The sequence below is a fragment of the Prosopis cineraria genome, unplaced genomic scaffold, assembly GCF_029017545.1.
Source record: "Prosopis cineraria cultivar Desert tree isolate PC_DT_omini unplaced genomic scaffold, ASM2901754v1 PC13, whole genome shotgun sequence".
Lineage (NCBI taxonomy): Eukaryota > Viridiplantae > Streptophyta > Magnoliopsida > Fabales > Fabaceae > Prosopis > Prosopis cineraria.
In genome coordinates, this window is record NW_026555344.1 from 9777845 (window position 1) to 9849933 (window position 72089).

At 32.0% G+C, this 72089-nt stretch overlaps 6 protein-coding genes across 8 annotated transcripts; 4 read left to right on the forward strand and 2 right to left on the reverse strand.

The window, feature by feature from the left end:
- The first annotated feature begins 10539 nt into the window (after window positions 1-10539).
- LOC129291828 (probable N-acetyltransferase HLS1) lies at window positions 10540-13163 on the forward strand. Of its 2 annotated transcripts, none has more exons than XM_054929368.1 (3): window positions 10540-10843; window positions 11028-11161; window positions 12156-13163. In XM_054929368.1, the coding sequence occupies exons 1-3, from the start codon at window positions 10616-10618 to the stop codon at window positions 13000-13002; spliced, it is 1209 nt and encodes a 402-aa protein (XP_054785343.1). In that variant the 5' UTR covers window positions 10540-10615; the 3' UTR covers window positions 13003-13163. The 2 variants fall into 2 exon arrangements, with proteins under 2 accessions (XP_054785343.1, XP_054785344.1); XM_054929369.1 differs by having other exon boundaries at window positions 11031-11161.
- Window positions 13164-18405: 5242 nt separating this feature from the next.
- LOC129290324 (galactoside 2-alpha-L-fucosyltransferase-like) lies at window positions 18406-21877 on the forward strand. Of its 2 annotated transcripts, XM_054927066.1 has the most exons (4): window positions 18406-18642; window positions 18982-19314; window positions 19451-19540; window positions 19947-21877. In XM_054927066.1, exons 2-4 carry the CDS (start codon window positions 19047-19049, stop codon window positions 21425-21427), a joined length of 1839 nt encoding a protein of 612 aa, XP_054783041.1. In that variant the 5' UTR covers window positions 18406-18642; window positions 18982-19046; the 3' UTR covers window positions 21428-21877. The 2 variants fall into 2 exon arrangements, with proteins under 2 accessions (XP_054783041.1, XP_054783042.1); XM_054927067.1 differs by lacking the exon at window positions 18406-18642 and having other exon boundaries at window positions 19168-19310.
- Window positions 21878-27612: 5735 nt separating this feature from the next.
- LOC129289878 (probable fucosyltransferase 8) lies at window positions 27613-30707 on the forward strand. Its single transcript, XM_054926639.1, has 3 exons — window positions 27613-27835; window positions 28026-28109; window positions 29135-30707. Exons 1-3 carry the CDS (start codon window positions 27613-27615, stop codon window positions 30607-30609), a joined length of 1782 nt encoding a protein of 593 aa, XP_054782614.1. The 3' UTR covers window positions 30610-30707.
- LOC129290583 (receptor-like protein 1) lies at window positions 30486-49395 on the reverse strand. Its single transcript, XM_054927388.1, has 3 exons — window positions 49016-49395; window positions 33640-33714; window positions 30486-33558 (listed from the first exon to the last, which is right to left on the reverse strand). Exons 1-3 carry the CDS (start codon window positions 49389-49391, stop codon window positions 31349-31351), a joined length of 2661 nt encoding a protein of 886 aa, XP_054783363.1. The 5' UTR covers window positions 49392-49395; the 3' UTR covers window positions 30486-31348.
- Window positions 49396-57770: 8375 nt separating this feature from the next.
- On the reverse strand, window positions 57771-61455 carry LOC129289880 (receptor-like protein 1). The gene is made up of 4 exons (XM_054926640.1): window positions 61251-61455; window positions 61075-61158; window positions 60215-60289; window positions 57771-60108 (listed from the first exon to the last, which is right to left on the reverse strand). The coding sequence occupies exons 1-4, from the start codon at window positions 61453-61455 to the stop codon at window positions 57905-57907; spliced, it is 2568 nt and encodes an 855-aa protein (XP_054782615.1). The 3' UTR covers window positions 57771-57904.
- Window positions 61456-67620: 6165 nt separating this feature from the next.
- LOC129290714 (putative receptor-like protein kinase At1g80870) lies at window positions 67621-70210 on the forward strand. Its single transcript, XM_054927605.1, is given in 2 exon segments — window positions 67621-69244; window positions 69246-70210. Coding segments are annotated over 2 exon segments (2319 nt in total). The 5' UTR covers window positions 67621-67706; the 3' UTR covers window positions 70027-70210.
- Window positions 70211-72089: the final 1879 nt, after the last annotated feature.

Here is a 72089-nt window from a genome sequence, read left to right on the forward strand (position 1 = left end):
CTTTGCTAGAATGAAAATTTCACTAACATCAATGTTTATTTTGATTGCTTTCACTCTCATTCATCATGACTACAACAAGAATCATCCTCTCTCCAATACTAAAAATAGGAACAAAGACTTACTCATGAAAGACTGGATTGTTATATATGAGTGTTTTTAGAAAAGAGAATAGATATGTGGATTGGCATGCTTATCATACGACAAATGACAATCTTGACATTGCATTTTTTGTTGAACCACCCTTAGAGTATAGAAGCATTATTTGCTTTGACATGAATTGATTTCTTCTTGCATGGCTTTTCATGGCTTTGTATTAAAAAAATAAGATCTATTAATTTTCTCACTTAACTTTCCCCAAAAATTTGAGTTTGATTTTTGTTAGGTTAAAGTGTAATTTTACTTTTAAATTATTGGTACAAGAGCTTTTGCGACACTAAACTTATTTTTTATATAATGTTCTCTTTCATCATTTAAAAATGGCATAATATCACCCATACCATTAATAAAAATTAACTTTTACTATTAATTAACTAGAAAATTTAACAAAAAGGACTTCAAAATTATAGAAAAAGACCAAAAAATGAACAAATAAGTACCATATAAAAATTCTAATTTTTTGGTCCTTTTATGTCATTTTTGCATTCCTTTTATGTAAATTTTTAGGTCAACTAATAGTCAAATTTAATATTTTTAATGGTAGGAAAGACATGACACCGCTTTCAAATGTTGAAAGAGAATATTGTATAAAAAAAAATTAAAATCTCAGACGCTTCTAAACCTATAGTTTAAAAGTCAAATTGTCATTTAATCCATTTTTGTTTCAAGTCATGGATATATCATCTTCCATTGTCACAAGGTACTTCCTTTGGTCCTTATCGATTATAAGGTGCTTTTAACTACTTTATTAAAATTTAAAAAATAATAGTTAACTCATTAAATATGTCTTAAAATAAAAAAAAATCAACTTAACTCCTATAAAAAAAATAAGAAGAGAGAGATATATAGTATACGGCTAGCCTTAAAATTAAATTTACAATAACGATAAAAATGAAAATAATAGTAAATAACTGCACATGTGTTTTATATTAATTAAGGGCCAAAAAATTGTTTTAAAGAGTGTCTTATAATTAAAAATAGGGGAGAATATTAGCTCAATGCCTGTTGAAGTTCGATCTTGCCATTCTCCAACCCAAAGTTTTATCATCACCAAACAATTAATTGACATTTTCAATTTTAGACCTTTTGATAACTTCTATATAGTACAGATTTATGAATCTAAAGCAAAGTTGGTTATCATATATTCTTTCGGTTTTAATTTATAAAATATTTTTAAAAGAAATTCAACGTATTAAAATATTAAAATATGAGATATTTTGAAAAAAAAAGATTTATTAAGGATGCCATTTCTTTCTCTCTTTTTTTAATAAACATGGAAACAAAAGAAAACTAAAAGGTAGTGCCAGTGTCATACACCACCAACATTGCACCTAAATCAGGGGAGAGGGGAAAACAAGTGATGAAATTAAAATCCAACAACACAAGAAAGAGCCAATTTCGAAAGCATATAGTAGTTGCATTTGAGTTTTTAATTTCTCCAAGTCTGAACCACCCACTCACGAGCCAAGAGTGCTTAGATTTCACCAATAACCTTGACATACAAGTGATCAAGAAGGGTGTTAGGGTTAAATGCAATAATGGCTTCACTCGAATTAGATTCCAGAACGAGCTTTATATACCTAAGGTCCTAAGCCATCTTAAAACCCCACGTGCAAGCCTGTAGTTTAGCATGTAGTAGGTTACCGTCATTCATTTTAAATAGAAATCTTGCTTGGAAGTCTCCATTAGAATCACAAATTAGGCCACCACAACCAACAACATTTGGAAGTGCAGAGAAAGCACTGTCAACAGCATTAAGCTTGAACTAGTCGCCCATAGGTGGATTCCAAATTTGAGCTTACTTTGATATTGCATATAAATGTTAATAACATGCAGCTAAGATTTGTGCGTCAATAGAGACAATGGATGCAGTTTTGTCTTGGAAAATCTTCTCATCCTGTCACCTTCAAATGAGCCAACAAGCTACTGAAAAATAAGAACTCGAAGGGACACCTTGCTTGAATTTCTAAGACTGCATGTTTGATTTGATCCACTCATGTAGATCTGCACCAAAAAAGGCCCTTTGCTCTCCATGATCAAGAATCTCTAGCCAAAATCTTTTCATATCCGAGAAGATTAATGATGATGTTTTAATATTACTCTTCTTATTATATTTTTCTTTAATATTCTTTCACAAAAAAAGAATTAAATGAAGGACATTTTTAAAACTTTATATTTTTATTTTAAAAATATAAAATTGTAAAGTATATTTAATGAACTTTATTGACATACATAATTTTATCTGAAAATGTCTAATAAATTGGGAAGAAGGTAGTTTTGGTTATGCAAAAGTCTCAAGTCAACCAATTAGAGAATTAATTAAAGATATATAAAGTTAGCATAAATCTAAATAAGCGATATTCTTGTATAAATTAAAGGACAACCAACTAACACTACAAAAAAATTGACTTTTAGCAACGACAAAAAGTCACTGTCAAAAGTCCAAAAGTCACCGCTAAAAGTTTTTAGCAGCGACTTTCCGCCGCTAAAAATTGTCGCTATAACAACTGTCGCTAATAGTTTTTGGCGGCAACAATATTTGTCACCGCCAAAAGTATACTTTTAGCGACAGCAAATGTCGTCGCCAAAAGTCTTTTCGTCGCTAAAAGTCTTTTAGCGACAACAAATGTCGCTGCCAAAAAGACTTTTAGTGACGACAATTTGTCGCCGCCAAAACTTTTTTTAAGAAATAATAATTTATTTTATGCCACATCACTCTGCCACGTGTGCATTAAGTGATGCCACGTCACCTACCATATATGCAATAGATTATGCCACGTCACTTGCCATCTTGTGCCACGTCACAGTCCATGTGTTCAACAGATATTGCCACATCACCTAGCCATCTCATGCCATATCACATGACACGTGCACTTCCTCAAGCCACCTCATGTGCCACGTCACCATCTCGCGCCACGTCACCTGCCACGTGTATAACCCGTCAAGCTACCTCATGTGCCACGCCACCAGCTCATGCCACATCACTTGTCACATGTGTGCCTTCTCAAACAACCTCACGTGCCACGTCACCACCATGCGCCACGTCACATATTTGTTGTGAAATATGAGAAAGTCAAGATTTGAACCCTTTACCTCTCCCTCCTCTAGGCTTTAAGCCTTCCTTCTTTGCCAGTTGAACTGAAATGTACCTACAATTATTAAATGCAAAATTAAATATATATTATGTAACTGTATACACATATATCAAATAATATATGATAAAAAGATATCCATATATTATATTTTATTTTCAATTATTAATATGACAAAATGATTTATATGAACATTTAAATTATAATTTTAATAAAATAGTATTTTTTACCAATAAATATTATTTTTTTAGGAAAATGAACTTAAAATAAACAATTTTTAAATATTAAAATAATATTCTTATATACATTGTAATAAATTTTTAAATTATATTTTTATTTTTTAGATGAAAATTATTAAGTATATAATTTATTTATAAATATGTATTATATTATTTTATGTTAATATCTTTTACTTTTTTCTTCTCCATATTTTCTAAAAAATTGATAAACTAAATGATTAAATTTTTATCCTCTCTCAAATAGCTAAATATTTCCCCCTCTTTTAATAAAAATATATTTTATAGATAATTTTTCAATATCTTAAAAAATTATTTTAATAAAAAAATTAATTTTAACCACATAAATTTTGTTAATAGTCATTTTGAACAATTTTGAAAATGAATACTAATAACTTTTGCAATATATGATAATTACAAGAATCTCTGTATGATCAATCTAGTTAACATTTAATCATCTTCAATCTTATAGAAAGGTGGATTTGAGTAGTTATTTATATTATTCTTAGTAATAATTAGTTATAAAATGTTATTATAGCAATGAAAACCTAAATATACTAGGAGGAATTACATAAAATCCTTGTTCAAAAGTCATTAGAGCTCAGTAGAAGAAGTAAATACCATACATATATCAAGCTAAGGATAAAGTACGTAATATGTTAAGTAGTCTATAATATCATTAGCATCTTATGATGTTTGTACAACTTTAACTTCCTAATGCCATTTATGTATTTGATTATAAATAATAATTTATATATAACTTAACCTAATTATAATTGAAGTAATAACCCATTAAGATTTAAATTTATCATATTAAAATACTAGCTTAATAACATAATTCTTAAAAAAATATGAGCTATATGTCTAAAAAATAATTATGAATAATATAAAATTAAAAAAAATTAATAATTAAACTTAGCATACTTTAACTATTATTTTTTTATTTCACGTTTCTATATATAATTTATTTCTAATTCTATACATAAAATAAGAAATTTAATTTCATAAATATATTTTAAATAATTTTATTTAATTATTTTTTAATTTTTAAATTATTTTTTATAAAAATACTTTTGGTGAGTAAATTATATTAATTATTTTTTAATTTTTAAATTATTTTCTATAAAAATGCTTTTGGTGGCAACAAATATCGCCGTTAAAAATAAATTATATTAATTATTTTTAATTTTTAATTTATTTTTTAAAAAAATACCTTTGGTGGCGACAATTTGTCGCCGCCAAAAGTAAATTATATTAATTATTTTTTAATTTTTTAATTATTTTTTATAAAAATGCTTTTGGTGGCAATAAATGTCACCGTCAAAAATAAATTATATTAATTTTTAATTTTTAATTTATTTTTTATAAAAATATTTTTGGTGGCGACAAAATGTCACCGCCAAAAGTGAACTTTTAGCGGTGACAAATCACAGTCGCTACTAAAAGTGACTTTTGGTGGCGAGTTTGATTTATCGCCGTTAAAAATATGGTTTTGGTGGCAACTTTTAGTGGCGACAATTTGATTTGTCGCCGCCAAAAATAGACTTTTGGCAGCGACTAAAAAGTCACCGCTAAAAGTTATTGCCAAAAGTTATATTTTTTATAGTATAACTTATTTGATCATTTTGTTTTGGTCGGCTAACAAAATAAATTTATTTTGTTCAAAAGCCCAAATTTAGGAATGATACTCTATTTAATAAAAAAGAAGCTTCCAGCATAAAAAATTGAAAGAATGATAGTTAGGTCTTAATATTTTTAATTAAAGGTAGTTAAGTTTTTAACAAAAATTTTTAAAAATAAGTTGTAAATATCGATTCGAACTGTTGCAAACAAAATTTTTTTCTTACAATCTAAAAATTATATTTGATACTTAAATATTTGTTTATATTTGAAACTCTTGAATTTGTAATTATCTAAATCAATATTTTTAACTTATTTTTCTAAACATGTTGTTAGGAACTTAAATGTCTTTAATTGAAGATTGTGGAACTTAAAGATTAGCTTATTTTAGGATAATACTTATTACCCTCTCATCTATGTCTTTATGTGTATTGGGGATTCGTCTGGTGAAAAAAAGGCATTTGATTCGCCACCCTTTTAAAAATTATAATAATATTATTACACACACACTCCATCTAGGGTTAATATATTACCCTTGTAATAATATGAAAGGAATTCCTTATTAGCATTATTGTTTAGTGTTGATCATGTGCATGCCCTTTAAATTTACTCCAACCCTATATCTTTTTATTTATTCTTTTTTCTATATTATAACTTAAGTTATGCTTGTGGGAATACTCTATATGTTTAATTAGTATAATAATTAGGGATTAGCCGTGTGTACAATTGCATATTGTTTTATTTGTACATATTTATAGGTGATGGACCACCTCATTCTTATTAGTTATTACCAGCCTTTAATTTGTTTATATACAAATCAAGATAATTCAATGCGTTTCACTAATGTGAACAAAGAAATCTTATTCAAATCTAATTATAATATCTATAAATGTCGTTGCTTTTTAAGAGGCGGCACATGATTGCAACGTGCATCCCTCTATTATAGTCCTTAGTTGAGTTTCGAAATGAAAAAAGATTTGATTCAATCTTCATTTTTTATAAATTTTTTATATAGTTATTTAATTGGGTTATATTTGAGCACTGTCAAATTCAATTAAAAGTAATTCTTTTAATTTTTTTTTTCATATTTACACAAATTTAAATTAAAGACCTCATAGTTATAGCTCATTTTACTAGAATTAATTGCTATTGATTGGTTGTTTGTAATTTTAACTCACCTATCACTGTGAATAGCCTTTAGTTGATGCGAAGCTTAACTATCCTTTGATAGACTTCAATCTTTGAAATTTCTTCTGTTTATTGCATTTTTAATGTTATATATATAAAAGGAAAAATGACAATAAAGTGCTAAAGGATGAATTAATAACAGTTAAATTTTTAATAAAATTTTTTATAAAATAAATTATAAATATCAATTCAAACAGTTATAAACATGAATCTTAATTGTAATCTAAATATTATATTTGTAATTAGAACTTTTAAATTTATAATTGTTTAAATTGTTATTTATAATTAATTTTTTTTTAAAAATTATTAGAGACCTAATTGTTATTAATTTTCTCTTTTGGAACTTCACTTTTATTTTTGTATATATAAAGTATAAAAATTATAATAAACTGTATACCTAATAAAATGCTGACTTGATCTTCCAGTTTGGATCTTCCTTTCAATTAATATTAAAAAAATAATTTAACCATGAGCACATTTAATTAGGGGTAGATTCGAAAAGGAGGGAAAAAATTTAGACAAAAACAACATCCTTAATCTTCATAAACTGAGTTTTGAATAACATTTTTTTTCAGTGATCAATCTAAATCGTTAAATATTGATCTAACCACCAAAAATTAAAATCAAGATAAATTGAGAAAAAATAAACGAAGAGAATCAAATGGTGATCTTTAGACTATCTGAAATATACAAAACGCACATTTGGTTATTTTAAACGTCAATGCATCATTTCAAAACATTCTACCAAAAAACTAATTAAATAACGGTTACAAAGATATAATAAATATTAAAAAATATAAAAATAACCAAAAAAAAGAATCTTTTTTCTATCATCAACAAATGGATTATAAATACTTCAAGAATGATTATTATCTCTTCTTTCTTTGCTTCTCATCAATCTACTTTTCTGATAACAAAAGCAAACGAGAAATTTTTTTTTTTTTTGGGGGAATTACAACGGCAAGCCAAAAGTTTAATTGATGTTAAAAACAAGATCGTGCTCATGACCTTCTATTTATACGCAAAGCAACCATGTCATTACGTCACAAGTACAGACAAAACAAATATGAGAATGGAAAAAAGGACAAAAACACAAGAAAAGAGATTATAAATTGCCGATGGCCATATAATCTAGTGGAATGAATGCAGGCTTTTTGTAATCGTTATAAGTTTGATCCTACCTATAATATTAGGTTGTTAATGCTTGCTCCTCTAATTCGAGAAAAAGACAAATACAAAAGGAAAAGAGGTTACAGCTCACAAACCACAACCATGATTTGCCAAAAGAACCTTGATGAGGATGATAATCCAGGCTTGTGGAAAACACAAACAAGTTAATGATGGCACGACATTTTGTAAGGATCCTAACAATGGCAAATCAGCATGTGATGCAGAATGTTGAGCAGATTTCACATTATGGTGATACTTCACCTCTCACCTCACAAAATTCAAAAGCCTAATTAATGAGAGTCTCACTACGGCTAGCTCTCCTCTGTATTCCCACTTACTCTGTTTTTAATGATAACACTCTTATTTTTTTTTCCCCTCCCCAATTGCACGCATTATTTGGGGCAACTTGCTCTACAATTATATTCCTTCCGTCTTTATATATAAAATATTTTTAATTAAATCTCACACACCAATAAAAATTTATTATTTAATTGGACTCACATAAAAACACAATAATTTTTTAATTTTATCCTTAACAATATATAATTAATATATAACGATGGTAGGAAAAACATACAATTAATGATTCATTTCATTTTTTAAGACCAGCGTAAAATTATTTAATTATTCAAAAATATTATTGCAATCTCTTATATTTAGAGATAAAATAAACTTTTAAAAAAATACTTTATATATAGGAACGGAGGGAGTAGGTCTCAGTGTGGATTGTTTTTTCTTTTCTTTTATACTCCCTCTTGGTAAGTGGGTCTGAAAACAAGAACATAAAAGTAAACAAAAACCTATTAATGTGAGTGCAGGAGGTCGACCAAGAAGTTAGCATGATAGGTTAGTCCTCTCGTCCTCTCAGTGTGTCTGAAAACCTTTAGATGTCGATGGTGTTATTGACTCTAATCGATCAGCCCCTTACAATGTTGTCATATCATATATGAGACTCTTGAAGAATTTGAGAAGGGGTTTTATAAAATATTTTTGATTATCATTCAAGCACTGCAACTGAGTTCCAAGGGATTTTTGAAGGGCTCAAATTTTGTTGGGATGGAAAACATTCTCATCTCAATGCTCACAACAACTCATGGATCCATCTCGTCATGAATATGATCAAACACAACCTCTTATTAGTATTATCAGAATGATTAAACATTTGCATATGCAATTGGCAAGTTTCTATTGATCATATTTTCAAATAAGCGAATACGTTGATTGGCTTTCTCATCAACCGACTCATAACAACTTTAATATTAAGATTTTCAATGTGCCTCCCTCTTCTTTTTTTTGAGCAAAGTGCCTCCCTTTTTTTTTTTTTTGAGCAAAGTGCCTCCCTCTTTTAGATGTAAAGTTTTTAACTATTGAATATCTAATGATGAGTCTGTAGCACTATCTAATGAAAAAAAGGTGTCATAAAAATTGAAGGTTAAATTTTCCTTTTCTCAAAGTGGAAAGTTCTAGGACACTGGGACCACATGATGGAGATGTAAAGGTCTTCCCAAATTGGGAATCGGACACCTAAGGCTATGAAAAATATTGAGATACAGTGAAGGTTTTAGCTAGGGATGTAGCCATTTGACGCTAATGCTTTCACAACATTTGGAGCCATTCTTTTAAAACATAAACAAACAAGTGAATGCATAGATGAGAATTTAAAAGGAACTTGCTATGTGTACGTGTTCTTCATCATCATCAACCTCCTGACACTTCTGTATCCTCCCACATGTTCATCAAAAACGTGCTCAATCCCATTATGCTTTTCTTCCTCCTCAGTCTTATAAATGATGAGAAAGAAAGGCTTCAACTTTTTAACCAGAATCGCTTTTCAAATGTTCTTTTAATCAAAGAGTTTTAACAGTTTGCTGAAGGGGAAAATTTAACTAAGAAGTAAGAACCAAAAGGACAGTTTAGCTGAGTACTGAGTAGTCGCTAACCAGTTTGTGCATGTTGGGATAGTTCAAGTAACCAATTTTTTCGGACTTAAACTCATGGTTTCATAAAAATATATTCAAACACCAAAAGTAAATCAGTGAAATTCACAAGATTAACTAATCACTACCTCAAAACCACATTTACCCAAAAACGACAATTTGCCATTCATATGCAAACTACAGGTACGTTTATATATCCGTTAGAAAAAAATTAATTAATATAATTGATTTTAAATATAATATAATTAATTATATTATGTGATATAGTTGATTTTAAGGAGAATTGAAAAGTAGAATTGAAAATCAAATAAAATTATAGTTTTCTAAAAATATATCTAATCAATTTTATATTCAAAATCATGATTTTTATAAAAATATTCAAATTCCCTTGTGCATGTCAAAATTATGATTATCTCATAAGTTACTATTATCTATTTTTCAATTCAGCTTTCCAATTGTACTTTTTTTAAAAAATTTTAAAAATCATATAACTTCTATTTTATAAATCATAAATTTAAATTCATAATTGATTTTGACATGAAAACTTAAAAGAAAGTCATCCGTTTAAATCTTCAAATATTTCAGTGGTTCCATTAAAACATTACCCTAAACTACTATGGCTCCCATTGTTGTTAGTCATGATTATCCCTTTTTTGACTCTTCATGAAGGTTAATGTGAAGAGAAGACCCTTTAACTGGTGTGTGTATGTGTGTGTGTGCTTATATTTATATTATTTAAATCTTTTTGAGTTCTCTTTTCCTTCTGTCAAATTAACAAGGCCAGATACCTCAAATGTCAACAATAATTGAAGTCATGTCTAATCTATTCATTCTATTATCATCTTACAATAAAATAAAGAGAAAAAGTACAAAGGTGCAACAATTCATCATTTGGATATTGCCATGTGTATTATTAGATCACGCATTACAGCCATAAAAGATAGGATCATGATAGAATAAAAACAAGAGAATGGCAAGTTTAGATATTCATTTTTCTTTCATCCCAAAACAATCAAGGTCCACTAAATTGTGGGGATGTGCCACGTCAGTATATTCCTGCCCTGGGCCTTCTAAGATGTGCATATAATGTCTGTGTTTGTGACTCTTGAGTATTTATATTTACGTTCTGTGCCTTGAACTAGCATAACAAAGAAGCAAAAGACATAAAATATATCATTAGCCTTCCTTCTCTGTTTCTTGCTATCACTGAGCCACCATGTCTCTGAAGATAGCGGCTGAAAGTTGGCCAAAAACGCCATCAGAGACGGCAGAGGATAACAAGTCAGTGGTGGTGAAAGAGTATGATGAAGAGAGACACAAAGTGGCAATAGAGAAAATGGAGAGCCTTTGTGAAGTTGGGCAGAGAGGAAAAACATCTCTTATCACAGACCTCATGGGAGATCCAATATGCCGTATTCGTCACTTCCCAATACACATCATGCTGGTAAGACACCAAAATAGCTTAAGGTATTTTGGAAGGGCTCATCACACACTTATGCAGTTGTGATTAATTCTCTAGTCACTTGGTGTGGGACTATCATATATTATGCTAAAACTTAGATGAACTTGAAGTCATATCTATGGATTGAGATTGAAATATTGATACTTGTTTGCATGTGTGTATGAAGCAGGTTGCAGAATATGGAGAAGAAGGAGAAGTTGTTGGAGTGATACGAGGATGCGTGAAAACAGTTGCAAGATTGAGTTCAGTTTATGTAAAGGTGGCTTATCTTCTAGGGCTCAGGGTCTGCCCAACAAGAAGGTACACAATTCCATTCTTTGACATGATCATCTTAGTTTTCTGCCATCTGGTTTCTGCACTGCACATTCCATGAAAGCTTATGAGGGAATCCAAAAGAGAGGTGACAGTTACTGCTCTTGATTGGTGTGAAGTTTAGTGCACACGTTCAAGATCACAACATGTCTTATATCATTAGGTAAAGTAGGTTATATATATGGATTGCACAATGTTATTATGCTTTGTCAACAACCAAGCCTTTGTATATAATGTTAATCAAGATATCTCGTTCAACAATTTTTATAGGTATTTTCTTTGTTTTTCCTCTGCTTTTCTTAACAAGGTTATATGTTTCACTTTCTTTATTGGTATCTCTCATGATCTTTTTTATTCATGTCTAAGTCATCTCAAATGATTTTTTATCATCTTTTCCTTAATAGATATCATGTTACTTTTTCTCATGTACGCTCATTTAACATATAGTAAAAGAGCAAGAAAATATGCAGTCACCACAGTTTCTGTTCTCTTTTCCTGTTCCACAACATATTCACAAGTGTTTGGCTCAGAAACTGTTTTGCCAGTGTCTTCTTTTTCTCTCCACATGCGGTGTGATTTCTTGGTTCTAATTCCTCTCTGACATCATAGAATAAGCAAAAAAAAAAAAGAAAGAAAGAAAAAAATATTGTGGGGAGGATTAGATTCCAAGGAAAAAGACAGGTAATGTTCCACGTATCATGGAACAGTGGAAAAGCATTAGCCAACCAGCCAGCTAGCCCGGCATTGACACATGTATGACAAAGAAACCTGAACTAGGACCTAGGAACTAGGAATTAATAGCCTGTCTTATTTTATTCTCACCCATATATCTAATATCTCTGAACTTGTTCCACATGTATGCCTACTTTTTCCTCCTCTCTCCAAAAGATTCCAATGGTCTTGTTCTTCATTCTAGATTCTAATTCCTCTATGATCACTTTTCATTATATAAACATATAATCAGTATCTGCAAAATATACAGGCGACTTGGCATTGGCACAAAACTAGTTGAACACTTGGAAGAATGGTGCAAACAGAAAGGAGCCAAGTATGCATATATAGCAACAGACTGTACAAATGAGGCATCCATCAATTTGTTCACAAAAAAATGCGGCTACTCAAAGTTCAGAACTCTAACCATGTTGGTTCAACCTGTTCATGCTCACTACAAGCCGGTGAGCTCAAGCATTGCCGTGGTTCGCCTCCCGCCGTGGCTAGCCAGGTCCATGTACAACAAGTTGCTTGCCAATTCAGAATTTCACCCTCAAGACATTGGCTTGATCTTGTCTAACAAGCTCAATTTAGGGACCTTCATGAGCATCCCCAAGAGATACCTCTCAAAGTGGGACCCAAAAACAGGCATTATTCCTCCAAATTTTGCCATGTTAAGTGTGTGGAACACCAAGGAAGTGTTCAAACTACAAGTTAAGGGAATTTCACCACTAGCTCAAGCCTTGTGTGCTGGAACAAGGTTATTAGATTCATGCGTGCCATGTTTGAAGCTACCTTCATTTCCTGATGTGTTTAAGCCATTTGGGGTTTATTTCTTGTATGGATTACACATGGAAGGCAAGAATGGCAGGTTTCTGATGAGGTCTTTGTGTGAGTTTGTGCATAATATGGCTAGGGATGATGCTGGTTGTGAGGCTGTTGTGGCTGAACTGGGTCAATGGGACCCAGTTAGAGAGGCGGTCCCACATTGGAACAAGTTCTCGTGGGCTGAGGATATGTGGTGTATCAAGAAACTGGAGAAATATGGGCCGTTTGATTGGATCACATCTAGATCTTCTTCTACACCAGTAATTTTTGTTGACCCTCGTGACTTTTGAATTTGAGAAGTTTGGACGAGACTTCAATAAAGCTTTTTAATTATTTGATGTTAGGATCATTTCCTATCAAGATGTTATGTTTTATTTAAAACTTGAACATCTTGACTATGTTCTAGTTACTTCAGTGCCAAAATCCCCAGATTCAACATCAATTGTTAATATTTCGAATATTCCCCATGTTTTCATTTGCATCAACTTTCAGCAAATCCACTTTTTACATTCATCATCCCTTAAATATAAAAGTGTCGATTGATCAATATGCGTGCATGTCTGTGTGAAACAAATGGGTTTCTAATATTTGTCGGGTGAAATCTATAAAAATGTGTTGGTTCATTTACCTTGAAAAGCCGAAAAAAATGTAGAGGGGATCCCCTTTTCTATTTTAATAGAAACAGAAAAGTTAAAAACTACAAAATTCCATGATCACGCATTGGTAACTGAGGTGATTATTTAACAAGAAAACTAATTATTTAAATTTATACACTTTAAATATTTTTTCAGTTAAATTAAGATGTGAATTTTTTATAGATCAAACATCGTGTTATGAAATCTTTTAATTTTTTAATTTAAAATCCCCTGATTCTAATTTAATTAAAAAGATATATATTTAAATCCCTGAATTTATTTATTTAAAAAAAAAAGCAAGAGAAAACTGTGCAGGTCTTGCTACAAGGCTCATTATTTATAAATATTCAACTTTTACCCCAGAAGCCCCTTTTCTTTACGAGACATGGTAAATAATTTAACATATATTTTTTTTTCACTTGTTTTTTTTTTACTAAATAAATTATATAGATGCATTCTTTCTAGTGGAGGAGCACGTGCCACAACCCACAACGTATCATCAAATCTCCTAACAATGATATTCAATCTCAACATGAGTGACTTTTCCCTAATTCGTAATCACTCACAATGTGTAGAGTTTCTATTAGCAAATATTGTTGCAGGTAGTCCTAAACTTTTTTCACCTTATATAGATATTGGTTGTTAATAATTCAAATGATGTGGTACAATTCATGTAATTACCCTCATCTAATAGCATAAGACTTGTTGCTGTATATATATTGCTTAACATAATGAATAGATTTTCATAATAAATGAGGAAATGAAATATGACATTCCACAATTTTAAATTACATTTTCATTTCAAGTCATTTAAAAATTAACTTTCTCAATAGATGGTCGTCTCAAGAGATATTTTAAGTTGTTAGCAAGAACTTGCATGATAATAGAGATTAATTTCAATTAGTTCACACATGAAACCTCAATCATGTCTATATGAAGCAATTTTAGATCTCTTATTTCTTGACATTGCCAAAATTATCCCAAGTTACCTGCTAGAGAGGCTGGATGATTGTCTTACCCTTGTAGCTGACATGAAACTTTGCCTTGGCCAAGAGCCCCTGTGTTCAGAATGAATGCTTTTAAGATGATATGCACATTTTCAGCAATAAAACAAACAAACAAAGGTAATGAAAATTTTAGTTTCTTAAATTTATTTTTTATTGATTTGATCCCTTAAGTTTACCTCTATTATTGATTTAATCCTTATTGTTTAAAGAGGATATAACAATTTTAAAATTTGTTAATATGGATAACAAAATATTGAATTGGCAAACATGAGATTAATGAAAAGAAGTATAATTATTTATGTAAAATAGAAAAAAAAACTCCAAAATTGAAAAAAAATTAAAAGAATAAAACACTGCGTGAGGGCTAAACTGATAAAAATAAAATGATTTGAGTGTTAACTTGTTCTTATATAGCCACAAATACATAAAAAATCATTAATATATTTTATATATCAAATTAATTTAAACATCATTTTGTTTTTTAAAATCAAGACCTAAAAAACAAGCATGATAACTTCAGAAAACTTAAGGGATTGAGTTGATAAAAAATTAAATTTAAAAAATTAAATTAATAATTGAGACAAATTTAAGGAATTAAAAGTTTTATTATCAAAAAAAAAGGGTCAAACTTCCACATCTTGACTAAGTTGCATTTACCTCAGTGTCAAATTCTCCAGATTCAGTAGCAATGTTGATGTCTGTAATAATCTTAACAAGATCTACCCGTAATCCAGGTCGATCTGCTGTCTCCACATAAAGCAAACTGCAAAAATTATAATTAAAGAAAAAATCAAGAAAGCAAAAGCAGAGTGTATTGCCAAGAAAAAATATTGTTTATGTCAATTTAAGTTATGCAACTCTTGTCCGGATCAGAATAGCTATCATATTTATTGAGAATGAAAAGGCGATATGCATTACCTTCTATATGAGCCATCATTGGAGATACTTATATGGGTTGCTATGTCCACGTCAACCTGAAATGAGAGGAAAAAAAAATTGGAAACCAACTTGTATGAGGCCAAGGTTACAAAAATATTCCTACAATGAATGTTAACTAATGTAAAACCTGAATAAAAGAATGATGAACATGATGAATCGATGATTAAACAACATGATATCATGAGCTTGGTTCAACCAACTTTAAGGAGGTTAACATCGGTCCTCCTTATCTCAAAGTATCCTTGGGATTCATGGTTTTTTCTCCAAGTTGAAGTTGTATTGTTCATCATTCTTTTATTCAGGTTTTACATTAGTTAACATTGAACTTGATAAGTGTTTATATTTATGCCTGTTATTAATCGAGAAGAATAATTGGGTAACATCAAAACTTCCTCAAAGTATAATCAGACAGAAATAAGCATCACAGACATGTCACAGAAATATAAAACTATTTGACGCTTACGTAAATGCTGACAGAAACAAAGAAACAAAGAAACTATTTTGCTGAGTTTAATTCAATTATCAATGAATTTTGTAATAATTAATTTCTGTGTGTGACACTTGATTGTAATTCTCTCACCTTAAATTTATCTGGATGTGGTAGAAAACAACATTTAATTGGGATTTATGACTTCGAACTAAATTATACACATTCATCACCTGCTCTTTTGGAGGCCTTAATCCAAAGGCTGCTCCCATTGCTAGCTGGGCACTTGATTCCTGAACAACCAGTTTGAACCATTTCACTAATTTCAACCACAGAACATGCTGGTCCATACCAATTAAACCAAATCACACATTGATAAAGTAAAGGAGAGTATTTAGGAAGCATTTGGTAAATAAATAAACAAATGAAATAGTGCAATTAACAAATAAAGTAGATAAGTTCTAATATAATTTAAAGGAGGAATAATTTTATTATTTTTCTTAGAATTTAATATCAAATCAGTACATTTAGATTATAATGAAATTTTAAAAATTTTAAAATTTTAAATATAAATAAGTTTAAGTAAGGATTCTTTATTGAAATTTTTCAATTTTTGTTCCGAATGAACTTTATTGAAAACACATTTAAGTGAGGTTAAAAGTGGATTTTGCCAACATTGATATATAAAAGCTTTTGAGATGTACGTTTGGCCGACACCCTCAAAGAATATCACGAATTCACAGTGAATGAGACTTGGAGCCACACCTTTTGTCTAATCGCAAGAAAAAATTTTGATCTGATCCAATTATCTATATATAAATTAATATTTATTTTGTATTACAATGTAAAACCCATAGTTTATAATAACTAATATTTTTTATTAAGGTTAATTATTAGCTATGAATAATTCAACTTTAAATTATGTGTAATACACAATTTTATCTAATTGTATTTAAATAAAATAAATAAATTCAATTTTTATAATCATAAAGTGCCTTTTAACTTGAATAAAATATAAAACATAACATATCAAATTTTATAATATTTTAAAAATTTATAACATATTTGTCAAACATTTTTAATGTGAATTTTTTATAAAAAATTATAAATAATAAAATACATTTTTTATGTAATTGTATATTCAAAAACATTTTTTATTATATATAATCTAAACAACTTTTAATCTACTAAATTAATTTTTTTAAAAAAATTGTATCCAAATATTTGAATTTTGTTATAATAGACTTTGATAAAATAAATTTTTGATAAATTAATTTTTAGTCAATAGAAAAACCAAACACATCTAGTGCTAGTCGTGTCAATGGTGGATGGAAATAGAGAATGGATGAAGAGCAACAAGAAAGAGGAAAAGAAGTTACCGAAAGAAGCGATGATTGGTATTTGGTAGCTAAAAATTTATTTTCACCAATTTTTTGTTTAAAATTTATATTGAAAATGCCCCCCCCCCCAACCCCTTCTTATCCTCAAAAACAAACATGACAGTTAAACATTGATTATTGAAAATATTTTTAAAAATGGTAAAACGGAGGTTAAGAAAAGGAATATAAATAAAAAAAACAAAAGAAGTTACATCCTATCATATGTAGAGTAAACGACTTGAAATATATCTATGTTTTAGAGGGAAAAATTTATACACTTATAAGGGTTCTGTTTTTTTTTTTTTTTTTTGTTTTTGTTTTTTTGTGCTTATTATAAGGGTAACATGCGACGCTCACATGCCTGCCATTGACACTTATGAGCTATCTGGAAAGAGAGAAAATATAGGGAGAAAAAAACTAGCAGACATGATAGAAGGGATGGCCAATAAAAAAAAAAAAAAGTAAATAAAGACAGGGTGATGATAGAAGGGAAAATAGTAAAATATTAAATTTATAATATTAAAAATTAAACTGTTTAAATTTAATATGAATGATCTAAATTGAATAAATGACAATAAAATTTTTTTAAATTATTAAATAATAATTTAATTTTTAAAATGTTATAATTTTAATAAAATTTTTAAGAAATTCTGTGATAATAAATTTTAAATTAAAAAAATTATTTTATCTTTATTGATAAATTGTGATTTCTTGTCAAGTTTGTGATTATTTGAATAAAAATTATTATTCTTTAAATAAAAATTATGATTGAAGCTTATTATTTTGAGAATTTATTTTTCAATAATAAAAATTATATTTAAAAAGTTTTAATTTTTTGTTCAATTTTTACGATTTACAAAATAAATATTGTTATTTCTTAAATAAAAATTATAATGAGGATTTGTTATTTTAAAATTTATTTTTCAATAATAAAAATTACACTTGATAAATTATGATTTTTTATTCAACTCTTATAATTCACAAAATAAAAATTATTATTCCTTAAGTAAAAATTATAATTAGGACTTATTTTTATTTTTAATAATAATAAAATAATTTTTTATTTTAAAATTTATTAATACAAAAGTTTTTAAAAACTCCATTAACATTATAACATTTTTATGATCAAGATTATTATTTATATAATTTAAAAAAATGTATTATTATTTTTTATATTTGAGATAAATACTTCATATTCATATATAATTCACAATTTTGATATGATCAGCATTGGAGTGTGAACTCCCAGCTCTCTTATGTGATTCTTTTTTGGAATTACTTTTTTATTTTTGAATCATTTTATTATTTACCGTACAACCCAATTGTTGGAGAATGCCTCTTCCCTACATGTCTTCCTACGCTCCTTGATCCCATTTTGCCAAAATCCTCCGATCAAACTCAGAAAAAAGAAGGAAACTTGAGGGTCTACGCTCTTCAGGAAGTCAATTGGCGTATATGGTTGTGTTGGTAGAGCTACAGCTTTCTCAAATGAACTTTCCAGAAGATTGCGGATTTGTACCGCGAGGTCTTCCGGTGTGGATGTGTGAGTATTTCCATTTCTTTTTTGATTTTCACTTGTTTGAGAAGAAACCGTTCAATTCTGGGTTCTCGATCGCATTTGATGCGGAATGCAAAACCGAAAGTGGAAAAAAAAAAAACTTTTTATAATTTGTTTATACAGTTCATCTTTTTTGCGTATCTTCCATCACGGTGGAATGTACTGTGGAAATTAACTACCAGACAGACATGTTCTTATCTTTTCAAGACCTCAATATGTTAAACTGCTATATTATTGTGTACATTCTAGGTAATTAATTCTTTTTGTTACATTTCTACGTGGACAATTTGATATCTGAAGCTTCCTGTATCTTACTTATTGAAGGTGTTGGCTACTGCAATCAAATCTGAGCTGTAGTGTAAGCAGTTCTGTAAAATCTTTGAGCCAAAATGGATAAAACTAAGTCAAATACATTCAAGGGATTCAGAACATTCTTGGTGGTGGGTTTCATTGCTTTTCCCATTTTAGTCATAGTTACTCTAATAAACCAACACTCAATGTCTGATCTCGTTGAGGAAGTTCCGAAAACTAACTTGCTGGGTGGAAGAGTCCATAACAATTCTGCGAATATCTTAAAGGAAGCTGAAGATGTTAGTATTACTGTAACCCCTCAAGCAAGGGGAGGAAAAGTCCAGAATATTACAGGATCAGAGGTAGGTAAGGCCATTGTTTGCAATCTATTTCTATTATCTATGACATCATTTTTTTAATCATATATTCTCATTCATTTTCTCAAGTTTACCGTATCTGATTCTGATGTAATCTATCTTTGACTATTCAACCTGTATGTCAGTTAACGACAAGATGTTAGAACAAAAGGCTCACAATGATTCACCTGCGGCCTCTGAAGAAATCAGCCTAAAAAATAGAACCTCAGATGCTGGTACGACCATTGTTTGCGGCTTAACTTCATCCTATTTAATTTTGTGTTATTCCTAATCATTTTTTTTATTACAAAATGACAATTATTTCTAAGATCACTATAAAGGACCTTCTAGTTAATACTATTATGACTTTAAGTTCGAGTTACAGCATTCTCGGCTTCACTTGAACTTTTGAGTACTTGAGGTAATTTCCTATCATGATCAGCATTTGGTAGGTTACCAACTAACCTTTTGGATTTGGCAAAACAACAAGTAAACATGGTTTCATGTATTTCATTATGTTTTATGGAGCCTGGTCTGCAATAATTAAAATCTCTGCTAGAATTACAAAATTGTCTAGGCTTTTCTTTATACACTTGCAAATATGTGCATCATGCCTTCTTTCTCTTTTCCCCTTGGCTGCAGGTCAGAAGAATCAGTTGATTGCAAATGTGAGTAATGATTCATCTCTATCTGATACTGTTAACAATGATAAACTCCTCAATGAACTTCTAGCTCCCACTTTTGATGAAGGATCATGCCTGAGTAGATATCAGTCTTCCTTATATCAGAAAGCATCTCCTCACAAACCCTCACCATATCTGAAATTCAAGCTACGCAACTATGAACAGCTTCATAGAGGTTGTGGACCCCTTTCCAAATTCTTTGATAAAGTCATGAAAATGGGCAAAAAATCTAGCAAAAATATTGCGGCTACAAAGTGTAAATACCTTGTTTGGACAGCTGCCAATGGCTTGGGGAATAGGATGATAACCTTGGCTGCAGCATTCCTTTATGCTATGCTCACAGATCGAGTTCTACTTGTCAGATTTGGGTCTGATATGGTTGGTCTTTATTGTGAGCCATTTCCTGATTCATCATGGTTATTGCCCCAGAATTTTCCTCGTCGCAAAGAACAGAAACATATTGAAAGCTATGAAAGCTTGTTAAACAAGACGCATGGTTCAAATGTGATTTGGCCATCATTTCTAGTTCTCAATCTACAACACACCCATGATGGTCATAATAATTTTTTTCATTGTGATCATAGCCAAAGTCTTCTCCAGAAAATTCCTGTTCTGATTTTGAAGTCAGATCAATATTTTTCCCCTTCTCTTTTCATGATTCCATCTTTTGGGCAAGAGCTAAGCAAAATGTTCCCAGTAAAAGACACAGTTTTCCACCATCTGGGACGCTACCTTTTTCACCCATCGAATGAGGTATGGGATGCTATTAGCAGGTTCTACAAAGCCCACTTGGCCAAGGCAAATGAGAAGATTGGCCTCCAAGTAAGAATATATAATACTCATCGAGCTCCACATGAAACCATCATTGATGAAATATTAGCCTGTGCCTTCAAGCATAACCTGCTGCCTCAACTGGACCATCGGAAGTCAGTAATATCTCCATCGAAGAACAACACCTCAAAAGCTGTTCTAGTTGCATCTTTATACCCTGAATATGGTGAGAAGCTAAGGGCTTTGTATTTGAGCAACACAACTGTGACTGGGGAAGTTGTAAGAGTTTATCAACCAAGTCATGAAGGGCATCAAAAGTCGAATGATAATGCACACAACATCAAGGCATGGACTGAAATATATTTGCTGAGTTTGTGTGATGCATTGATCACTAGCCCCAAGTCTACTTTTGGGTATGTTGCTCAAAGTCTTGGAGGTTTGAAGCCATGGATTCTGCAGAGAGCATATCATAAACAGATCCCTGATCCACCATGTGTACAAGCTGTATCCATGGAACCTTGTTTGCACTATCCACCTAAACATGATTGTAAAGCCAACAACATAGTGAAATTTACTTCCCTTTTTCCACATATTATGCATTGTGAAGATGTAAGTAATGGATTAAAGCTGGTTGATGATCATATTCATCAGTCGGTAACAAACTCTTGACATGAGCACTGAAACATTTGCTACAGTGCCCTCAATGAGGGAGATGTCCTGAATAACATTGCCAATGCAGTTTCTTGGCTCTGGAGTTAAAGATCAAAAGCCAAACATTTGCTAAGATGTGGAAAAAGGAAATGCGGTTTCTTCTGATACAATGACTCTTTGACTATGAAGGACAACTTGTTCAGAAAATGGGAAGAGATGTGGTCCTGGCTACTTTTGTAAGGCTAAGAGTTCATCATTGCATCTTAAAAGTTAAATTGGTTTGTTATGGTATAGTGGGAAGGTGTAGGTAATCTCAACGAGACTGCTAATTTTTTTATATATTAATGAGAAACACTATCTATTCAAACTAGAATTTTTTTTTCCCCCCCGTGCATCATATATGGTGTTTTTAGAATGTTGTATTCATGGTGATGAATTATATTGTATATATAAAATTAGTTGGATTCAGTGTTTTGTTTTTTTAGAAGTAGTTTTTATATCATGTACTTCAATACTATATTACTTGTGTTCTATCAATGTCAAAAATGAGATGTATAGCAACTTCAATATTTTAAAATAAAATTTTAATTTTTTTTAAAAATAGTTGGATCACTGTAGCACTATTATAATTTATCTCAAATTTGAATTTGTTACATGATCTAAATTCACTCATTCAATAAGCACATATATATATATATATATAGAACATGGTTATTTTTTAAAACTCACTAGAAACGTTTTTCTTGACAGTTTAAATACTTTTTATTTAAATGGTGATTTAAATCTCTATTATTTAAGGTAATTATTGGATAACTCGTTTCAGATTTTGAATTTGTAGAGCTGAATTTTTATAATTTATGAAAATTAAATTTATAATTTTATTATAAATTCTCTATTTGTATTTTTAGTAAAATGTTAATCATAAGTACATCTAATTTAAACTTTTCAATTTTAAATATAATTATTAGAATTAACTATTTTTTTCAAACCATGTGAATTGATTAAAATTTGCTCATATATAAAAGCAAACAAGAATAAATTGATTGATTTAAATAATAAAATATTTAATTTTATTATTTATTACTTAAATATATATGTTATATACAATTAATTATCTTATACACATATAAAATACAAGTAACAAATGATAAATATCCTACATTTACAAAAAAAAAAAAAGATCTCATACATACTTTCTTTATTCAAAATACAAGGTATTTTTAATCGAATCTCACATATCAATAAAGTAGTTATTTACTTTTAAACTAACCTTATTTTTTTTATATTTACCCTTATTGAATACTCTACAATAAATATAAAGTCATTCATTAATAGGGGCATATTTAAAAAATAAAGGCAATAATTATATCGCAAAAGAGTAAAAATGACTTATATTTTTAAACATCCAACTCCTCAAAAAATGCCTTACATTTTTTTTGAATACATGGCCATAGCAAACTGTGAAAAAAGATTAAGATCTAATCATGTTTAAAGCTAAGAGGCTTCTACAAGCATACAGAAGGATATCAAAGATTGTAGTGTTAACATTATTGTGAGATATCTAGTGGGCTAAACAATCAGCACATTTATTTAAATCTTTATAAACATGATCAAATGTGACTATCCAATTCTTCATTGTGAGATCTCTAATTTTTGTAATGATGTCGGAGAAAGGATGACTTCCAGAGTAGTTGGAGTTGATGAGAGAAAGTGCTTCCATTAAATCCGAATGAACATTAACTTTGTATAACTTTTCATTCCAACAAAAGATAAGCCTTTCATAGATTTCCATAAACTCAGCAGCTGTGCTAGGTTGAAAGCCAAGATACTTGGAAAACCCTTTGCTCCAATTTCTTTTGTCGTTCTTTATAATGCCTCCATAAACAACAGCTCCATTAATATTAACAGCACCATCAGTGTTTAGCCTAACCTATCCGAATTCAGGTGGTTTTCAATTAGTATCATAAATAGTGCTTCTTTTATTTAAGTGATTGATTTTGGATAGAAACTTCATGTCATTACAAATTTGTTGATTGCTTAAGAAGGCAATATCACTATCTCGAATCTCATCTTTCGAGTAGAGCTTCTTGCATTTTTCTTTTTAAATATTCCAATAGGCTTGGGCAAATAAACTCTGCCAATGTGCTCTTCTTGTATTCAAGCTTCCTACTTCATTCTTTGCGTTCCATCTTATCCAGTCCTACAATCTAAGAGAAAAAAAAAAATTTCTTACATTTTTGAATGAAGGGAGTATTATTTTTTTTGAGTTTCATGCTTGTAATTATTTTTACTGTGGGTCCTGTGCTGTCTTTTTTTTTTTTTTTTGTGATCCCACATGAACTATTAATATGTAGAGTTTAAATAAAAAAAATGATGGTACTGTTCATTCAACTGTAGATAAACGGTACCATGATGTACTTTACTCTACATAGATAGATAGATAGATTGAAGTAAAAAATGGGATCACTTGATAATGTCACATGATTGGAAATATTATTATTCTATTTGGTTTATCAGAACCTGATAGATTAAATATTAAGTAATGGATAATCTTCATTTTTGATGCAATTATAAACATGCTTAGAGGCTAAGAGAACTCATGCCTCTTAATGAGCTCAAATTTAAGTTGGGATATACTTGCAAAGTGTGTATCTTTTATATCATCTCATACCTTTCCGGTGTTTTCATTTGCGGGTAATGTGGGTAATGTCAAGCTTAAAAAGCAGTTAAAATGGTCTTTGCAATCTGTAATTACTGGGAAAGTAAATTTGATGTGTGGAGATGTAAAAAGTTGTGAAATTCACTGCCATTTTAATTTTGAAATACTCACAACACCCTTAATTTACTCTCAATGAACCCTGTTTGGTACATTAATGAATTTTAGTGAATTGGGATTGGAAAGTACATTTGATATAAAGTACATGATATACTCATGGGGGTTAGGTGATGGGTCAAGTAAAATGAGCTAATTTCTCATAATATGATTAATCAAGGATTCGAATCTCCATTAAAAAAGTTGTCATATTCAATGCTTGACCGAATTTTAAATAGATTTGCCTCTATTAAAAACACACCTTACATGTAGCTAATAATAATAATTTTTTTTAAAAAAGAAATACTTTAAAAAAAATTACTTGCATTAATTTTTTTTTAATAACCAGTTAGAAATTACCAAAAGACTATAGTGTCTCTTGTAATCCTGAAACACATTTCATAATGTTCTCTCAGTTTTATCCACTGCTGTGCATAGCCACCAAGCACCGCCACTAGGACCACCTTGGACAAATAATTGTCAATAGGGAGAGAAGATGACCAAAATACTAGACAAGGAGAATCGTTCTCTCGCTAGGTCTAGAAAGTCATTGTGAACCACCACTAGGACCAACGCTGATTGTGAACCAAATTGAACTTGAACCTGACAAATTGCCATTCGTGGTGAACTCGAACTCTGAACTAGTAGCCTCTAGTGTTAACTTGAACCAGTGACTCATCACAAGTGTGTTGACCTTGTTGAATTTGGACTCGTCGTCGCGCTTGCTATTCATGGAAGAAGTCATTATAGATTTGGTTCATCGATGGAAGGGGGAAGATGAAGAATGAGAAGGCTAAAAGAGAAGGGTAGCAGACAAAAATGATGGAGGAAGAACGTCGGCATGTTGGAAGAGGATGAAAGGGATGACGTTGAGAGCCATGGTCGAGGGGCAATTTCATTTGAATATTTTCAGTCCCAAGATTTGTTTTTCTAACACCAAAGGATGTTAGTATTGAGTAACCCCATATAAGATGGAATTGAGATTGGGATTAAAATTAAACTTGTCAATGATTCATATCAAACTGTTGGGTTTTCCCAATTTCAATCCCAATTTCAACCTTCAACTCCACATATCAAACAGGGCCATACATGGATTTTTATTTGTTCCTCATCTATAAGCTATCAATTCAAGTGGCGCAAAAACAAAAAAAAAATAAAATAAAGCTATCAACTCAAGGGATTTTCAAAATACAAGGCTAATAATCCTATTGGATATTTGAGACACGTCTGGCAGCAAAATGTTCAAACTTCAAAGACTAATAATCGCTAAGTCGAATCCTGAATTTTATCTTTCTTGCAAATATTTCACGCTAACCAATCGACGCTCTTAACTTTACCATGAGAGTGGAAGGACTAAGACAAAAGTATAAAACCCTTTCGGAGAAAAATACATAGGATATTTAATCGAATGTTAAATAGAGTCTAAATAAAAGAAGATGCTTTACAATCAATTAATGGGTGGGTGCGTATTGAATCAATCTTCAGCTATGTCATATTTGTCCAATACCAATTCTTGAATAGATGTTGACATCTGAATAATTGATCATCTCTGTAATGAGAATTCTATAAAGTTAATCTACTGCTTATTTCAAAATATTTTTTATTTAAAATTCTTGTTGATTTATACAAAAATGCAATTAATATTTAACAAAATATGATACTACCTGCAATCCTATATATGAGTCAATTCTAAATATTTTACCAGAATCAATAAATGTAATTAAATTATTGGTGTTGTTTAAAAGAAAAAAATTTCTCAATTTATCATCCTTAAAAATGCTTCTTTTTTTATATGTAGCCTTTTGTTCTACTAATAAAAAATTGAGAAAAGGTATAATTGAAAAGAAAAAGTACTTAATAATATTTTTTTATGCAAAGCATATAAATCCCACTATTTCTTTCTGATTGGTGACTCATATATGGATTTAGATTCTGTGATTATACCTAATATAGGCATTGAGTGTCTATACCATCTAAATTATTAAAATCTAGATCAAAGGTTCAAATAAACTTATTTATTCATTAATATTAAGTGGAGTATAAATTTATAACTATTGATTTGGATTTTAACGATTCAGATGGTACAATCACTTAATGTCTATACTAAATACATCCAAATCCCTCATATATAGGCTAGTCTGGAGTAGGGAATATAGTTTACCAAATTGCCTCTCATTTACATGGAGTATATCCCATTAATGTAATAGCAATACTTTAACACCATCAAGGGTAAAATAGAACAATATTACTAAATAGTGCTTTGGAAGTCTAAAAAGACAAATAATAAGAAATAATTTTTTTATCCTTGGAAATACAAATATTTTCAAATAGGAGCATTAATTGTTTAGGATACTCGTCATTAAGTACCAGTGTTAAAAATACATAATCTTTTATAAAATCAGATAGGGAGCTCCAAGAGACTTAAATGAAAATATTAAGATTAATTATATCAGGAGACAGATTTCTGTTAGCTGGCTTCTTTTAGAAAGAAAAAAGGGTGATTCTTTTACCATTAATAGGTTTCAGGGTTGTAATCATTACAGTAAAATGGCATCTATTTAATGTCCTTTCAGTTTTGACCCCTGTTCATATGCCTTTCTTATAGAAAGTTAATATGGAACAGCTTCACATGACAATGTTCTCTGATATGTCATTTGCAAAACCAGGTCTCCTTCTCCTTCTTCTTCTTTGCTTTCTGGCTTTTGCTTTTTCTCTGTACTTCTCAAGTTCATGCGTTGCTATTGCTTCAAGTGTGTGATTGTCATTGCATATATATATGTTAGAGAATAGAGATAAATATAGGAAGAAATGTGACTTTCTGTGTTAAACCTCATATCTTGTCCTTATTTTTACATTGATTTTGGATTCACACGGTGGATTGAAACAATTTATGAAGGGGGGAAAAAAAAGGTTTCTCTTGCATTTTTCCTGTGAAGTTTTTGTTCATGGACTTTTATTGACTATCATTGACTTGCTTGCAAATAGACTAAACACTAATTCCTCACAAATAATTGATTAATTCTGATTTGTATTATTAATTGTTGTTTGCAGTAATATTTAGAATGAACAATAAAATAATACATTCATCTGAATCCAACTCATCTTGACAAAAATGCCCTCTGGCATTATTTGCTGGCTTATACACGCATGAGCTGTCTTTCAGTTATATCTGGAAACCAAACACAAGTAACGTTTCTGTGGTTAAGAAAAAGTCATACAATTTTCTCAAAGCTCTATGTAACGTATTAAATAAAATTAATATTTATTCCTTTACCGTATTATAATTCAGTATTTGTATTTCCATGTTCTGGTAATACTCATGATGGATTCATCTTTTTGTCCTAAACAAAGGTTCTAATCACTAAGAACAAAAGGTGAAGCATTTCAGAAGATGATGAATTCCATTGAAGTCACAGTGGAGAGGATGGGACTGGTTTCTGACAGATATAGAATATCATTGGTTGTTCTATGTACAACTTTCCTTATACTATGTGGAGTAAGTTATAAACACTCAATTTTTGATCATTTTGAGAGCGTTTCTAAAGAACAGGCATTTGAAGGAGGAGGCCAGAACTTGGGATCAACAGTTCAGGTTAATAGAGATTCAGAAGCAGGTAATTTTGCACATTTTCTCAAATTCTTTACCATTTTTTGAGCTTTACTAAAGACAAGGCGTTTTGAAGGGGGAGGCCAAAATTTGACACATAAGAACTTAGGGCCAACAGTGCAAGTTATTGGAGATTCAGAAGCAGGTAATTTTGCATATTTTCTCAAATTTTGACCATTTTGAGAGCTTTGCTAAAGACAAGACATGTGAAGGGAGAGGCCAAAACTTGACACACAAGAACTTGGGATCAACAGTTAAGGCTATTGCAGATTCAGAAGCAGGTAATTTCGCATATTTTTCTCCACTTTAGTATATTTTCTCAATTATTAACTATTTTGAGAGATTTACTAAAGACAAGGCATTTGAAGGGAGGTGCCAAAACTTGACACAAAAGAACTTGAGATCAAAAGTTCATGTTATTGCAAATTCAGAAGCAGGTAATTTCGTATATTTTCTTAGCTTACATTTGTTCTTCCCATTCATAGTTCTGGTTCTGTGGGTATGTAGATTAGTTTGGTTGATTCCTCCATTTGTTCATCAATATTTTTTTACCTTTTCTTTATGGAAAATAAATGAAAAAGAATTAGTAGCCGCATTTAAATCTTCTAAAATGTAAAGGAAGGGAAGGAACATGGGGTCAACTCCATCTTTGTGGGACCCACATGGAGAGAAGTGGGGTCCATCCCTCTCTATCTTTCTTTCTCTTTACTTAAGCAATATTAAATTTTCAAAATTTTTTTGACTACATTAAGAACAGGGTATATGTAATTAGAATATGATGAATTGACTAACAAATTTTGTCCGGGAGGCCCCGTATTCAAATACCAAGCAAAAAGAATATAATGAATTAAGCTAGTTTGAGTAAAGTTTAACATCTTCATTAGTTTCAGTCACGTTTTAAGTTCAACTGAATACATTCTCATGCATTACAAAGGAGTCTTTGATTTTGACATGTTGTTCCTGAAGCTACAATAATCTCAAGTTTCTTTTTACACACAAACATTCACACACACACTTGTTTCAAACAAACATTCAAATGCATTTTTACGGTCAAAGATAAATCATGTGAACTAGGCAATTCTCTTGGTTTGTTATGATTTCTAGATAAATTCAGATTATTAAAAAAAATACAAGATATGTCAAGTCAACTTAGTTAAACTTTCAATCATGCATGCCCCCACGAGTCTTTGTAGTTAGCTTGATATTTCAGTTCTGTAAACACAGTATCTAAGAATCTTTCCTCAACTTGCTGTAAAATGTACTTCTTCCATATAACTTATCAAAATCTTCTCTTACAAACCTGCAGTTTCAAAAAACTTTTCATTCACAAACTCAGCAAAAGATTCATCCCCACTTACCAGAAACCATACCACAACTGACAAGCTTCTTCTTGATGGACTTATAGTTTCTGGGTCTGATAAAATATCATGCTTAAGCAGGTTTCAGTCCTACTTGTTTCGTAAGGCTTCACTGTACAAACCTTCTCGTTATCTGATAACCAAACTTCGAAAATATGAAGATCTTCATAAAAGGTGTGGACCTCATACAAGACATTACAACAAAACCATGAAAGAGCTGATAAGGCCTAGGAACAAGGGACATTCTTCTACATTGTGTAAGTACATGGTCTGGACACCAGTTAATGGTTTGGGGAACAGAATGGTGAGCATGGCTTCAGCATTCTTATATGCTCTCCTCACAGATCGAGTTCTAATGGTGGATTTTAGGGATGAAATGACAGGCCTATTTTGTGAACCATTTCCTAATTCATCATGGATTTTGCCAAATGATTTTTCTTTCAGAGATGGGCGAAGACACTTTGAAACATATCAAAACATGTTAAAGAAGGACAGAGAAAACAGTTCAAGGCAGGTTTCTTCTCCATTGGTTCTACATCTTAATCTGCAGCATACCAGTGATAATCCTGAAAAGTTTTTCCACTGTGATCATAGTCAAGATCTTCTTAGCAACGTTCCCTTATTGATATTAAGTTCAGACCAATATTTTGTGCCTTCTCTCTTCATAGTTCCATCTTTCAGTCAAGAATTAAGCAAAATGTTCCCTGAAAGAGACACTGCTTTTCACCACTTGGGACGCTACCTATTTTTGCCTTCAAATCATGTATGGGGAATAATCAGCAGATTCTGTCAGGCATACATGGCTGGGAAAGATCAGAGAATTGGTCTCCAAATAAGAACATTTCCTGACCTCTCTGCACATCAAGTAAAAATGGATCAGATATTAAGATGCGCCATAAGGAATAAGGTATTACCTGAACTAGAGCTGAGAGATTCAATGATTTCTCCATGGAAAAACCAGACAAAGTCTGTTCTGGTAACATCATTGTATTCATATTTTGGTGAGAGTTTAATGACTATGTATTTGACAAGACCAACTGTTACTGGGGACATAGTAGGAGTTTATCAGCCAAGTCATGAAGAGCAACAAAAGTTTGATGACAACATGCACAATATAAAGGCTTTGACTGACATATATCTGCTTAGTTTGTGTGATGTATTGGTGACTAGCTCTACATCTTCTTTTGGGTATGTAGCTCAAAGTTTGGGAGGCTTGAAGCCATGGATTCTTCTCAAGTTAGTAGATGAAAACATCCCAGATCCACCGTGTGTACAAGACTTCTCTATGGAGCCATGTTTTCATTATCCACCTAAGCATGATTGCATGGGAAAGCCTCTGCACAAAAATGGTAAAGCTTTTCCATATACAAGAGCATGTTTGGACCAAACAAGTGGAATGAAGATGGTGAGTGATCGTGAGTAGCTATTACTTGTTATCTATAACTATCTTTTAGATCATATTTTGTTTGGCAATATGTGTTGACAAAATCTGGCAAACATTTGTGTTGCACAATAATGCACTTAGCCATCATGAAAGGAAATTTCACAGTTTGAACTACCTTAATAGTTCATATTTATTCATGTACTGCATGAAAATAAGAAATTAAAACCATGTTTAAAAGGCTATATGTTGTAATGCCATGTTTAAAAGTGGTACACTAGCGTTGCAAGAAAAAATTGAAAATGTTAGGGAGGAAGAGATCGGCAAAATTCAGCTATCGGTAAAGACATCTGCTTTTGGTTAACTTTTTAAACCAAAGTTTGTGACTTAATCATGTATTTTAAATTGTCATAGCATTTTTATTCATATATATGTTGATGAGTTTTGTTGAAATACTCAAAAAATACTTCATTTGTAATCTTTTCAAATATTTCGTTGACAAGTTTGATAATAAATCCATTTGACAAACTATTTGACTTCTATCTTATGGGTTAGATTAAAAATCATGCTCAAACGCTAAAACCATCAAATTTGAAAAAAAAAATTATAGAAGTTACATTCATTGTACTCGGATCCAAGGTTATGCTGCAATGTATGTCAGCTACATGTAGATTTTAGTACCATTTACTGGATATATAAAAGATCACATGCACCAATAATGCAACAAAATAGCTTTAGGTGAAATGACATATGTATTCACATACAGCACAAATCAACAAGTCTACAGTTCTTGCAGAAGGTACCGATATAAACAACTATACAGGCAGGTTTCAATAAAGCAAAACCAAAATCTTCGCCAGTTTGGGTTCATCCAAAGAACTGTTGCCAAAATAAGTAACACCGTGACATAGCATGCAGAAAAACTCCAAATAAAGGAAGTAAAATCTATGACAGATTCATCTTCCTTCGTGTCATCGTTGAGAGGATTTGGTAGTGTTGGTACATGTGCAATGGTACCTCTATTGCTATTGTTTAGAATGAGATACTGGTTGCCTATAAAGCTGCAATTGCCAAAGGTTGAAAACTGTCCACCGCTAGGCACTCTACCTGACAAATTATTGTAAGACACATTGAATATGCCCAAGAAGTTCAAGTCCAGTAACTGAATAGGGATTTCTCCATCTAAGTTGTTGTATGAAAGGTCTAAGCTCTCCATGGCTGCAAGGTTGTGGAAACTTTTCGGAATAGATCCATTCAAATGATTATGAGATAAGTTCAATGCATGAAGGGAATCCAGATATCCCATCTCCTGAGGGATTTTCCCGGTTAACTGATTGCTTGACAAATCTATTCCAGACATGAACCCTAAAATGTCACCTCTATATAGGAACAGAGAATTCTTTGTGTGAAATTCTACTTCAAGTCCACTGCCTCTTGCTTTCATAAAATACCAATTTTGTTTAAAAAATAGTTGAAGATGTAGATGATTATACTGATACAAGGAATCTGAGGAAAACAATGACACGACATATTCATAAGCTCTATATTTCCTTGCTCCAAATGAGACATTGTAGAAACAAGAAGGAATATTTGCTGTGAAGTTATTACGTGACAAGTCTAAAATGCTCATTCTCCTTAGGTGGCACAATTGGTCAGGAATTTGGCCATGTAGCTTATTACCGCCAAGTAGAAGAGCCCTCAACCACTTCATCCTCACAATCCAATCTGGAATAACTCCGTCCAAGTTATTATCCCTCAAATCAAGTGCCAACAGATAGCTACTTGATCTCCATAATTCAGGAATGGAACCTATTAGACCATTGCCTTGTAGATGAAGAGATGACAACCCTTCTATATTCAAATAGCAAGCTGGTATCAAACCTGAGAAGTTATTTTGAGAGAGGTGCAAATGCCAAAGGTCAAGTTTGCAAAATTCTCTCGGTAGTGTACCATTCAAATTATTTGTTGATAGGCTTATCACTCTCAAAGATGAGGAGTTAGTGATGAACTTAGGAACCATGCCCCAGAAACTGTTATTAGAAATATCTAACGCCTCAAGATTTGGGAGCTCAAGAATTTCACGTCCTAGCGTTCCATTGGGGAAGTTGTTGTCTAAGAATAACCATCGCAGAGAGGAAGAGTTCAAGTGTGAAATAACTAATTTCCCATGTAAGTTATTTTGTGATAAGATCAAAAACTCTAGTGAAGCACAACCTGCCCACAAAGACACAGGAATTTCACCAGAAATTTTGTTTCTTCTCAAGTCCAAAGCAAACAATTTTGACATGTTGCCAACTGATGGAGGAATGCCACCGTCGAGTCTGTTTCTTGACAAATTTAGAAACTCCAAATTTGGAAACATTAGACCAAAATTTGTGGGAAGTTTACCCTCGATTTTGTTGTCGGATAGCTGCAAATTAATCAAGGGATGAGGAGCTTGATCTGTGTAGGTTGGCAGATCAGAAGGTCCTATGAACTTGTTGTGACGCAAAATCAAAGACCTGAGCTTTGTATTGTTGAGAATCAACCAGTTTGGGAACACCCCAACCAAATCGTTATTTGAGAGATCAAGATAGTGCAAGTCATGTTGGTACAAGAGAAAGGAGGGGAAGGTTCCACTAGGTGCATTTACTTTGCAATTTGCCAGATGCAGAACTTCCAATTGAAATAAAGGGACTTTTTGAACAATTTCAATTTCGGTGTCCACTTGAAACTCATTGGTATGCATTTGAAGCGCTAATACCTTAAGCTTAGTATTATTGGTGAATGAACTCAAAGGGAATAACCCCTTGAAATAGTTATTCATAGCAGAAAAGTACTCAAGAGATGAGAGGCTAGCTATTGCGGATGCTGGTATTTCCTCTGTTAGGTAATTACCTGAGAGATCAAGTGCTTGAAGAGATGTCAAGTTGGCCAGGCACTTGTGCAATGAACCTTTGAAATAATTTTCACTAAAATCCAGCACACGTATCTTCTTCAGTTTACATATACCTATGGCCAAAAATAGTCAAATATAAGTGAAGTAGAAGATCAAAACTATATTCAAGGATGAATATGAGAACACTAGCTTACCTTGAAATGGCAGAGATCCCACAAGGTGATTGTTTTTCAGTACAAGGACTTCCAAGTTGCTTAGATTAGCTAAACCTGCATAGCGATGAAGTGAAATGCAAATTTTAGTCTCATTGTAAATATCATTGATTGTTGCTGATACACATTACTTTCATGAGTGTCGCACCTGAAAAAATGCGACGCGGACGGCGCGCGAGCGGAGGTCCCGGCCTTCGCAGCGGGAACTGGATCGAACGAGGAGTCGCCACCAAGATTTTGAGGTAAATCTTAGGAAACCGATTAATGGAAGATAAGGGTGATCTGCGAAATTAGAGAATAGGTTCGGGAGTCGGTTGAGTGTGGGGAAGGTGTTAGGCACCCCACAACACCCGTTCGTGAGAACGGTTACCTGAAGTTTGTTGTGCTCTATTAATATGGTTTTAAAATTATTTTAATTATCCCTTTTATATTCATGTGTTTGATATAAAAATGATGATAATTGAGTGAGAAATGTTTATTTATTTATGAGGGAGGACGGACTTGACTCAGAATCTGACTCTGAGGCCTACGTACCCTGTGATGGGGATCAAAGTCCACGTAGTTCGGGCTCAAAAGTTTGTTGATGAAAATATTTTTTGAAGAGAAATTAATTAGAAATAATTCACCATTTTGCAAATAAAACCATTTCTGAAATTTTGATATGTGTGTTTTAAATTACAAAAGGTAATTTAATTTTAATTATTTTCTCCATTTTTGAATTTTTGGAATAAAGAAAGGAAATGGTTTAAAATTATTTTTCTTTATGATTGAGGATTTAATCGCAGTACCTGCAGAACCTAATTAGTTCATACGATAATGCAATTGCTCTAAATATCTGCGGAGATTCTAAAATCTCACACGATAAAAGAGTTTGGCAATTTAATTTATTGATTTATATTCTTGTGTATATTTTAAGTGTTAAAAAAATATATTTTAAGTGTGTATATACATATTTTAAAGGTTCTTAATCATCATACCTGCAAAGCCTTATTAACTTATACGGTAATATGATTATCCTAAATATCTGCGGAGATTCCAAGATCTCACTCGATAAAGGAATTAAATTTATTTAAATTTTTAATGTGATTATATTAATATATAATTTATACGTATTTTAAAAACTTAATCGTTATATCTGCAGAGTCTTATCGACTCATACGATAATACGATTATCTTATAAGTCTACAGAGATTCAAAAATCTCTCATGACTAAAAGATATAATTGATAAATATGATTACCATTTAAACATATTAATTTGGTTAATTAATTTTTCTAAATTGTGTATTATATGATTATTTACAAAAATTATTTATTTATTATAGAAATTGATAATCACTACATCTGCAGGGACTTATTATCCCCACGATGAGGTGATTAATTCAAGTCTCTACGGAGATTCTTGAAACATCACATGAGACTTAAATAAATTATTAATTTGAATTATAAAAGGAGAGTTAATTTAATGGTGGGCCTTTAGAACCCATATTAACATATAAGTTTTACTCTCGTATCTGTGAAACCTCATTGATTTGCACGATACGAGATTATCCTGAATATCTGTAAAGATTCAAAGTCTCACACGATAAAATGATTAAATAATATTCACTTTGAATATATTTTAATGTGTAATTATATAACACATATATATTTTTTTTATTATAGAAATCTTAATCGTTATACCTGCGAAGTCTTATTGACTTACACGATAGTACGATTATCTTAAAGGTCTACAGAGTTTCAAAAACCTCACATGACCAAAAGATCTAATTAGAAAATGTGATTATAATTCAAATTTATTAATTTAATTAATTAAAATCATAAAAACATTTATTATTTTATTTACAAAAATTTGTTTATGTAATATATACAAATTGAGAATCACGACATCTACGGGGATATATTATCCCACCCGATAATGTGATTAATTTAAGTCTCTACGAAGATTCTTAAAATCTCACATGAGACTTAAATATTTATTATAAGATTGATCCTCATGCCTGTGAAATCTTATTGATTTACACGGTATAAAATCATTCTAATGCCTACGGAGATTCTTAAAATCTCACACGACAAATAGATAACCAAAATATTTGTATTTGCAATCGGTGCATAATATTATAGTTGGCTAAACAATTTATGCAATAAAGGCAATGGAAAGAATAAATTAATTTGATAATTTGTTATTCTTTTGACTTGAGGATATATTCTAAAAAAAAATTAGATTTGGCATAAACTTTTAGCAAGATCATAACCACGATAGATACGACTCCAAACCCCAATCAACCTCACAAATTGTCAATATTTTCACAAGCTCTCCTTTTTTATTTTTTTGTCAAACACCTCTCATGTATGTTCTAAATTCTACATAAAAAAAAAATTTAATTCTCAAATTTTTAAATGCCTAAACATACATCTAGAGTAGTGCCTAAACATATCTGGATCAGTCCACACCCTTAACATCTATCAATAAATATATGTTCATCAATGAATCCGAATTAAGGGAGATGATATAATTTAAATATTACCTGAGCAGCTTGTGATTCTAGGCTTGCATTCTTCTTCCTCCCAAGACGACGCTTTCATCACCTCAACCTCAAGTTTTGAATGTGTTTCAGGTTCTCTACTGCTTGTAAAACATCCAGAACTCGTGTGACTGAGGGAAGAAGAACATGGTGATCTCGTTCAGTCCACAAACTAACGTGTGCATACATGCTACTGTTTATGCATGTTCTTCTTCTTGCTCTCTCAGTTCCAGTCCCTATTTAGTCATCCTCCAACTTCTGCTCTGTCTCTACTCTCGGTCTCCGTTCTTATGCTCTATTTTTCTTCCTCTCTCCCTTTCCAGTTTCGGTCTCTTTGTTTTTTCTTTGTTGTACTCTGTTTTTGCTTCAGTTTCCTCCTCTCTTGGTCTCTTTCTCGTCCATCTCTCTCTCGTATTTCTGGCTCTCTTTTTTTCAGTCTCTCCTCTCTCGATCTCTCTCTTCTCTTCCTCGGTCTTCTTCTTCCCTCCTTCCTCCAGTTTTCCTCGCTGTCTTTTCCTTGCTTAAACCTCTCGTTCTCCATCTTCGACTCTCTGTCTCCGTTCGTTCCTTGTTCCAGCTGCTGTGCTCTCTCACTCTCCTTCTCTGTCTGTCTCTCCTCCAGAAATCCCTCTCTCTCATTCTTCTTTTCTGCTCTGTTTCTCGTTCAGCCGTGTTCTCTTCTTTCCGTCTCTGTTTTCTTCCTTTTGTTTCTCTCTTCTCCTCGTCTCTATTTTTTCAGTTTCTCTTCTCTCTCGATCCTTTCTCGCTCTCTGTCTCTCGCTCAAAAGCTCTCAGCTCTCTCTCTTTTTCCATTTTTCTCTCCTCCCGAAATTTTTCTCGTCCCCCCTCTGTTTTTTTTTCTGGTTTCTGTGTCTGCTCTTTTTTTATCCTTCCACTTGCGTGCGTCCTGCATTTTCTCATTCTGTTTCTTTTTTCTACTGGCCGAAAGTGTATGTACGTATGCTGGTTGCTTGCTGCTCCTTCTGCTCTGTTTTACTGTGCATGCATGCGTCTAATCTCTTTCTGCGTTTTTCTCTGTGTGGCTGTATGTTTACGTGCTTCCTTTTGCTTTCTTTCTCTGCTGCGTCTGGGCTTTGCTTCTTTTCTTCTTGTTCTGTCGCGTCTGCGTGTGTGTGTGTGCTCTATGCATGCATGGTTCTTCTTGCTTTTCCTTCTCCTGTCTATATCTGACCGAGTAGAGAGATTTTGGAACCAATGGGTTGAGATTCAACCCCCTTTTTTTTTATTTTGTTAAATTATTATATTTTTAAAATATAATCCTAAAAAAATATTAAATTTTATTATTTTTTATATATTTTTTTTTGTTTATTTATTAAATTTAAAAAATGCCCGGACAAAATACGGTGTTCACAGTTGCCCCTCTTTACTTGTTTCTTATGTAAGTATATGAAAAAGTGTGCTTTTGAATTCTTACATAAGTGACAAGTAAAGACAGAACATGTATTTTGGCCGGCCATGCAATACCTATGAAAAGACCTAATTGCCCTTGACACGACAAGATATAATTAAATGCCAGACTATTGCTTAACTAACACAATGACATGATTTTTTTTTGTTTTAGTAATGTGATGAGATGATGTGATGCAAAAGAAAATGATCAATTGACAAAGATCCAAACACAATGCAAGACAATAAAATGATTTTTTTTTATTTTTTTTGAGCAATGTGATGCAAATGAAAATAACCAAATAACATAAAAGAATGCAAGACTATAGGATAACGAACACTGTAAAATGATGAATTTTTTTATTTCTTGATGTTTTTGTGATGCAAATGAAAATAACCAAATAACAACGATCCAAACAAAATATATGTTGACTAGTTGCCCCCTCTTCATTTGATTTCTAAGTGAAAATTTCATAAGATGATATTTTTATCTTAAAAATGAATGAAGAGAGAAACATGTATTTTGTTTGGAAGGGCAAGACTCTTAGGTACCTACAACTAAACAAAAACAAAACAAAACAGAACAAAACAAAACAAAATAAAACAAAAGGTTTAAAATGAAATGTGATTTAGGAAATAAACAAAACAAAACATCAATGGAGATGATTTGCCTATGTTCCAAAGGACCTGGTGGATGTTTGCCGTGACGAGGCTTTTAAAGAATTGTGCCAGCCGGTACTGGGCTTTGGGGTGCCTGCCGTGACAGGGCGTTTAAAGAATTGTGCCAAGCGGTACTGGGCTTTGGGGTGCCTGCCGTTACAGGGCTTTTAAAGAATCGTGCCAGCCGGTATTGGGCTTTGGGGTGCCTACCGTTACAGGGCTTTAAAGAATCGTGCCAGCCCGTACAGGGCTTTAAGGGTGCCTGCCGTTACAGGGCTTTAAGGGTGCCTGCCGTTACAGGGCTTTTAGGTTGCCTGCCGTGACAGGGCTTTGGGGTGCCTGCCGTTACAGGGCTTTAAAGAATCGTGCCAGCCGGTACTGGACTTTAGGGTGCCTGCCGTAACAGGACTTTGGGGTGCCTGCCGTTACAGGGCTTTAAAGAATCATGCCAACTAGTACTGGGCTTTGGGGTGCTTGCCGTTACAGGGCTTTAAGGGTGCCTGCCGTTACAGGGCTTTTGGGTGCCTGCCGTGACAGGGCTTTATGGTGCCTGCCGTTACAGGGCTTTAAAGAATCATGCCAGCCGGTACTGTGCTTTGGGGTGCCTACCGTTACAGGGCTTTAAGGGTGCCTGCCGTTACAGGGCTTTTGGGTTGCCTACCGTGACAGGGCTTTGGGGTGCCTGCCGTTACAGGGCTTTAAAGAATCGTGCCAGCCGGTACTGGGCTTTGAGGTGCCTGCCGTTACAGGGCTTTAAAGAATCGTGCCAGCCGGTACTGGGCTTTGAGGTGCCTGTCGTGACAGGGCTTTGGGGTGCCTGCCATTACAGGGCTTTAAAGAATCGTGCCAGTCGATACTGGGCTTTGAGGTGCCTGCCGTGACAGGACTTTAGGGTGCCTGCCGTTACAGGGCTTTAAAGAATCGTGCCAGCCGATACTGGGCTTTTGGTTGCCTGACGTGACAGGGCTTTTAAAGGTGCCTGCCGTTACAGGGCTTTAAAGAATCGTGCCAGCTGGTACTGGGCTTTGGGGTGCCTGTCGTGACAGGACTTTTAAAGAATTGTGCCAGCCGATACTGGGCTTTGAGGTGCCTGCCATGACAGGGCTTTGGGGTGCCTGCCGTTACAGGGCTTTAAAAGTGTGAGAATAGGTTTCATCTCACAGGAAAAATATGAGAAACTCAAAGGTGAGTTTTGTTAATTCTTCTCTTATTTCCTTGGGTTTTGCAAGTTTTTGGTTTGCCCCAATCTAAATAGGGCATATTTTCTGTGGCAATGCATGCAATGAGGTGATATGTAATGCATGATTTTTTTTATTTGCCCTAATCTAAGTGAAGGCAAATTTCTATGTTAAGTATGTGATGGATAGATAATGCGTAATGCATGATTTTTTTTTATTTGCCCCAATCTAAATGGAGGCAAATTTTCATGTTAAGCATGTAATGAATGGATAATGCGTGATGCATGATTTTTTTTCTATTTGTCCCAATCTAAATGGAGGCAAATTTTCATGTTAAACATGTAATGAATGGATAATGCATGATTTTTTTTATGAAAAGTTCAATCTTTCTTTTTCATGCCTCCAATTTAAATTGTGGCAATTTTGATACAATGTATGCCATGATTGATATGGAAGAGTGAATGATTTGCTTTTGATTTGCCCCAATCTAAATTGTGGCAATTTTTATGTGAAATATGTAATGCATGATTGACTATTTTTTTTTAAAAAAAGTTCAACTCCTCATTTACTCCAATCTAAATTGGGGCTCATTTTGATGTGAAGGATGAAATTTTCCAATTCATGTGAAGATATGGAATGCTTAATGCATTTGAAATTGTAAAATGTATTTCTTTTTGTTTGCAGGATTTTGATACAAGAGGGAAACAACACTTGAAATTAGCAAAATGCTAGGGTTCTCTTGGTCATTTACAATAGGAAAGTTGTTGGTTTCCACAATGAAATTGCAAGTCAATGACTTAACAACTTTTACCACAAGAATTGGACACTAAGGGGTCACACTTTTAGATATTTAAAACTGTTTATTCCTCCCATATTGAGAATTTTCAAGGCAACTTGTTTGCCCCTATGAAAGGCTTGTTGGACATGGATGCTCCATCTTGTCTATCTTTATCATCACTGCTTGTATAGTCAATAAGTGAAATTGGCACTGATTTTTATTTAACAATGTCAATGTAAACAATCATCATAAACAAAAGGCCGTGTTTGAAAATGAAACGGAGTGGCCAATCAATGGAATATTGGGAATATTTAGAGGCATCTCCATTTGGGTGCAAGAAATGTATGAAGGATAGGCATCACGTGGATAAGCCAAACTGTGAAGTGGAAAGTGATGGAATGGTAAAATTAAGAATCCAAATTTTATATGATGTGTCTTTGGATAGTATAGAGATAAAAGGGAATAAATATGGAAATTGAAAAGAGGGTCCCCTCTTTGTTTTGTATGTCCCTTTGAAAATGACACAATTTTTGAGTAAAAGATCTTATATTGAGATATAAGCTTACCCTAATTTCAACAATCTGCATCTTGGAATGATCTCTAATAAGAAAACTGCCCTGATTATATTCAACAAGTCAAATCTCAATGAGGACTTATGGGGTTTGTAATGTGGCTTGGGTAAATCGGCTTATAAAATAAAAGGATATTTGGCTCAAAAGCTCTGTGCCCCTTATGTAAATTCTTCGTTCAACCTTTTTCTTCTTCTACTCTAACATAAAATTATGCTAAAATTCACCTAACAAGAGAGGATATTCAAGGATTGTGATGTAGCAGAATAGGATAAAATTGTGGGTTGAAAATGGAAAGGATGTGATGGTCTAAACAGAGGTGCAAAATCATAATGGAATTTTTTGACATGTGATCTTGCAAGACTTGGCACTTCTATGAAGTTATCATTGGGAAAGGAAGAAAAATTCTTTTCTATTTCTTCTTCTTCTTCTTTTTTTTCTTCCTTCATGTCCCATTCAATGAGTGAATGCTAGTGGGAGGAATAATCTTCTTTTTTTCTTTTTTTTTCATCAGTAGGAGTATATTTTTCTTTTTTCTATATTTATTCTTAGCTCTTGAGCTTTTCTTTCATGAGCTTAGAAATGGAAAGAAATTATCTGAATGGATAAATCTGAAGGGTTAAAAAAAAAGGCTTCAATGGGGTGAAAGAAAGTCTTGATCCTCTCTTGGAATTTGAAAATTTAGTATAAACATATGTTTGAGTACCCTACCCCCGTGATATTTGTAAACAGGTGAATGAAAGAAACACTACTCCTGGCTCAATATGGGTGACTAGGGAAAACTCCTTCAAGATTTAAGAAAGAAGAAAAAAAAATGCCTCATATCTTTGACTTGTTAATGGAGCATGCTATCTTATCTCTCTAATCAGTCTTTTTTTATCTTTATTTTTTTTCTCTTTTTTTTCTTCAGTTCATTTACTCTTCTTCATATTTTCATGAAGTAAGGGCATTTTTCTCAAATTGATCTTTTCCATATCTATTGTGATTTTTCATTGGGAATACCAAACGTTAAGGGAGTAATGGATGGGATAAGAGAAATTTGATAGTCAAAGGGATAAAAGAAGCAAACAGGGGTGTCAAATGGAAAAGTATGATTCCAACATTGACAAAGTTAAACAAAGTCATTTCCAGTGATAGAGTTTGACCATACAGACATTACGTAATAAAGATAAGACATGTTAGAAACAATATCTTTGAATTCTCTCTTCAATGGTGAATGATCTTATTGATGAATGTGACATTTGGGCTTGATTTCTTTATCTCCCCTCTTTATTTTTTAACCTCACAACTTGATCAGGAAACTATGTGCCCCAAGTGAATGCTAGCATCCACACTTACCATATCATTTTTGACGGTCAAGGCAAGGGTATGAAAGTATATTGTGAAATGTTGATGTGCTTTGAATGGATGAGATAATGGCAATAGGCAAGGAGTGAGAAAATGACTAGCATTGTGGCAAGTAAGGTAGGAGACCATGACCTTCCCATGTAAAGGACCCAAAAATCTAATATTTCAAAATTTTGAAAGTCTTTTTATCATGGCATGTGATAGGAAAATGCATGGATGCAAATGTATTTGTTTGTTATGTATGGCCTTGCTCTAATGGATGATTATTGTGAAATCAAGTGGGGGGTCAAAAATGAAAAGATATATCAATTTATTTATTTACAACTTTGTATTGGTGTAAGGGACAAATTGAAAGAATTTTGAATCTCACTCAGAGATGTAGGATTTGTGATTGAATTGGAAGAATTTCAAATATAATTTCCACTATTGTCTTATTAGTAACAAGGGTTAAATAAGCAAGTGTGCTTACTTGTGCCACAAGCCTTTATGATTACAAGGCTACCTCATTTATGCCAAATAAAACTTCCTTTCCTCTATATGCTTATTGCATCATAGGGAAATGGAAATGACTATTAACCTATAAGGGACCAAAATCCCTACATGATTAAAGTCATGAAAGTGATAGCCTCATAATTTGTTATTTTTTTTTTATAAAGTGATTACAAGGCTACCTCATTTATGCCAACAAAATTTCCCTTCCTCCATATGCTTATTGCATCATAGGGAAATGAAAAATAACTATTAACCTACAAGGGACTAAAATCCCTACATGGTTAAAGTCATGAGAGTAATAGCCTTATAACTTGTTATTGTTTTGTTTTTTAAGGGAGAAAGAAAAAAAAAATCAAGGGTAGTTAGTGTTCAGATATGTATGCACAAGAATCAACTAATTTTTATTAAACAAAGCTTTATTTGTTATTTGGGTAAATGAGAAATTTTCAATCTCCTCTAGGTGCTTATTGCATCATAGGGAAATGGAAATGACTATTAACCTACAAGGAACTAAAATCCCTACATGATTAAAGTCATAAGAGTAGTAGCCTTATAATTTATTTTTTTTTAAGGAGAGAAAAAAAAAAGATAGTTGGTTTTTAGACATTTATGTACAAGAGTCAACTAATTCTTGTTAAATAAAGCTTAATTTATCATTTGGAAATGAGAAGTTTCCAATCTCCTCCAAGTGCTTATTGCACTATAGGGAGAAAGAATTAACAATTAGCCTATGAACAGTCAAAACTAATACACGGCTAATGTTTCACTTTTAAAATAAAATGTGTTATTTTACCCTACAACAAGAAAAGTTGTTTAACAGGAATTAGCTGACAAAATGCATCAACTCTTCAATGTTATGAATTTATAGTCACCGGGGTCAAAGATCCATGGGCAAAGCTTAGTTATTTAATGCTAGTGCCATCCTTGTGACACATTACCATTGATTAGTGTAATGACATTCAATACCTGCTCTAGCATGAGGTACCCAACAGCTGTTTTCCTTAAGGTAGTATGCACAAATGATATGTCATTATGATGATAATGATGCAATAAAACATGCTCTCATTTTGTGTCCTATTTAGGAAGCTTAAGTCTGTTTATCTTTATAATCATCAGGTATGAGCTAAAATGGTTGGCTACTAGCTTTCATCTAAAACGTGTAGCTCCAGGGTAGATTTATAGTCTTGATAGATAAAAGGTTCCCAAGATGCCCTCACCGCATGGTGAAGACCTTACTTAGTAATTTTGACCCTCCGAGAACATAAGCTCTACAGGGACCGAATTTACTGAGTAAGTAACAGCTTGGGTGAGGTATTCATGGTAACCTCCGAGAGTTTAAAAAAACTCCACAGGGAAACCACTATTAACCTCTACTAACTATAGTGCTCACAGACCCGGGTATAAGGCCCAAAATATGTGTGTGTCAAATTGTGTAAGTGCACAGTGTGTGACAAGAGCATGCAAGCATGTTATCTTATTCCCATATGCTACCCAATCTTCAACTATTAATCAGGTCAAACACAGAGACAGATATATGTACAAATAAAGATCTTCTATCCTAGGATTTGTTTCACATGTTATCTATCCTAAGACATGTTATAAAAAAATAAAAAGAGAGAGAAGAGAGAAAAGAGGGGAAAAAGGCCCACACAAATTAAAAGGGATAATGATAATAAAAAGAAAAATCATATTATATTTTGAGCACAACAAACTTATATAGGCTTGACTCTCTAACCTGTCCCCAGTGGAGTCGCCAACTGTCGCACCTGAAAAAATGCGACGCGAACGGCGCGCGAGCGGAGGTCCCGGCCTTCGCGGCGGGAACTGGATCGAACGAGGAGTCGCCACCAAGATTTTAAGGTAAATCTCAGGAAACTGATTAATGGAAGATAAGGGTGATCTGCGAAATTAGAGAATAGGTTCGAGAGTCGGTTGAGTGTGGGGAAGGTGTTAGGCACCCCACAACACCCGTTCGTGAGAACGGTTACCTGAAGTTTGTTGTGCTCTATTAATATAGTTTTAAAATTATTTTAATTATCCCTTTTATATTCATGTGTTTGATATAAAAATGATGATAATTGAGTGAGAAATGTTTATTTATTTATGAGGGAGGACGGACTTGACTCAGAATCTGACTCTGAAGCCTACGTACCCTGTGATGGGGATCAAAGTCCACGTAGTTCGGGCTCAAAAGTTTGTTGATGAAAATATTTTTTGAAGAGAAATTAATTAGAAATAATTCACCATTTTGCAAATAAAACCATTTCTGAAATTTTGATATGTGTGTTTTAAATTACAAAAGGTAATTTAATTTTAATTATTTTCTCCATTTTTGAATTTTTGGAATAAAGAAAGGAAATGGTTTAAAATTATTTTTCTTTATGATTGAGGATTTAATCGCAGTACCTGCAGAACCTAATTAGTTCATACGATAATGCAATTGCTCTAAATATCTGCGGAGATTCTAAAATCTCACACGATAAAAGAGTTTGGCAATTTAATTTATTGATTTATATTCTTGTGTATATTTTAAGTGTTAAAAAAATATATTTTAAGTGTGTATATACATATTTTAAAGGTTCTTAATCATCATACCTGCAAAGCCTTATTAACTTATACGGTAATATGATTATCCTAAATATCTGCGGAGATTCCAAGATCTCACTCGATAAAGGAATTAAATTTATTTAAATTTTTAATGTGATTATATTAATATATAATTTATACGTATTTTAAAAACTTAATCGTTATATCTGCAGAGTCTTATCGACTCATACGATAATACGATTATCTTATAAGTCTACAGAGATTCAAAAATCTCTCATGACTAAAAGATATAATTGATAAATATGATTACCATTTAAACATATTAATTTGGTTAATTAATTTTTCTAAATTGTGTATTATATGATTATTTACAAAAATTATTTATTTATTATAGAAATTGATAATCACTACATCTGCAGGGACTTATTATCCCCACGATGAGGTGATTAATTCAAGTCTCTACGGAGATTCTTGAAACATCACATGAGACTTAAATAAATTATTAATTTGAATTATAAAAGGAGAGTTAATTTAATGGTGGGCCTTTAGAACCCATATTAACATATAAGTTTTACTCTCGTATCTGTGAAACCTCATTGATTTGCACGATACGAGATTATCCTGAATATCTGTAAAGATTCAAAGTCTCACACGATAAAATGATTAAATAATATTCACTTTGAATATATTTTAATGTGTAATTATATAACACATATATATTTTTTTTATTATAGAAATCTTAATCGTTATACCTGTGAAGTCTTATTGACTTACACGGTAGTACGATTATCTTAAAGGTCTACAGAGTTTCAAAAACCTCACATGACCAAAAGATCTAATTAGAAAATGTGATTATAATTCAAATTTATTAATTTAATTAATTAAAATCATAAAAACATTTATTATTTTATTTACAAAAATTTGTTTATGTAATATATACAAATTGAGAATCACGATATCTACGGGGATATATTATCCCACCCGATAATGTGATTAATTTAAGTCTCTACGAAGATTCTTAAAATCTCATATGAGACTTAAATATTTATTATAAGATTGATCCTCATGCCTGTGAAATCTTATTGATTTACACGGTATAAAATCATTCTAATGCCTACGGAGATTCTTAAAATCTCACACGACAAATAGATAACTAAAATATTTGTATTTGCAATCGGTGCATAATATTATAGTTGGCTAAACAATTTATGCAATAAAGGCAATGGAAAGAATAAATTAATTTGATAATTTGTTATTCTTTTGACTTGAGGATATATTCTAAAAAAAAATTAGATTTGGCATAAACTTTTAGCAAGATCATAACCACGATAGATACGACTCCAAACCCCAATCAACCTCACAAATTGTCAATATTTTCACAAGCTCTCCTTTTTTATTTTTTTGTCAAACACCTCTCATGTATGTTCTAAATTCTACATAAAAAAAAATATTTAATTCTCAAATTTTTAAATGCCTAAACATACATCTAGAGTAGTGCCTAAACATATCTGGATCAGTCCACACCCTTAACATCTATCAATAAATATATGTTCATCAATGAATCCGAATTAAGGGAGATGATATAATTTAAATATTACCTGAGCAGCTTGTGATTCTAGGCTTGCATTCTTCTTCCTCCCAAGACGATGCTTTCATCACCTCAACCTCAAGTTTTGAATGTGTTTCAGGTTCTCTACTGCTTGTAAAACATCCAGAACTCGTGTGACTGAGGGAAGAAGAACATGGTGATCTCGTTCAGTCCACAAACTAACGTGTGCATACATGCTACTGTTTATGCATGTTCTTCTTCTTGCTCTCTCAGTTCCAGTCCCTATTTAGTCATCCTCCAACTTCTGCTGTGTCTCTACTCTCGGTCTTCGTTCTTATGCTCTATTTTTCTTCCTCTCTCCCTTTCCAGTTTCGGTCTCTTTGTTTTTTCTTTGTTGTACTCTGTTTTTGCTTCAGTTTCCTCCTCTCTTGGTCTCTTTCTCGTCCGTCTCTCTCTCGCGTTTCTGGCTCTCTTTTTTTCAATCTCTCCTCTCTCGATCTCTCTCTTCTCTTCCTCGGTCTTCTTCTTCCCTCCTTCCTCCAGTTTTCCTCGCTGTCTTTTCCTTGCTTAAACCTCTCGTTCTCCATCTTCGACTCTCTGTCTCCGTTCGTTCCTTGTTCCAGCTGCTGTGCTCTCTCACTCTCCTTCTCTGTCTCTCTCTCCTCCAGAAATCCCTCTCTCTCATTCTTCTTTTCTGCTCTGTTTCTCGTTCAGCCGTGTTCTCTTCTTTCCATCTCTGTTTTCTTCCTTTTGTTTCTCTCTTCTCCTCGTCTCTGTTTTTTCAGTTTCTCTTCTCTCTCGGTCCTTTCTCGCTCTCTGTCTCTCGCTCAAAAGCTCTCAGCTCTATCTCTTTTTCCATTTTTCTCTCCTCCCGAAATTTTTCTCGTCCCCCCTCTATTTTTTTTCTGGTTTCTGTGTCTGCTCTTTTTTTATCCTTCCACTTGCGTGCGTCCTGCATTTTCTCATTCTGTTTCTTTTTTCTGCTGGCCGAAAGTGTATGTACGTATGCTGGTTGCTTGCTGCTCCTTCTGCTCTGTTTTACTGTGCATGCATGCGTCTAATCTCTTTCTGCGTTTTTCTCTGTGTGGCTGTATGTTTACATGCTTCCTTTTGCTTTCTTTCTCTGCTGCGTCTGGGCTTTGCTTCTTTTCTTCTTGTTCTGTCGCGTCTGGGTGTGTGTGTGCGCTCTATGCATGCTTGGTTCTTCTTGCTTTTCCTTCTCCTGTCTATATCTGACCGAGTAGAGAGATTTTGGAACCAATGGGTTGAGATTCAACCCCCTTTTTTTTTATTTTGTTAAATTATTATATTTTTAAAATATAATCCTAAAAAAATATTAAATTTTATTATTTTTTTATATATTTTTTTTTTGTTTATTTATTAAATTTAAAAAATGCCCGGACAAAATACGGTGTTCACAATGAGTTCCTTGAAATAAACTCTTCCTTCCTTCCTTCCTTCTTTCCTTCCTTTCTCTACACCAACCATCTTTTTTAATTAATGACAAACCATTTGGTAAGTGATTGATCTGGATTCAAATTAGGAAAAATGCCTATTATAAGGAGAAAATGCTAGGAGAGAAACCTTCTTAGTATTCCCTTCTTCCTATTTTCTTCACTATCCAAACAAAACCTAAAGCCTACCAATAGAAATCATTAAGATCTACTTTCTCTGGTCCTTATTATAAGATACCTTTGACTACTTCATTGGAATCAAGAAAAGGTGGTTAAGTTATAAACTTTTCTTGAAAATAGAATAAGATTCTAATTTTATCTCTATTTAAAAGATTTTTCAAATATGCATTATATTCTCTTTTTTAATTAATAAGTTTAAAGAGAGGGCAATATTAAAAAAAATGTAATTAAAACCTCAAGTGCCTCATGTTAAGGGCTAAATAGAAGGTACCCTATAATAAAGACTGGAGGGAGTATGTGTCAACTCAGTACATGTTAGGAAACTCTCCCAGGGGTGCATTTGCAATATTGAGCAATTTGTTGGATCTTGCAAACATCGATTTCAAATATCTCAAAGTATGTATCCCAAAAAAAAGAAAAAAACATGTAAAGCCTATATGTTATTCTAATTTAGTAAAGGATCAACTTTGTAGTCCAAATAAGAGTGTTCTATTTGCAATAATATCTTCTGTAATTCCGGGCCTTCATAACAACAAAGTCCAATAAAATAACTTGAATCATGTAAAGATTAATTCGAAAATACTATGATCAGATCAAACTAACAACTTAACTTTATCAAAAGATGAGACTGTAATTAATAATCTACCAAAAAATGATGATGAGATTGTACCTACCTTCAGTGTTCATCAAACTGCCAAATCGACCCTTGGATAAGTTGAGGCTTGTCAAGTCTTTGAAGGTTTGGAACAACGAGAAATCAATGGGTATATGCTCTTGAGGCCTGTAATTAAGACCTTGCAGATAAAGCCTCGAAACTCGACCAGAAGAGGCATGGCACCTGACTCGATTCCAGGTGCAGCAATCACGGTTTGGATCATTAACCCACAACGATAATCTCCGGTCTACAAAAGTGGCATTGTCAGAGTAGTTACGAAAATAAGCCTTAATACTCACTAATGCTTCCCTCTCTTCTCTCACGCAACATGTGATTCCAAGCGTTTGAGCCAAAACCAGAAAACATGCCACCGAGATCACCAACCTCGTTTCCATTTTTTTTTTTCTGTATGCATCATATCATATGCATGTCATCCTCTTATATACAACTACAGGTGACGAGTCTCATGCATTTTTTCACGTTATCTCTTGTCATTGGTACAATAGTAAAGTCATTAATGCATCATGCATGAGGTCACAAAATTTCAAAGACCTTCTAAAAATCTCAGTGAGTGGATATTGAACCTCCGTGCCCAGACTCTTCTGTTGCATTGACTAAAGCTGAAGAGTTCATTTATACATATGGGCTGCTGTTCCACGGTCAGTCAAAATGAAAAACTTGCACTTAAGATTATGAACACAGGAATTTTCAACACTTACAATTAATATAGCATTTGTGAACAAGGATTAGTTTAGTTAGTAAGGATTTGACGTGAACCCATAAAGTTATAGGTAGATTTAAATCTCACTATTAATATAAAAATTTTGCCAATGGATAATCTATAAATGCTTTTATAAGCACTCTTTGAATTGAAGTCACATCTTGTCATATTTAGTTCTGGGGTTAAAAGTTAAAAAAAAAAAAATTGGTTCTTTTTTGTAATTTTTAAAGTTATTTTCTGATTAATTAATAGTTCAAATTAACTTTTTTAAATGATAAGAGTTACATTGTACTATTTTCAAAAGTTAAAAGAAAACATATAAAAGAAATGAGTTCAAAATCTTAGACGTTTATGAACCTATAATTTAAGAATCAATTTACTCATTTACCCAAAAAATTATGTAATTTATTTTAGAGTTATATAATCTTTTAATAAAAATATAAAAGTTCTAAATTTTATTTTTTTAAGAAAAAATTTATGGATTTTAACCTTTAATATTAACAAACCTAATGATTAAACTATAAGGATTTGATGAAAATAAAATAAACTACAAAAATTTAATTCAAAATTTAAAAAGAAATTATAAAGACTTGTAAATTAATTTTGCCAATAAATTAATACCTCGAGTGTTCTTCAAAGTGCTGAGTTGACCTTGGGAGAAGTTGAGGCTTGTCAAGTCTTTGCAGTTTGGAACATTGAAAAACCCACGGGGACATCAGCCAATGTGGTTCCACTTACATAATTAAAAGCTTGAAGAAAAAGCATTGAACGACGACAGAAGAGGGATGGCACGTGGCAAAATTCCATTCCACTTACAGAAATCACTGTGTGGATCAGAACTCAGGACGACAATAATCGCCAGGCCACTGAGTGTCAATTTCGTAGCAATTCAGAAAATAAGCCTTAATATTGAGCAGTCCTTCTCTCTCTCTTCTCTCAGGCAACATTTGATTCCAAGTGTTTGTGCCAAAACCAGAAAACACACTAACAACAATACAGACAACCTCAGTTCCATTGTTTAATTTTCTGAAACTCCTTAGATTCATTCATGTATCGAATGCCAGCATGGCTTTCCTTTATATACAAGTAGTTACCAAGTGTCTCTTTCTAGTTTCTTGCAAGCTTAATGACATTATATATAGACATGTCATTATATTAATGCATGAGTCATGACCACACGTTTCAAAGGAGTCGAGTCATTACATTACACGTAGAAAAAGCCTCACTTAATAGAAATCGTATATTAAAACCCAACACAGGTTACCTAGTCTGACTAGAGGGCCGCTTCAAGAATTTTGGATGAGGTCAATCGGTTGGATTTTATAATTTTTTGGAAAATTTATTTATTTAGTTTTATAGTTTTAATTTTATTATAACACAATTTTTAAACTTTAATTTGTTATATAATTTAATTTTTATAATTTTAACTTAATTATAATTCAGTCTCCGAATATTAATTTGATGCAATTTAATTCCTATAATTATAAGCATTAACTCAGCTTTCTAGTTTTGTAAAACAAAAGTAATAATATATCTATAAGATGTTCTAGTTTTTTAGTTTTTCAGAATAACTTTTAACTTTTTTTTTTCAAAAAGGATGATTGAAAACATATTTTCGAGCAAGTTTTTTTTTTAATTTTTCAAAATAAAAAATTTAAAAACATGTAATCAAACAGGTTCTTAATCTCCATGTTCAAATTTGTGTTGTTGTATGGATACGAAGAGTTGCAATGGACATGCTTATACAACAACAAGCCTGATTTTAAGAGGTAAGGTTAACTATATGGATTATACAATATTATTGCGCTGTATCATTTAAGTAGCTTCTATGAATGTTATTAATTAAGGGGTTTCAGATAACAATTTTCATAAGTGATCTTTTTAGCCTTTCTCTACCTTTCTTAGTAGATCTCAAATTTATTCAGTATACTCTCTTTATTGGTACTTCCCATGGTTTACTTTGTATATGTTCAAATTATCTCAAATGATTTTTTACTATTATTTTTCTCAATAGGTGTTATGTCCTCTCTTTTTTTGTATATGCCTATTTCGAATTTTATCTTTATGTATATGCTCGCATATTCATCTTAACATTTTCATATTTGTTACTCCTATTTTATACTCTTACTATCCTGTTAAAGCTTAACATTCACTACAATATAATATAATTGGTTTTATAGAAGTTTGATAAAATTTTTCTTTAAGTTTATTTGATACCTTACAATTATAAATAACTCATTTAGCCTTTTCCTACATGTTCAATAATAACTCGTAAATATATAAACTTTTTCACTTGAAATATAATCTAATCTCTCAATTTCACTTTCGAATTACTACTAATTGATATTTTATCAAAATCATGATGCAAATATTTCATCTTACTCCTACTCAAGTGAAAACCTTTTGACTTCAATATCCTCCTCCATAACTCAAGTTTATTGTTAATATCTTCTCTTATTTCTACAATAAAAACTATATTATGAGAAAAAAGCATACATTTGAGGATTTCCTCTTAAATATGTTTAGTCAAACATCTAGTATCAAGTCAAACAAATAAAAACTCAAAGATGATCCTTGATATAGTCCAATCCTTATATATAAGTCATTTGTTTCACCACTAGACATTTTTATGTTAGTTGTTGCCTTTTCATATATATATATATATATATATATAAATCATGTATAGCTCTAATATAGGTAACCTAGACTACTTGTTTTCTTCCCAAGTCTTTCCAAAACATTTCTTTTAATAACATAGTCATAAATTTTTTCTATATCAATGAAAATCATGTCTAAATCTTTACTTTTACATCGATACTTTTTTATTAATTTTTTTAGTAGATAAATCGCTTTTTCAGTCACTCTACCTAGCATGATGTTAAACTAATTCTCAAAAATACTAGTATCCAATCTCAACCTATACTCAATAATTTTTTTTCACAATTTTATTGTGTGACTCATAAATTTAATCCCTCTATAGTTAATTACAGTGTTTTTCCTACAATTGTCATACATTTTCTTAGACTATAAGATCTCGTTAAATAACTTAGTTAGCCACCGCATCCCTTTTTCACCTAATATTTCTACACTTTAATAGGAATATGATTAAGTCTATTAGCTCTATCATTTATGATTTTTTAATTTATGATTTTTTAAAAGCTTCCTTTATCTCATTATCGCTTATCCTTTAATAGAATAACAAATTTTATTCTTCTTCATGAGTTACTAAATTTTCTAAGTTATTAGATAAACCTTCTACATCATTGAAAAGTCTGAAAAAATACATTTCCCATATGTTTTTAATATCACCATCTGTGACAAAAAAAATTTTCTCTTCATCTTTTAAGCATTTTGCTTGTTTCAGATTTCTTAATTTTCTTTTCCAACTCTTAATAATCTTATAAATTTTTTATTCTTGATCATTTGTCTTGAGACCATTGTAAAACTCTTTAAATACTTTAAAATGAGCTTTACTCACAATTTTCTTAATTTCTTTCTTAACCATACAATACTTTTTCTAGTTTTCATCATTATTGCATAAATTTTCACCATCAAGACTCCTTATTCTTATTTCTTGGGCCAAAATTTGTTAATTCTCTCAAAACTTCTTAACAACCTTCTTTACCTTTTTAGTCATATTTTTTCACAATAACTTAGCACTTCTTTAAAACTCTCAAATTCCTCCAATCAAAAGATTTTACTTAAAATTTTTTTGCTTTTCACTTTTTAACTACCACCACTTTTTATCACTTGTCATCAACACAATGCACGTGCTTATGTAAGGACCAATATGATTCCCCTGCCCATCAATGAAATTGGAAAACTTTGTCCTTAAGTTGACTGTTGACCAGGGACGAATCCAACAGCAAATCTATTGGGGGCAAATTTGAAAATTATGTAAAATATAGTAGGCTGATATTAATTTTTACATTTTTTGCAAGCAAAACAAAAAAAAATTCAAGGATCAATGATATTGTCTAAATACGTCACGGCTGTTGTTAGTGTTGGGATACCAATTTGATAGTCAAAGCATACTCAAATTCCATGAATGTGGCCCTCTGCTTCTTGCCCAAGAAACCATGCTTGTTGCTTCTCACAATAGTGGGAAAAGAGAAGGCTGAATTGACTGAAATGCATAATAGAAGAGTACGTGGGCAACATAAGTCATGATTATCAATGTTTTATTTTTTTTTTCTTTTCTCTTTTTTGATAAAAAATTTATTTATACGTAAATAGTAAAATTTCTCTTCTAAAGATTTTAAATATTTGGCTAATATCATATGTTTTGTTAAAATAAAATTGTCTAATAATTAAATAATTATAATATCGTAAAATGAAACACTATTTTAAATGCTTATTTGACTTCATTTCACCCAATCTTATAAATTTTCTCTTTTTCTAAGAATTATGCCTTTAATTATTTTTGGAGTAATTTGTCTTTACTCGACTAATTACATGGTAAATTGCAATTATCATGAAATTCCATCTTAATGTTACTAAAATACTAAAAGTAAAATTGAAATGTTACAATAAATAGGTCAAAATTTTTAATATATTTATGCAAAATATTAAAATTTATATACCAACTTTCCAATATTCCTTAAAATGAAGGGATGCATTTGTCCTTCACGCTTCAATGTGACTTTGTCATTGGACAAAACATTAACCTTTGAAGTTGATTATTCATCATTATGTTCATAATCCGTAACAAATAAATGAACTAAGATACAATTTTTTTTGTTAATAGTACATATTTGACTCTAATAAAATTAGTTAAAATGGAAAGAAAAACGGAAATAAGGATTTTTAATATTAAAACTAATTTTTTACCCACAAATGGACCGGCCCTGGGCATATGTGGTAGGGGAGCATCCCCTGATAGGCTAAGTGATCCAACACAAAAATTGGCCAAGAATGAGTGTTTTTTGTCCCCACTTTGGCCCACTTACTTTAGTTGGTCAAGGGGGTAAATCTTATGGGTCTCGGCCCATGATTCCATTTCTAAACAAATTGTTCCCTATATTTTTATAAAACATATTCTAAAAGGTTTATTGATTTCATTTATAAGTTACAGTATTTCTTTTTAAATAATATTTAAAAATTATTTTTAAAATTACTCTTTACATGAGAGAATAATAATATGACATCATTTTTTAGATTTGTTATATAAAGACATATTTAAAATTTTACACGCTTTTATTCCTTACACTTTTTTTACATTGGTGTTGATAAGATTGGTAAAAATGATTTATAAAAAGGGTCAAAGGAGCATTTCAATATTAATCTCTATAATTTTTTTTCCATTATTCCTAGTCCTTTAAGTTTCATTCATTTGCAATGTTAGTCCTTATATTTTTAAATATGACTATAAAGACTTAATGCTGATTAACGTGCACATAAATTTTGTTACTTCCTGTGCTAATTTGTTAAAATCATGATGAGTTATATAAAAATAAGTAAAAGTTAAAATGAAATGAGAATGACATAGAATCATAATCCTTAAATGCATGATAAGCCAAGCTTTATAAGAATGAAGAAGTGATGGTTAGGGCAGAAAGTATTTTGCCCATACAATGTTCAACTCATCATAATTTTATCAACTCAACAACATATTTAACAGGATCATATACACATCAACAAATTAAACTCTATTAGTGACACATTGCATACAGATGAAACATAAAGGATTAGGAGAAACAAAAAAATATAATAACTAATACCAAAACATGCTAAAAATATAAGGATTAACATTTATAATATTTATATTTTCCTTTTTCTTTAAAAAAATTTAAATAAATTCAGTTTCAGGAGCTTACCAGGACCAATGTGTGACTCCAACTCAAAAGGCATTTACATATATACCTATAAATTGTTCACCAATAAATTTTTTACATTAATATTGAGATTTGAACTTAGAACCTTGTGGGTCAAATTTTTATTAACGGGACTAACTTTTGTTGGCAAATGTCATATTGATTTATTACGATATCGTGCATAGAGGTCATATTAATTGCAAGTGTTGACAATTCCAGAGGTGTTTATCTACTCAAGTGCAAGTTTTTCAAAAGGCAGGGGAAACATGGGTCCATATGTATAAATGAACTCTTCATCTTTGTCAATGTAACAAGGAAAAATATCTGGACATGGAGCTTCAATATTCACTCAGTGATGAGACATTTTGTACGTGAATAACTCGTTTCAAAGAAGAAGGTCTTTGAAATTTGGTGAACTCATGCATTAATAACATAAAATGAATGCATGAGCCTCGTAATTTGTATATAAGAGGATGCCATGCTTGTGATATGTTGCATACAGAAAAAAATGGAAATAAGGTTGGTGAAGATCTTGCTGGTATGTTTTCTGGTTTTGGCTCAAACGCTTGGAATCAGATGTTGCGTGAGAGAAGAGAGGGAAGCATTAGTGAGTATTAAGGCTTATTTTCGTAACTAATCCAACAATGACACTTTTGTGGCCCAGAGATTATTGTTGTGAACCGTAATTGTGCACCTGGAATTGAGTCAGGTGCCACGCCTCTTCTGGTCGAGTTTCGAGGCTTGATCTGCAATGTCTTAATTACAGGCCTCAAGAGGATATACACATTGATTTCTCTTTGTTCCAAACCTTCAAAGACTTGACAAGTCTCAACTTATCCAAGGGTCGATTTGACAGTTTGATGAACACTGGAGGTAGGTGCAGCCTCGTCATTATTTTTGTTAGATTATTGATTCCAGTCTCATCTTTTGATAAAGCTAATTAATGTCCTGCTTTGTATGGGAGTAAGAGTGTTTAAAGAAAATGGGAATGAAAGTGAAAGAAAGTTGAGAGTAGAGCTAAAAATATGGGTTAAAATTCATATGGTCAACTTGACAAAAAGTGATTGATTGAATTAAAAAATTTCCAACTTATTTAAATACGTACAGGTTCAGTTAGCTCATCCTCTTATCCATAACTCACGGATGACTATAGCCTGTCAAGTTATGGATTGTCATGTTTTATTATTATTATTACTACTACAACTATCTTTTTTAAATTTTAATTATTATTTTAAGGATAATATTATTTTTTGTATTGATTGACATTTTTTTTTTGAATTAAAACTTGATTAAACAAAGTGCAACTGATTAAGTGGTTATAAAGGAGAAAATTCTCTCATCATCCACCACCTTAATGCAACAAGGGGGTGGGTGATCAGATATACTAACAATCTAAGTAAAAGTAGCATTACTAGTTAAATATAGTGAACACAAAAATTGACTTCTCAAAACATGATGTTAGTTTGTGTTACGTCACTCTTTTTGTAAGAGCAATCTTGCTTGCTCAATGATATCTTTGAAAGGGTGATAATTAACATTACTGCAATAGATTAAGTTAATAGCTTCTGCACAATCAGTGAAAACTTTAACTCGACAAAATCCTCTAGCCCCGCAGATATGCAGCCCATAAATGATCCCAGACAATTCAGCTAGCGCCACAGGAAGAGTTCCAATTCACAAGCATTAAATCCCAGAATCCAATCAGCCTTACTGTTGTAATGCTTGTTAATCTTAGTAGACAGATTCAACAAAGAAAGATCAGATTTAGCTTTACGAAAAGTAGTACTACTGATCCAGTAATGTCAACTTCCTCATCACCAAAAAGATGTTTGCATCTCACACCAAACATCCCAGCTGATTCATATTTTTATATTCATTGTGTTAAATAAATTACTTACTTATATTTGCAAGTTTTGAAGTTATCTTAATCATACAACTTTATCAATCATTTGATCCTATAATTTTGACTCAATTATAACTTAATTTTTAAATTTTGACTTATTATAATTGAGTTTTTATAGTTTTAACTCAATTGTAACTCATTCCTTAAATTTTGACTCCGTCTGTTCCTGAAATTTTAACTAATTCAAATATTATTTTGGGAAATAAAATATACATATTAATTTTTTAAAAAATATAAGGATTAATATTTTAAATCACTAAAATTTTACCAGAGGACATCAGAGTTTAAATAGTACAACAAAAAATTACATGTTATACAACTCACATTACAATAAATATAACATCAGCATACATCACATGGATTAATAATAGAACAATACAGGTTTACAGTGAAATTACATAAATCTTTGCTTCTAGCACAAGTCAACAAATCTAAGGTTCTCGTGCAATTTATTCAACACTCCTGTAAACTCTACCAGAATGCATCTTTGAGATATGGATACAAACATCTATAGAGACAACTGTCAATATGATAAAACCACAACCTTCGCCAGTATGGGTTGATCCAGAGAACTGTTGCCATAATAACTAACACTGCGACATAGCATGCAGAGAAACTCCAAATAAAGGAAGTAAAATCTATGACAGATTCATCCTCCTTTGCGTCATTGCTGAGTGGAGGTGGTGGTGGTGGTACGTGTGCGTTGGGACCTCTGTTGCTATTGTTCCAAATGAGATATTCATTTCCTATAAAGCTGCTGTCATCAAAGGTTAAACCACTAGGCACTCTACCCGACAAATTGTTGTAGGACACATTGAAGACACCTAGAAAGTTCAAGTCCTGTAACTGGACAGGGATTTGGCCGCTCAAGTTGTTGTTTGAAAGGTCTATGCTCTCTATGGCTGAAAGGTTATGGAAACTTTTTGGAATGGATCCATTTAAATGATTGTGAGATAAGTTCAATGCATGAAGGTAAGCCAAATATCCTATCTCCTGAGGGATTTTTCCTGTTAATTGATTGCCTGACAAGTCTATTCCTGACATAAACCTCAAAATGTCCCCTTTGTATTGAAGCTGCAAATTTTTTGTCATAAAATCTACTTCAAGTCCACCGGCCACTGCTGTCATAAAATACTGATTTTGTTCAAAAAATAGCTGAAGTTGAAGTGGAGCGTACTGGTATCGGGAATCTGAAAAAATTAATGTCATATCACGCTCAGTAAATCTGTTTTCCCATGCTCCAAATGAGACTTTATCAAAGCAAGTAGGAATATCCCCAGTGAAGTTATTACGTGACAGATCCAAAAAACTCATTTTCTGGAGCTGGCACAACTGGTTAGGAAGTTGGCCTTGTAGCTGATTACCACCCAAAAGAAGAGCTCTCAATGACTTCATTCTGACAATCCAATCTGGAATAACACCAGATAAATTGTTGTCCCTCAAATCAAGTGCCACTAAGTAGCTACCTGAACTCATTAATGTGGGAATGGAACCTACAAAGAGATTGCCTTGCAGTTGCAGGGAGACCAACCCTCCCATATTCAAATAGCAAGTTGGTATTGGACCAGTGAATTTATTATGAGAGAGGTGCAAATGCAAGAGGTCAAGTTTGCAAAACTCTCTGGGTAGTGTACCATTAAAATTATTTTTTGATAGGTTTATCACTCGTAAGGTTGAAGTGTTTGTGATGAAACTAGGAATCATACTCCAGAAACCATTGTTAGAAATATCTAACACCTTAAGAATTGGGAGGTCCCATATTCCACCTTCCAGTGAACCATTGAAGTAGTTGTTGTCCAAGAATAACCATGTCAGAGAGGAAGAGTTCAAGTGAGAAGGGAATAATTTCCCCTGTAGGTTATTATGTGACAGAATCAAGAATCTCAATGAAGCACAGCCTGCCCACAAAGACTCAGGAACTTCACCAGAAAATTCGTTTCTGCTCAAGTCCAAAGCAATCAACTTGGACATGTTTGTGATTGATGGAGGAATACCACCATTAAATCCATTTCTTGACATATTTAGAATCTCCAAATTTGGAAACAACAGACCAATATTTGCGGGAAGCTTTCCCTTCATATTGTTGGCGAAGAGCTGCAAATGAACCAAGGGAATAGGAGGTTGATCTATGTAGGTTGTGAGCTCCAAAGGCCCTGTGAACTTGTTATTATGCAAAATCAGAGACCTGAGGTTTGTGTTGTTTAGAATCAACCAATTTGGAAACTCTCCAACCAAATCATTATTTGAGAGATCAAGATAGTGCAAGTCATGTTGGTAAAAGAGAAAGGAAGGGAATGTTCCACTGGGTGCGTTTACTTTACAATTTGCCAAGTGAAGAACTTCTAATTGAAATGGGGGGACCCAAGGGAGAGCTTCACTCTCAGTATCCACTTGAAACTCATTGGTGTACATTTGAAGTGCAAGTACCTTAAGCCGTGTATTATTGTTGAAGGAACTCAAAGGGAATAAGCCTTTAAAATTGTTACTCACAGATGAAAAATACTCAAGGGATGTAAGACTAGCTATAACTGATGCTGGTATTTCCCCTGATAGGATATTCATCGAGAGATCAAGAGCTTGAAGAGATGTCAAGTTGGCCAAGCATTTCTCCAATGAACCATTGAATGCATTGTCGTTAAAATCCAGCACACGTATCTTCTTCAGTTTACATATATCTAAGGCCAAAAATACTCAAGTGCTGTTAATATATGTATGTATGTATGTATGAAGTATAAGCTGGGATAATTTGATGCGAGGGTGACCATGATGACTCTTGCTTACCTTGAAATGGCAGAGATCCACCAAGGTGATTGCTTTTCAGTACAAGGACTTCCAGGTTGCTTAGATTAGCCAAAACTGTATAGCAATGATTCAAAATAATCTCTACCTTCAATACATGATATAGAACTCTCAAGTTGGGATATAGTTAAATAACCTTTAGAATGCGATTCACTTTTTACAGGAACCAGGGTTAAGAATAGAACATCGTAAGGGAGATGTCAAGATGAAACTATATATGGCTCAATTACTCTTATTTTTTCAGCAGTCCCCTTTTCTTCAAATTTGGTGTTGAAATAAAAATTTTGGAAAGCCAAAAAGAATACCAGTCAACACAGATTTCATGTGATTGACTGATTGTCCTGAGTTATATCTTCATATAGATGCAAAAACCTAAGAAATTGCTAGCAGAACTGATCGGTGACTTGATCTGAATTGGAGGAATATATACGAAAATTGCCGATGCTGAGAGCTCAACGAAATAGCTCCAAGAGAATGCATAAAAGTGGATATACATCTTAACCTTAAATCTTAAGGCATTGAGTTGTCTTTTCCATATATATATCTCTTTTCCTTCTCAATTCTATCTTATATGAGAGTTTTTCTCATACAATCAAGCCCACTCACACTTGACATCAAACAATGGTTTGATGCAGGAAAACTGAGATGCTTCTAGGATTCCTCCTATTTTGAACAACTATGACATGCATGGGATATAACTAGAATCATGTAAAATTTAATTCAAAAATACTACTTGATTAAAAAAATCAACAACTTAGCTCTATCGAAAGATAAGATTGTAATCTACCCAACAAAAAAAAAACAAACAAAACAAAACAAAAGAGATCATGGTGAGATTGTACCATCAGTGTTTTCCAAACTTTGAAATTGACCTTTGGAGAAGTTGAGGCTTGTGAGCTCCTTGAAGTTTTGGAACAATGAGAAATCTATGGAAACATAAGCAGATGTTTCTATGGAGAGGCCAATTCATCAGAAGGCCTATAATTAAGAGCTTGGAGAGACAGCCCAGAAACACGACCAGAAGAAGCATGGCACGTGACACGTTCCCAGGTACAGCAATCACTGTTAGGATCAGTAACCCATGAAGATAAACGCTGGTCCACGAGTGGGTCATCATAGTTTTCATGAAAATAAGCCTTGATATTGAGCAGTGCTTCCCTCTCTTCTCTTACACAACATTTGATTCCAAGTGTATGTGCCAAAACCAGAAAACACACCGACATTAATACCCACAACCTCATTTTTTATCATATTGTTTTCTGTAACTCTGTGAGACTCATATTACCCTTATATATATACAACGTAGGAGGCTCCTAGTCTCTTGTCGCTGTTTCTTTACTTACACGTTACCATGTTTTTCTTCTCTGCAAGTTGGATCGATGATATAGGAGTCAAGCCAATGCACGATCTAGTTAACGAGATTTTCAAAGGCCTAGTAAAAACCTACTTCATGAACGCGTTGTTTACTTAGAAAAAGCGCTCACACAGTGCAAGTTGAAGCTCCATGTCCAGATTTTTCGTTGTTTCATTGACGAAGCTGAAGAGTTTGGTTTATAGTTACTGATATTTCCCTTCATGGGGTCAGTCAAATTGAAAAACTGGTCATCATGTTGACTTTTAAAATTTTTAACACTGTTATTATGATGAATCCTTTTGTACGTTATTGGTTACCTTCTACTTTATGGACTGCGCGTCTTGTTTGGGCTTTGAATGTTTGTGGGAATAATTTTGTAAAAATTATTAATGTGTGTGAATTGCATTAATTGAATAATTCATTGGTAAATTATGTAAATATGTAATTAAGCTGCTTGGTTTGATAAAATTAAATAATAATAAGCAAGAACATAATGGTTATTTTGTATTGTTATATGGATTATGATAAGTGCACATAGAAGTATAAGCTCATCGTCATTGAGAAAGGCCCATCTACAACGCTTTGTGAGTCAATTGGTTTCATATCACTGTCCTAAGTATGGACAAAAATCAAGCGAAGAATGGCAATAAAGTCCCAAAAAAAAATAGTTAAATTTTTTAATAAATTTTTTTATAAAATAAATTACAAACATCAATTCAAACATTTATAAAAAGAAATTTAAATTTTAAACTCATTATTATATTTAAAACTTACATTTTTCATTTGCAATTAAAACTTTTAAATTTATAACTGTTTAAATTGATATTTACAATTGATTTTTCAACAAAAAAATTGTTAGTGACTTAATTATCATTAATTTGCTCTTTTGGGACTAAACTTCATTTTCCCAAAATCAAGAGGCTTATCAGAGTGAGAGAATAATGCCAGAGCTAGGAAAGAGGTAGGCTAATCCTATATGAACTCAAGCCCATAAGTTTGATTATCCTAAAATCAATCATTTTTTTTAAATTTAATTTTTATTTAAAGGGCTTAGGGCTAATATTATAAGCTCCCTTTTATTATGTTTTATTCTTTTTGAATTTTTAAAAATTAAAGTATTCAATTCTAATATTTCATATTTTTAAAAATATTAATTATAATGTTTAAAAATAAATAAATAATAGATATTTTAATTTTAAAATATAAGCATATATTCTAAAATTTAAATTCAATTTAAAAATTAAAATATTTTATTTTTTAAGGATAAAATAAAAACAAGCCTAAATAAGCTACCCAATCCGATTATTAAGGTTAGACTTCAAAACTCAAAAATGCTAATTTTTTTAAGTCTAAACTTTTATGAAAACATGCTTAATCGTGTTACCTGTTCAATTCAACCATTACTCTCGACTCTAGATAATATAATATAATTAATTAATTAATAATTAGAGTTTAATGTGGTTTCTGATACAGTCTTGTACACGTTGAAACATAGTGCATTATTATAAATTTATTAGCTAGAGTAGGAGTAAGTTATGAATTTTCCTGCATTATCTTACATTATCTGATTCAAATTATTATTGTCCTTTAATTACTTTTTGTTCTTTCTTCTACTTTACATATTTTGTATATACCCACACAACGGTGAGCATAGATTGATTCACTTGGATTCCATTCAGTTCTAAATTATTCAAAAAAACTGAAATAATTTAATAAAATCAATAATTCAGGTGGGCTAAATTTATTCAGATTATATTCAATTTAGACTAAACTTGTCCGGCTCAAGCTATCCAAATATATATATTCAAATAGCCAAACCCCTGATAAACATATATAAAAACTGATCGAGTCCAGGCTATAATGTTTGCCTCATTGAACATACACAAAAAAAGAAAAAAAAATTATGATTTTTATAGATGACACGTCGTCAAATAATTGGCACTTTAGTTGAGGATAGCTATCATTGGTGGACTTGTCTAGACTAGATGGTGTTGCTTGCTTTTTTTTAAAAAAAAAAAGAATCACATGCGTGCCTTTATTAAAAGTTACCCATAAAGTTGCGTTTTTATTACCTTTTTTAAAGTCCCTCCAAAGTTGCTTTTTTTTTAATCACATCTGAAATTTCTGCTCAGATTGCACGTCTCACGACCCAACTAATGTGGTTCTTCCCATGAAATAATATTTATGTTATAATGTGAACTAAAATAACTAAATAAGTGTGCCCATCTATTAATTAACTATTAAAGTGTCTCCTTATTAGGGATATTATTGTTTGAAACATGATCATCGTAAAAGATTAGCTCATTCCTTTAAACTAAATTCCATTTGTATTTTTCTTAGTTTTTTTTATTATAATCACAAATATCCATCAATTGAAAATAATCATATTCGAGATATAGTTAGGCACTTAATATGAGTACTTACTTTAATAAAAATTGAAATATTAATTTATTATATTATGAGTAATTAGTTCATTCTACCAAACCTAACATGGATTGATTATTTTTCTTAGTTTTTATCCTTGATGGCAATAAATGGCCTCTCAACTTGATTTATTATTAGTTTTTTTTTTTTGGTTAGTGAATAACTTGCTTTAATTATTCCACGTGAAATGAAAGTCAATAATCATGTTGCACCAACACCGCACGTCATAATAAGGAAGACAATCCCATTATCATTTTGCGATAATTAAAAGATAATCATTTTCTTATTCTTTCGGTATTTGTTTGTTCTAATATTGAAGTCAAACTTCCTTTTTTATTTAAAAAATTATACTAAGTTTTGTCATCAAATTAAATAACCAAAAAATAATCTCAAATAAGAGTATAATTAAATGCACTAATGTTTCATTGTATTGATGATGATTATTATACATACATATACATAGTTAGACCGTGAGTCTGTGTTACGTAGATATAGTCAAAAGCCTAATTATGTAAAAATTGATATATGCTCAACGGCTTCATAATTTTGCGACTGACTTTGCGGTTGCTGGGTATCTTTCAAAGTAGATTCAAAAAGATATCGAAAAAGAAAATAATCTTTAAAAAAAAAAAGAGTGGGGAACTTGACTAATTATATTCATTATTTTGTGTCTTCCAAATTTTTTAAAATATCAAAAATACACTAACTAGTAACCACGATTAGATTGAATGATAAAACATTCAACATCTATTAAAAAAGATGTTACATTCAAACTTTAAATATAAAAATTAAAAATCAATCTTTATATATATATATATATATATAGGTCCAACTGGATCATATTTGATTATATTGTATGATATGATTTGTGAAAAAAAAGTTAAAAATATCTTCTTAAAAAATAAAGTCAAAATCACATTTAAAGACACGAGAAAATAATCAAGTAGTAATGGTTGAGGACCACAAAATTTTAAAATTTAATTTAAGGACCGTTGAAAAAATTATCTTTCACTAAAAGACCCTTTATACTAACTAACTATGCATATTAAAGAAGGGGTCTTTCAGTCAAAATATCATTTTTAAACTACAAAAAGGATCATATTCTTTCAATTTAATTTCACAATTTTGTTGTCTTCAATTGTTTTAAAAATAAATTATATTGAATGATAGTGAAAAAAAAAAGATAAAAATATATGGAGACTAAGCAACCAAGTATCATTATGTCATGAAACACTCTACACAAGAATCAGATATTATAGCTAAGAATCAAGCCTTGTAAAAAATGGGAGGTAGGTGGATAATTTATGTTGGTAATAATAATTAATAGTACAATATATGAAACATGGAATATTAAATATGTCCAGAGGAAGAGGGCATGTGGAGTTAAATGCTAGATGCCCAAAAGTCTTCTACAAGCATCACTGTGGTTGCAGGTAGAAGGGACCCACATGCCTTCTCTTCATTATCCACTATACCTGTGCCATGCACATCATCCATAATTTACTATCTCAACACTTTAATTCATTCATTATCTTCACTTCCTTTCTGTGTATCAGGAGATTGAACCACTGGATTTAAGGAATCTGGTGCATTTTATTAAATAAATTTAATTTTCTTAATGTGATTTCTTTATTAACAAAATTACTATGGTTGATTATTTTGTTACTCCACATGTCGACGGGCTGGGTTCTAAATATAGAGTTCTGTCTATTTTTTTTTTTAAAGCATAAGAAATAGACTTTGCTAATAATAAGGATTGTATTGAAAATAAATTATAGATATCTTCTAATTAAATTATTACATACACAATGATTAAGAACTGAAGTTACCAGAATTCTTATCTTTCATGTCAATTTTAATTTTTCACCTCATCCTTTTTTAATTGCAGCAAGTTGTTGCAATATTTTTAATTACTCCCTCCATTCTAAATTATAGGATACTTTTAAAGGAGTTTTTTATTTTAAAATATAAAATATTTTAAATAGATTAATATTTTATTAAATGTATCGTTTTTAATATGATCATTTCTTGCTATATAATTAATTTTTGTTCATTCTCTTTTTAATGTATTAAATGATGGGTATTTTTGAAAATTTATATTTTTTTCAAAAAATAAAATTGTTAAGTGTATTTAATAAAATTTATTTATATGTGAGATTTTATCTAAAAGTGTCTTTGAGATGGAGAGAGTAGTATATAACATTTTATTGTAATCATTAACATCCATTTTAATAAAAGGAAAAATTGAAATCTCACATTTTTCTAGGAGTTAAGGTATCAGTGATCGTTCTTTAAAAACCATGTGGTTAGTTTATTTTTCCTTTTAATTAGGATCACAGGAAGTATTTGATTTTTTTTTTTACCCATATCTAGTATACCGGAAAATGGTAACAATTTACTATTTCTTTTTATGATAAAATCTCTTTTTTTTTATAAGAATATAATAAAATCTCTAAGCATGCCCACTTGCCTATACTTCATTATAACCTCACTATGAAGAGCATGGGAGCAAGGGAAAAATAATGGCCTTCATAATCATAATCAGAGTTTTTTGATTTTTTTTTTTTGACCTTATCGTAATCATAAGTTTAAGCTATGTTGGGTTCTCGTGTGAAACATCAAACATGGGAAGATGTAATACGAGAATTATGGTAGACAAGAAGCCACTGGAAATTTGGAATCAACCAAGGTTTGAAACTTGGTCAAAACTCATATATTTGGGGGGAGGAGGGAAGCTTTAGTCACATTTTAAAAGATTCACCCTTTCATTTAAAAAATATAAAAAAAATTAATCAAATTTAATTCCCTAATAAAATAATTACTTACTTTTAAATTAATAATATTTTTTTATATTTATTCCTATTAAACATCCTATGATAAATATAAAGTTATTATTAATAAGGACACTTTTTAAAAAAGACAATAATTACACCTCAAAAGACTAAAAATACTTTATATTTTTGAACACTCAACTTCTAAAAAAAATATCTTACATTTTTTAATGGATGGAATATTTGATTTCATTTATGAGTTACAATATAATTATTAAAATAATATTTAAAAAATTTTTTAAAATTTTTTTATGATAAAAAATTAATATGATATTATGTTTTAAATTTATTATATAAAAATATATTTAAAATTCTGAATACTTTTATTTTTATATTTTTTTTATATTATTATTAACGAGGATGATAAAAATAACTTATAAAAAAATTTGGGAGGAGTATCTCTAAATTGTAAACACTGCACGTGGCCCAGTCATGGCGTATAAGACAAAACCTCTGCTCAGTACCATAATCCTCCATCTCACTGTAATCCATTTGTGTTTTTTTTGTTTTTTTCCCCTCTTCAATCTCTCTTGTACCCTTTATCTTATTTTATTCTTTTTCTGTAAATGCATGCCTCTGTCTTCAAAACTTTCTCTTTAGTCAAAAGGCAACTTGGGTCCATCCCTTTGTTTCCCTCCTTTTTTCTAATCCAAACATACCAATCACTAATCACTGATATTGCAATAAAACAAACGAGCAATATTATTCAATAACGTTAGAAAGAGAACTAGAGAGACTTAATAGCACAAAACCAAGTTAATTAACAGCAGTAGAATTCCAATACAGTTCGTTTTAATTGTCTAGCCGTAAAGCAATCAGCTTCGGATACCCACAGTGATCAATCGAAGTAAAGAAAAGAAAGGAAATGAGAATATCCAATAAAGAAATTGAGGAACGCCCGAAGCTCCCCCAAGTTTTAACTTTACCTTTTTCTTCTTCATCCGTTAATGTGATCAATATCCATAAAAGCTTCAAGCTCGAGAGAACCCAGAAGTTGAGTTCACATTTCACAGTCACACTCATCACCATGCCTTCCAGATCTTTCCCTTCCAGTCCCAACCCTCCAAGTCCGAGTTTTTTCATTAAAACCAGAGTCATCTTCCTTGCCCTCACAATCTCAGCCTCTGTTGTAATTTTATGCTCGATCATCTACTTTCTTTACCACTTATGGTATTCGATAGTGCATAGAGCTAAAACCATTCCATTTGATGCGAGTGCTCCTTTGAAGCTCGAGAGATTCTCATACAAAGAATTGAAGCAAGCCACCAATGGGTTTGACGCCGCCAATGTTATTGGTAAAGGAGGTTCTGGAACTGTCTTCAAAGGAACACTTAAAGATGGGAAATTGATTGCAATTAAGAGGTTAGACGCCTTATCTTTGCAGACAGAGAGAGAGTTTCAGAATGAGCTTCAGATTCTGGGTGGCTTAAGATCTGCTTTTATTGTGACCCTTTTGGGGTATTGTGTTGAAAAGAACAAGAGAGTGTTGGTGTATGATTACATGCCCAATAAAAGCTTGCAGGAGTCTCTATTTGGAGATGATGGGTGTTTGAGTTTGAGCTGGGAGAGGAGGTTCCACATCATTCTAGATGTTTCTAGAGCTCTGGAATTCTTGCACCTTGGCTGTGACCCACCAGTGATTCATGGTGATGTTAAGCCAAGCAATGTTCTTCTTGATTCAGAGTTTCGTGGGAAGATTTCAGACTTTGGATTGTCAAGGATCAAAGTGGAGAATGAGTTTGGTGTAGATTTGTTTAGCCAAGATTTGGGAAGGAGCCAAGAGCTATGGAAGAGCCAAGAGCTTTCAGGTAATTTAACTACTGAAACTCCAACTCCAGCTATTGGTACACCAGTTGAGAGTGTTAATGAAGTAGATTTTGCTTTAGCTTTGCAAGCGTCTTCTTCATCTAAAAATAGCAAGACATGTTTCAATGTTAAAACTTTGAACTTGAGTTCCTTCAATTATAATGCCAATATTGCCCATGAAAGCGAAATCAGGACTTGTAATGCAAAGGGAAAGGAAATATCAACTCTAGATATTGGTGGAGATGATTGGAACCAGAAATTTGTTCCTTATGATGATGAGTTTTCTAGCATTGATCACAGTAAGGAATTAAGTACTGTAAATGCTTCTTCTGTGGATGAGGAAAAGATAAATGGGAAACAATGGGGAAAGGATTGGTGGTGGAGACAAGATGGAACTGATGAATTATGTAGTAGAGACTATGTGATGGAGTGGATAGGAAGTCAAATTTGTCCATCAAATCCAGATTGGGTAGAAGAAAAGAAGAACATTAATGAAAAAGCAGAGTTGAAACTTCAAGTCCAACAGATCATAAAGCAGATGAAGCAAATGGACCTCAATTACAAGCATTTGGAGTAGAAGATACAGATAATGTGGTTGAGAAGAAAGAAGCAAAGGGAAAGAAGAATCGAAAGAAAAGCCGAGGAAGATGCAAGAGTGGTGGAAAGAAGAGCACCTTGCTGAACTAAGCAAGAAGAGCAGTAAGCTGAAAAATCTTCAAACCAAGTTGCAAAAAGGCTTCAAAGTGCCACATTTTGACTTGGGAAGAAGGTTTTATCTTTGCAGGCGAAGAAACTTTGCTGAAGAGGCTCAGGATGAGAGCGATCAGAATGGGGAGTTCAGTTTCAGAAGAGGTTGGAGGAAGAAGAGTACTCGCTCCATTGGTAGTGACATGTGGAGTGGAGATCTTTTCAGCCGGGAGCTCAGTAGCACAACCAGCATGAGAGGAACACTCTGTTATGTTGCACCGGAATATGGAGGGTGTGGATACTTAATGGAGAAAGCTGATATTTATAGTTTAGGAGTTTTGATCCTTGTGATTGTGTCAGGTAGAAGACCATTACATGTTCTTGCGTCTCCCATGAAGCTTGAGAAAGCCAACTTAATAAGCTGGTGCAGGCACTTGGCTCATAATGGTAACATTTTAGAGCTAGTAGATGAGAGACTGAGAGATTACAACAAGGAGCAAGCAAGCTTGTGTATCAACTTGGCACTTGCATGCTTACAGAAAATTCCAGAATTGAGGCCGGATGTCGGTGACATTGTCAAGATTTTGAAGGGCGAGATGGATCTTCCACCATTGCCATTCGAGTTTTCACCATCTCCTCCTTCCAAGTTTTACAGCAAATCAAGGACAAAACACAAGAGCACTACAGAATAGGTTTTTGCAATTTCATTTTCATCAGCTCATGCTCGGCGCAGTTAGTGCAGTTCAGGACAATTGAAATTGAGTGCATTGTAAAATTTGTGTTGTACTGTATGTATATCAGATAATCAGTTGTGCTTTTTTCTCCACTAAAAAGATGCATGAACTTAAATTGATAACTCAAAATTCCTTGGTATTCCCTGTGTGTGATGGTTGTGTTGGAACATGTTCCGCGCTTCAGTTTTTTTCATGGGAATGATTTACCAAGATCTTTAATGTCAAGGGCAAGGCTGCCTTGGCTTGGAGACAGAAAGGCATTCCATATCAGAACCGTGCTCATCAAGCCTGCTTAAGTGAGTGATAGCATTGTTTCTGTCTGTTCCTCAAAAATATAATTCTGCCCATTTTTCTGCTTTTTATGCATTAAAACTTGGTAATTTAACCAAATAAAGTAAAGCAATAATAAAGGAAATTTTATTCTATATTGAAATTAACTGTCAATTGCTATATTGAAATTGACAATTGTCAATCAAGGATGGATAGTTGTTAATAGAATTGTTCAGTTGATAACAAAACAGCTATAAATAATCAACAACTATCTAGCAATAATTGGCAGCTTTAGTAAAGGATATGAGACTTTAAAGTAATTTTATTATTTCACATGACTTTTTTATATTTGGATTCATTGTGTGGGACCCGAGAGTAATTTCCCCTGATATATAACACTTTGAAGAAAGAATAAGATGACAGCAAAGGCTTTAGATGAAGCTCTTGTATAATTACAAGAATTCTTACACATAAATGGTTTGAATGGGATGATATAAATGGCATGGACTTTTGGAAGATCTTGGTCATGGAATTATGATGGATGACCGAAGTGAGTCTTAATCACAGAGAAAAGCGAGTCACTAATAAAGCAGCAGCATTATTAACCCACGAGAGTGCTATTACTTTCCCTTAGGCAAAGCATGTGTCATCATGTCATTGACATGAGTGTTTGAGGGGTCTCCTTGTTTTGTCCTTTTTAAGACCCTAAAAAAGACAACACGAAATCAAATTCCTTTCAATCCCGAAATTTCGTTAATGACAAGCTCACCAATGACTATGTAAGCCTAACCCAGTGAAAGTCTGGACTGCTGAACCTACCACTGTATCAAAAACAAAAAAAAACAAAAAAAAACGAAAGTAGACAGTGAACTGGAATCTAAAGTACTTAGTGTGGAAGGTAAAATCAAAATATAAAGTACTAAGTTGGTGTTGATAAAGCATAGCATAACAAGAGTCTCTCTGCCTTTCTTCCTAATAAGCAATTTTGGTAGGCTATTTATCTCTCTTCCTTTTTCTTTACTTCGGCAATAGTTACTCGAGGTATCTAAATGACATGTCTTGTATCTCTGATATTTTGATCAACAGACAATGCAGCTGTCATTGTTCTTGCTTTCCACATCAGTGAATGACTGCTTAGCAAACTGAGTGACGAAACTCCAGAGGGAAGGTCCAAAATATTGAGTCTATTCGATTATTTGTTGAAAATGGTTGGCGCAGGTATCTATGCAACTTATTGTGAGAAGAAAAAAAAAAAAAGTAACTTCTAAAATTGCTTGTTTTACCAAGTACTTGATTCAACTAACAAGAAAGTTTACTGTTTTAATAAAAAATCTCAAGTTTGAGTTCTGAAAATGTAGCCTTGATAAATAGTGGGTGAAAAGTTGGTAAAAAAAAAAATAATAATAATACTTGGTGAAAAAGCTTCTCACCTCAAAAGTCCCACAAACGCTTTAACCAGATTACTCGAGACACTGTTAAATTCCTTCAATACAAGTTGAGCAGGCTCGTGTGCAATATACAAACAAAACTTGGGGTGGACAAACAAGCCCATTAGTGTCTCATCAGAAAAGCGTTTCAGTCTTTTTCTAATCTATATTTTTTGTCTACAGCATAACAAATGTTGCCTGACAATCAGCATCTAGTTAGGCTCATCAGACATCATGATAGTACCATTGTTAATGTTTTATGTTGTATTGCTTTGCCTTAATAGTCACTAAATAGAACCATTCAAGTTTAATTTGTGCCAGTAG

Excerpts from the sequence above, each read along its gene's own strand:
- LOC129290324 (XM_054927066.1), top strand. The coding sequence starts at position 19,047 with ATGGATAAAACTAAGTCAAATACATTCAAGGGATTCAGAACATTCTTG. Across the intron at positions 19,315-19,450 it reads TATTACAGGATCAGAGGTAG|TTAACGACAAGATGTTAGAA; the intron begins GTAAGGCCATTG and ends CCTGTATGTCAG. Across the intron at positions 19,541-19,946 it reads AAATAGAACCTCAGATGCTG|GTCAGAAGAATCAGTTGATT; the intron begins GTACGACCATTG and ends CCTTGGCTGCAG.
- LOC129291828 (XM_054929368.1), top strand. The coding sequence starts at position 10,616 with ATGTCTCTGAAGATAGCGGCTGAAAGTTGGCCAAAAACGCCATCAGAG. Across the intron at positions 10,844-11,027 it reads TCCCAATACACATCATGCTG|CAGGTTGCAGAATATGGAGA; the intron begins GTAAGACACCAA and ends GTGTGTATGAAG. Across the intron at positions 11,162-12,155 it reads AGGGTCTGCCCAACAAGAAG|GCGACTTGGCATTGGCACAA; the intron begins GTACACAATTCC and ends CAAAATATACAG.
- LOC129289878 (XM_054926639.1), top strand. The coding sequence starts at position 27,613 with ATGATGAATTCCATTGAAGTCACAGTGGAGAGGATGGGACTGGTTTCT. Across the intron at positions 27,836-28,025 it reads TAATAGAGATTCAGAAGCAG|ACAAGACATGTGAAGGGAGA; the intron begins GTAATTTTGCAC and ends GCTTTGCTAAAG. Across the intron at positions 28,110-29,134 it reads TATTGCAGATTCAGAAGCAG|TTTCAAAAAACTTTTCATTC; the intron begins GTAATTTCGCAT and ends ACAAACCTGCAG.
- LOC129290583 (XM_054927388.1), bottom strand. The coding sequence starts at position 49,391 with ATGGAAACGAGGTTGGTGATCTCGGTGGCATGTTTTCTGGTTTTGGCT. Across the intron at positions 33,715-49,015 it reads CAGTTTGATGAACACTGAAG|GTTTAGCTAATCTAAGCAAC; the intron begins GTAGGTACAATC and ends ATCGCTATGCAG. Across the intron at positions 33,559-33,639 it reads GGGATCTCTGCCATTTCAAG|GTATATGTAAACTGAAGAAG; the intron begins GTAAGCTAGTGT and ends TTTTGGCCATAG.
- LOC129289880 (XM_054926640.1), bottom strand. The coding sequence starts at position 61,455 with ATGTCGGTGTGTTTTCTGGTTTTGGCACATACACTTGGAATCAAATGT. Across the intron at positions 61,159-61,250 it reads CACGTGCCATGCTTCTTCTG|ATTTCTCATTGTTCCAAAAC; the intron begins GTCGTGTTTCTG and ends ATGTTTCCATAG. Across the intron at positions 60,109-60,214 it reads TGGATCTCTGCCATTTCAAG|ATATATGTAAACTGAAGAAG; the intron begins GTAAGCAAGAGT and ends TTTTGGCCTTAG.